The sequence below is a fragment of the Oreochromis niloticus genome, linkage group LG3, assembly GCF_001858045.2.
Source record: "Oreochromis niloticus isolate F11D_XX linkage group LG3, O_niloticus_UMD_NMBU, whole genome shotgun sequence".
In the NCBI taxonomy this organism is placed as follows: Eukaryota; Metazoa; Chordata; class Actinopteri; order Cichliformes; family Cichlidae; genus Oreochromis; species Oreochromis niloticus.
Window position 1 is genome coordinate 52134829 of NC_031967.2, and position 63466 is coordinate 52198294.

The 63466-nt window shown below is 41.6% G+C and overlaps 5 protein-coding genes and 1 long non-coding RNA gene across 9 annotated transcripts in view; 1 reads left to right on the forward strand and 5 right to left on the reverse strand.

Annotated features, from left to right (window-relative positions):
• The window catches only part of LOC112846444 (uncharacterized), an 11067-nt gene extending 6675 nt beyond the window's left edge, over positions 1-4392 (reverse strand). Inside the window, exon 1 of the long non-coding RNA XR_003219404.1 lies at positions 4227-4392. This is a non-coding gene — a long non-coding RNA (uncharacterized LOC112846444). The remainder of the gene's footprint in view (positions 1-4226) is intronic.
• On the reverse strand, positions 21-4257 carry LOC100697900 (ceramide-1-phosphate transfer protein). Its single transcript, XM_005459121.4, has 6 exons — positions 4124-4257; positions 2933-2997; positions 2195-2376; positions 1265-1421; positions 843-1039; positions 21-751 (listed from the first exon to the last, which is right to left on the reverse strand). The coding sequence occupies exons 1-6, from the start codon at positions 4212-4214 to the stop codon at positions 523-525; spliced, it is 921 nt and encodes a 306-aa protein (XP_005459178.1). The 5' UTR covers positions 4215-4257; the 3' UTR covers positions 21-522.
• A 1683-nt stretch (positions 4393-6075) lies between the features above and the next one.
• Positions 6076-20084, reverse strand: LOC100698167 (F-box only protein 41). Of its 3 annotated transcripts, none has more exons than XM_005459118.4 (17): positions 19858-20084; positions 18097-18268; positions 16175-16696; positions 16014-16093; positions 14624-14696; positions 12543-12773; positions 12355-12419; positions 12126-12272; positions 11887-12047; positions 11526-11749; positions 10655-10770; positions 10045-10197; positions 9877-9972; positions 9571-9689; positions 9250-9411; positions 9047-9162; positions 6076-7955 (listed from the first exon to the last, which is right to left on the reverse strand). In XM_005459118.4, exons 2-17 carry the CDS (start codon positions 18244-18246, stop codon positions 7893-7895), a joined length of 2478 nt encoding a protein of 825 aa, XP_005459175.1. In that variant the 5' UTR covers positions 18247-18268; positions 19858-20084; the 3' UTR covers positions 6076-7892. The 3 variants fall into 3 exon arrangements, with proteins under 3 accessions (XP_005459175.1, XP_005459176.1, XP_025761707.1); XM_005459119.4 differs by having other exon boundaries at positions 19783-20084; XM_025905922.1 differs by lacking the exon at positions 19858-20084 and adding an exon at positions 18438-19088.
• Positions 20085-22021: 1937 nt separating this feature from the next.
• LOC100698431 (early growth response protein 1) lies at positions 22022-25892 on the reverse strand. Its single transcript, XM_003454656.5, has 2 exons — positions 24156-25892; positions 22022-24027 (listed from the first exon to the last, which is right to left on the reverse strand). The coding sequence occupies exons 1-2, from the start codon at positions 24280-24282 to the stop codon at positions 22850-22852; spliced, it is 1305 nt and encodes a 434-aa protein (XP_003454704.1). The 5' UTR covers positions 24283-25892; the 3' UTR covers positions 22022-22849.
• Positions 25893-31022: 5130 nt separating this feature from the next.
• Positions 31023-38829, forward strand: cyp17a2 (cytochrome P450, family 17, subfamily A, polypeptide 2). The gene is given in 9 exon segments (NM_001279458.1): positions 31023-31344; positions 33443-33563; positions 35222-35360; positions 36109-36338; positions 36837-36923; positions 37293-37505; positions 37724-37893; positions 38129-38232; positions 38329-38829. Coding segments are annotated over 9 exon segments (1566 nt in total). The 5' UTR covers positions 31023-31108; the 3' UTR covers positions 38595-38829.
• Positions 38830-40362: 1533 nt separating this feature from the next.
• Positions 40363-58049, reverse strand: LOC102083256 (flocculation protein FLO11). Of its 2 annotated transcripts, none has more exons than XM_019360300.2 (5): positions 57800-58049; positions 52659-53334; positions 51050-51211; positions 48862-49066; positions 40363-48439 (listed from the first exon to the last, which is right to left on the reverse strand). In XM_019360300.2, the coding sequence occupies exons 2-5, from the start codon at positions 52801-52803 to the stop codon at positions 46402-46404; spliced, it is 2550 nt and encodes an 849-aa protein (XP_019215845.1). In that variant the 5' UTR covers positions 52804-53334; positions 57800-58049; the 3' UTR covers positions 40363-46401. The 2 variants fall into 2 exon arrangements, with proteins under 2 accessions (XP_019215845.1, XP_025761706.1); XM_025905921.1 differs by lacking the exon at positions 57800-58049 and adding an exon at positions 57659-57773.
• Positions 58050-63466: the final 5417 nt, after the last annotated feature.

Here is a 63466-nt window from a genome sequence, read left to right on the forward strand (position 1 = left end):
CCGTCTTCGTGCTCCTCCTCTTCACTGAATAACCTTTTTTTATTTGTTCATACAAACCTCTGTTCCTGATGTTTGCAAAAAGGATGGGAAAATGACAGAATTCCATGACAGAATTTTATGTTCCAAATAAACAAAAGTGTGAAAAATCCCAAACATGTCCAGAGTCAGAATAGTCCAAAGAATCCTCTCTGACTTTGTGAGGTGAAAGTTTGGATTTGTTCCTGATGTTTCCAGTTTTTTCTTAGTTTGACTGTTCACATCCACAGCTCCGTTGTGTTTTAAGACAATCCATGATCTTCATTTAAACCTAATCCATCATGCTCAAACCTAACCCAGTAGATCTACAATGGCTAAACCTTATAGTAGTAGTAGTACAAGTACTAGTCTCAAAGTTATTTCCACTCTTTACACTTTTCACTCAGAAAAATGAGAAAATTCTTGTAATGAAAAAATAGGATTAGATAAGATTAAGATTAAATATTGTTACTGTCTCACAAACTGCCGTGAGACTGAGTTGGTTGGTCAGGGCAGATCCAGCATGTCTCGCTCGGCCAGAAGCTGCTGAGTTCGTGTGTGCACCAGCGTCAGGGCGTGGATGATGATGCGCAGGATGGGCGTGGCCTCCTGCTGGTTCTGCACACACACCAGCTGCAGAAAGTACTGTCTCTCGGGAAGCGCGAGGAAGACAAATTCTGCCGCCTGCCGAAGCACCCAGGGGTGGTGTGGGGCCAGCGCCACCTTGTAGGCATCCCTGAACGGATAATGGTATGTATGTTAGTCAATGTTCACTCTAAACATAAGAGTTTGAGTCTGGATACGTAAAAACAGGCTGGTGATGTTACCTGCTCAGCTCTCCCGGTGTTTTGTATTGTCCGTTTTCATCCGGTCCTTCAGCCAAACCCTCCAACATGAGCTTCAGCCAGAGGAGGGAACGGTGCAGCCGGAGCAGCGTCCTGCAGCCTGAGTCTGTGCGGTACGAGAAGTTAACCATATCCGCTTTCAGCTCCGCCTCCATCATGGATCTAACGGAATGATACGCCTCCAGAGAAAAAAAAATCCAAAAATGACAGTGTCACAGTGGGATTTTGTGAACTTTGACCTCACTGTTTCTTCAGGAATGTCTTTGTTACCATTTAAAAACATCAACAATAAACCAAAATGTAAAAAAAACAACAAAAAGAAAATTCACTTTTTTTTGGGCAGGTATACTACAACATGGTTTGTGTTAGATGAAAACTTTTTACACAATAATCCTCAAACTCACCCCTGCTTTCAATCCAAATGCTTCTGGGGTTTGTAGTCCAGCTGGTTTCCCATTAGCCTCTGCATTGTGTCTGAGTGACAGCTCTCGAATCAGCACAACCTTTTCTTGCACCTTCTGAGAGAAGAAACTCACCATCGGCCCAAGCGACTCCATGAACCTGAGGGTGAAAACACTGATGAGACCCTTCTGTGAAGATAACACGAGTGCTGTGAGAATCAGCTTTCACAGATTTTAGTTGTTTGGGTTTTTTTTAACTTTTTGTTTGTCCCTGCATCGCCATTTTTAATTTTGGACCTTAGTTTTATGTTAAATTAGTCAATCAAGAGCACACACCTAGCAAACATGCCCCTGTGGGACCACATTGGGTAGCTGTGGGTAAACTCTGGGGCTGTGTGGGTAAGACAACTCAACACTTGTCTAATGCGCCCACACTGGGCTTGCCCATAGAAAACACATGTGTTGAGTTAAAGCTAACATGTTTCGTCTGATTTATTTTTAAACCCAGAAATGTTACATTTATTAGCATAAAATCAGATAGATGGATGGATAGATACTGCCACAATGGTGGATGCTCACATGAAGCATGGCCAACGTTTTAAATGATGACATCAGCAAGAGTAGTTAGTGTGAGCCAAAAGCTCAAACTGCTCTAAAAACTTGTTTTCTGTACCTTGCGATGTTGTTGATGTCATAAAGTGTGGGATTTCCTTAAATGATCACGTGTGAGCCTAGAAGCCACACCTGCAATAAACTTTTCACGTTATATTGTGATATAGCTCTATTTTTATTTTGCTTCGGTGGCAGCTCTACGCTTCTGTACTAAAGGGCTCCACCAAGGCCTAAAGTAAAATAAAAAGGATAATTTTTTCAACTGTGAATCATGCAAAGTCAAAGAATAAGAGTAATAATACTGTCGGGCTGTTTGTGTACTTCAGCAGCTGGTCCCAGCTCTTCAGGTATGGCTCCAGCAGGATGTCATCGTCGTTTGCCAGGCTGGATTTCAGGTACAGCAGCAGATGCGAAGCCTGAAATGACTGGCCGGGGCACTCCTTTATGAGGGATAGGGCTCCATCTGGCTCCACCCACTGCTCAGGGGCCCACGGAGGCGCCGGCTAAAAGAGAGAAACTTTTTTTATTGAACAACATGAATTTTACTGTTATCATGATCATGTTAGTTTCTCTTTGTTTCTCTTCTTCATTTCTAGTCTCTTCATGATAGACTTTGCATTGGCTTTCGCATGTCCTTAGTTTTAATAATTTAATTAAAAAATATATTATTATGTATATTATTAAATAACATTCTAAACCTTTCTAGTTTAACTAAAACTATTAACCTTAGGTGAAGTATTCACTAATTTTATGTCCAAACGTTTTGTTGAAGAGATATTAATCAAAACTCTCCTATGGCAGGCTGTACTTTCCAGCAGTACCAGTTTGTACTTCATGATAGTGCAGTAAGTCATTGTTAGCTTTATTTCACCAGGTAGGTCTTGAAAAAACAGACATTCGTATTTATACAGGTGTTCTGGAAACACAAAACAAAAGTCCTCTAAGAAAAATTTGATTGGATCACTCAGAAGAGCTTTTTAAAGGTTTAGATTTTGTGTGAACATAACAGGTTTTTATTTATTGTGGGATTTACATGTATATAAGTGGGATTAATCTTACCTTCTGGTGGTAAAAACTCAAACATGGCTGCCAGGGGCTGCCACACTCCCGGGCTCCACCCTGGGCTGAAACAAACCTCTGGTTAGACAAATAAGATGCAAATCTGATCAGCTGTGACTTATAATAATTGTAGAGTTAATATATTAAATGATAGGATTTGGTAATAAAGTTGGTTAAAAAGAATAGCTGTTCAGTTGTACATTATTAACTTTACAATTTCTGGTAATGTAGTTTTGATTTTTGGGTTCATCATATGGTTATGAATGTATAATAAAAATATAAAAGTAGCTACTGCAGTACTTCCAAACTCTAAAAATCTAAAGTGCGTTATTGTTAAATGTTTTTTTTTTAAATTTTGGGACTCTTAGAGTAGCTCTGTGATTTATACTGGGCTTTTATACAGCCCGACTTACACGATGAGCTCACTTTCTTTTGACTTGCCAAGTTCTGGAAGCCTGCTGAGGGGCAGCTGATTTAGCTCCTGTCTCCCCAAGTCCACACTTACTTAGCTTACAGCTTACCTGTAGAATGTGTTATCATAACATAGCAGTTAGCTGGCTAACCTTAACTCACTTGCTAACATTGATGCTAAAAAATACTTTATGAAGCCTCCCTAATGTGATTATTTACTTTTTTTTTATGTGAAGAGGATTTTTTTCCTATAAAAAGTTAGCCAAGCAGGTGTTTATCAGATCAGTGATTCTGGCTGATATCAACAAACATTAGCTTACCTGATATTATTTGATACCAGATGTAGCACTTCGCTGACTAACCTTAGCTTGCTTGGTAATGCAAATGATACAAAAAAACCCCCCAAAACCAAACAAAACCAAACACAAACTATCTTGAGCCTCCCTAAAAGCTCACCTTCACCTGATTGGCCAACTTCTGGAAACCTCTTGAGGGGAAGCACCCAGTGCTTTGTAAACTTAAAAAAAAAAAGAGACTAGGAGTGAATTTTAGCGTCCCGAGGTTGAATTTATATACTTTTAACTCAATATTTGAAACTTTTACCATATAAAATGTATGGTCTTTTGTATATCTGTATCTAGTTATTTATCTATATATGACAGAATAAGCAGAATAGATCATCTTTAAGTGTCTTAAAACTACATGAGCAAATATACTCTGTTACAATCTATGGTAGAAAATAACTGAGAGTTGGAACCAAGAGTGACAATGGAAACTCACGCAGCCAGAAAGAGCTGACGAAGAGGAGCAGAGCCAACATGGCCGACAGCAGCAGGTAACGAAGCAGCAGCGTCCGTCTGAGGAAAACCATGGTGACCAAAACACACACACACACACACACACACACACACACACACTCAGCCAAACCACACAGATTTGCCTGGGCTCCTCACTGTTTTCTCACTCAAATTAAAACACGCACACATCATCTACCGTTACTTCATACCATGCTCTCTCTATCAGTCTCTCTCTTTGGCCGGGGTCAAAGGTTGCTCACTCCCACAGGTGTAAACACACGGGACAACCTTTGCTCCTGACCTTCTTTGTGTAGCAGCTTATCTGAGCCCGTTTTATCTTAACCACACGTCATCCCCACAGCTTTGCTGACTGAAACTCATGAAACCTGCACTGATCAGACAGAGACAGTTTTTATACACTGATTGGATCTTTTTGTAACAAAACAAACATCAACGCTGACCAGCTAATATTTGTGCTTCAGACTGTGTATCTTGAAAGCTACAGAGGAAGCTGGATGTCTCCTTTTGGCAAAATATGATGTCCATTGATGCAGACAGGAAGAGCTGAAGGAAGGGGGAATGTCTGTGTTCCTGGTGCAACACCTGGTGGTTCTCAATGTCTTTTACGGCGATTATACTCACCGTTCTTGCCCTTGGTACAACAGTGCTGTATGGCAGGTACAAATGGATATGGTGGTGTTCGTGCCCAAAGCAACCAGTGTGGTGGGTATAATGTGGCCCTTATAGAGCACATTTAATCTACAAAAAGCCATTATTATGAATGACCCACGTGGCTGTTAATTGAACTGCAGGCAGCGAGCTGCCATCACCCACAACATCCACTACAACGTATTACTATTCTATACTGTATGTCATGAGTGTTGTACAGCAGCTGAAAAGGAAGCACATATTAAGGTTTTGCTGTCACATGACTTTAACCTGTCTCCGATTTTGGACGTGTCACACTGGGGAGGTCAAATGAATAAGGGGCCAATTACAAAGGCCTAGTCACCAGTTGGTGACCACCTTCCAAGATGGGTGTTCCCCTCCTGGCTGGCGAAAACCATCTTGAGATTGCTTTGGCTGCTAGCAGTTTGCCATGGTCACCTGAATATTGTATGGAAGATGCCAGCTTGTCCCGAAACACTCGCTAACAACTCACCGAGTTGTAGGAAACTTTCCAAACCAGAATCAGAGACAAATGCAGAGGCATAACTTTTACTTTTGGAGTCCTCTATTTCCAGTTTCCATTTCACTTTTTCTAACTTCACTAGAGCTCAGAATACAGAACAGCTGTTTGCCCGTAGTTTGCATTTTCCACACAAACTATGGGCAACCAAACCAACAAGAATGAGGGTTTCAGTGCAGCACTGTACACCTCTTTGCAACCAGTCTCCCCTTGTAACTACTGGTAACCAGTCACCAATAGGTCAGGAAATATAAACTTTTCTCTATTTTGGAAGTGATTCGCCAACTGATCTGTAAGCCTCAGCAAATGGAACTTTAGCAACAGGTCTCAACCTCCAGGAATCACTTAGCAAATACAGTAGACCCCAGAATTCGCGAGGGTTATGTTCCTAGAGCACGCATGAATTGTTGAAAACCATGAATTTTAGATATGGTCAAAAAAATGCTAATGTCGTCAATAAATGCCTATTTTTTATAGTTTAAACAGTTTAAAAATTCGGCTGGGCGTTTTTGCAAACAATTATCGGTTAGGTTCAAAGCAAAAATCTCCAAATGACTGAGTCCACAAACACTGAGCCACAACTTCTCAGGGGTCGATTGTAAACAATTTGCCCTCGCAAGCCCTGATCTCTAAGCCTGTGCGATTGGGGCCTAAATCCAGTGTGCAGGTTTTATTTTTGTGTTCAAATGTCACATCTTTTAGATTTCCATCTCACGTTCATCAGACAGGAATGAGTCCACAGGCTGTTTGAGGTAACGGAGAGACTCAAGGAACATTTTTATTTTTAAGTGGCAATACACACATTCACATGTGACAAAACATTGCATAGGGCACATTGAAGAACTGTAGATTCCAGTCCAACATTAGAAACAGAAACCTTTGATTCCAGAAGACGAACACATCTTGTTTGTTTTATAACACAATTAATCAAGAGGAGACACAAACCTGATGAGGAAGTGATTTATTGTTGGAAAAACCACACAGGTATCATCTGCAGCTTCTAGGGGTTGCTAAAAGACACATTTTTGAATCAACACATCTGCAGTTCTCACTGACAGGTTGATTCAATGATTGTTCGACTGATGTCTTTGGTGCATAATTCAATGCGCCCTGCTTGCTTGTGCAAAAAGTCTTTGTGCATGTGTGCTTTTGTGCTTATTTTTAAGGTAAAAATAAAGAACAAGGGTTCTGTTAAAACTTGAGGTAAGACTAAAGGTTTTGATTACTTCAATACAACAAGTATGGCTTTTTTTTTTTCGCAGAACAACGATGTTCTGTTTGATGAGGGTAAATAAAGGTTTTTTAGAGGTGCCTCGACTTTGCTGAGGTCTGAGTTATTGCAAAAATAGAAGAGATGAATAAAAGTTAAAGGGCTCTAAGATTCGTGAGGAGAAAGAGTGCTAAAAAAAGAGGTCACTATGGTAGAAAAAGTTCTTATTCACACGTTTAAGTAAAAGTTAAAGGATCAAGATTTTAGTTTGAGGTCTTGTCTTTCCATTTCACTCAATGATTGACTCATACAATTATTTTAAGTCCTATTTTTTAATGTTAGAAGCTGTTCATAATAAAAAAAGACCTGCAGGAAAATTAAAACTTAAGAGAATATGAAACCTCAGATGTACTTTTTGAATTTTAGTCTTTTGGAGTGAGCAGGGGTTAGATCAAGATTTTAAGAGCCTGATTGCCACTTTGCCTGTCCTATTTGTATTATTAATAGATTTTAAAAGCTTTAAGATGCACTTGATTAGCCCAATCTCATTCTCAGAGTTCCAAATACTGCCATTTTTTTAGCCAGTGGCATCTCAAAGATAAAATGACAATTGGTGTTTGTTCTTCATGTATTGACGCTTGTGAAGGACCCTTTTGTATCATGCCATTTAAACATAATTTTTTAACATAAGGCCATACTTATTGCCTTTTTTTAAAAAACAAAAACAAACTTGACCAAGTAGTTTTCTGTGCCTACAGCTAACTAATTTCTTTTTAGCAACCCCAATTTCCTTGAGAGGTTTTTTTTTCTTATATAACTGTAATCATTTTTCTGGTTAAAAAAGTCTCCACCGAGTCGCTGCACTCTCTTTGGGTATACAGTGGTATTACACAAAACTTTTTCTTTAACACAGTGTTTAGTTCTGTTGAGCTTTTCAGCTTTAATTTGATTTTGAAGGATTGAAACTATTTTTGAAATAAGTAGCTTTAAAAGAGGATTGTTAGATATGTCAGGGCAATGAAGCCAAAGGAAACCTATCAATAGGACAACAGCGGCATCTGATGGAGTGGCAGTATTTGATGCCATGGGACTTGACTGCTTTGCATGGGTTTAGCACAGACATTAAGAGATCAGTGTGGTTTATTTTAGCCTAGATTCCTAAAAACACATTAAATATCTTTTATTCTTTTTCTTTTTTTAAATAAATCAAGCTACAGGTAGGTAAACAGTTTGGGCCAGTGTGTAGTAAATATTGCACACATTAGTTCAGGGAAAGATTGATGGCTTCAGGTAAAAAAACAAAACCCAGATTTAGACGTTCTCACGTATAAAAGAAAACAGTTTGCGTTGAGGTCAGGAGAAACTGTCGGCTTTAACCCGCAGGACGTCACTCAGACCAGGGCGCGTCTGAAGAACCTGAAGGGGCACAAAAATGAAAACATGAAGGTGGTCTGTGCTTAAATTCTCTCTGAGTTTTAAAGCTGACCTAAAAAAAACTTCCTGTCCAGTTAAGTCATCCAGAGTTGGGTTTATTTTCAGGAAATTAGATCCTTGGTAAATCCAACCATGACCATTTCCCGATTTACAGGAAAATATAAAACATTGTGGTTAAGTAGTGCAAGCATGTTCTGACCACTGAGTCTGATGTTGTGGGATTGCATTTGTACACATTTGTATGCCTGCACCATTATACGGATGTATCCTGAATTGTACTGAATCGGTCAAAGGGTTTCTGTCTGTAGACATTTTGTCACAATTGTCTGAAAATCACACAAGCGCAAAGTGAACTGATGCACTCTGCTTGTTGAAAGCACACTTCCACAAGTATTTTGAGAGCTTGAAAAACTTGTAGAACTGCTTCTGCAGTTCTAAAAACAAACAAAGCAAGTTGTAAAGTGACTGTCAGTGATGTCAGTTGTTACAAAATTGTGATGATTTATTTAATATTCATGAAGCCGATAGTGATCGAAGTGTTTTTGTCTTATTTTGAGCAATTCAGAGCGGGGTTTATTTATGACTGGCACGTCTCAGGCACATCATTCTCAAGAAAAACATCAAACCCAAGTCCAGAGCTTTGCAGACCCATGTTGTAGCTATGTACAGTCACCAGGGGGCAGTGTCAGTAACTTGTGGGACAAGCAGCAATGTGAGCTACTCTTGTTTATATTTGATGCTTTAATGTTCAAATTAATGCTTTAATGTTTCATGTTAAACATAAGTGAAGCACATTTGAGGGGAACTATTCTGCTCATTTACTGTTCCATGTTTTTATTCTAGAGGAGCTTTGCATGATTCACAGTTAAAAATAATCCTTCTTTGTCTTATACTTGGCTTTTTCTAGCTCCTCAAGGATGATTGTCCTTATTTTTGAAGCCTGCTGAGGAGCAGCTGATTTAGCCCCTGTCCACAAGCCCAGTCTTATTTTCTCTCAGTGCACACTTTACATTGAAATAAATATTTGTATGCTTCTCCTGACAGCCAGTCAAAGAGCAGTATTTATAACTCACCTTCAGTGTACTGAGAATCTCTCCAAACAGGTGTTGTGCTTCCTCAGTGTCCGGTTCTTCAAAGTAATCTGACGCAGAGACCTCAACAATGATAGACCTGATGTTCTCACACTCACCTGCACAGGTACACAGAGGAGTCGTCAGCAATCATTGATGAATAATAACATCACGTTTCTGTGTTCCCTTCAGTCACAGAGACTCACTGTGGAAGTGCAGGATGGCCTGACCGCTCACAGGCGTATGTGTCAAGATCAATGTCTGCAGGTTCTTCTTCAGTCCAGCTTTACACAGCTCTGTCGCCGCCTGCAGGCCGAGGTCAGTAATACGTTCCAACTCCAGCACCTGTAGCTGAGTACAGCTGCGTACTGCACACAAAACACACAACAAAAAACACACAGCTAATGGTATAATGCATTATGTTTTTACACCAAAATAAACTGTAAGTTTACAGTTATTACAGATTTAATTTGTACAAGCATGTAGGAGATGAAACAAAAATGTCAATAACCGTATTTTTCACTGACCAGCAGCAACCAACCCCTGAGTTCCACAGCCAGCTCCGCCCACACTGAGAGAGCGGAGGTGTGGCCAGCAGCGGCCAATTGTCTGCAAGCAGCGGTTACCAAAACGAGTTGGCTGTTGGCTGGAAAGAAAGAGAGAGAAAAAAACTGGTGTCAAGGTGACTCAAATCTGCACATTTGTTCATGCAGTCTAGACTGGATTCACAGCAGATGGGACAGGAATTTTTTTTAAAAAAAACAGGACAACAGGTTTGTTGTTTTTCAGCATGGAGCTATCATAGTGGACTGTATGCATGTGTGTGTACTAACCAGGGATGAGCAGGCGCCACCTGCAGGCTGGTGATGCTCCTGCATCCAGCACCCAAAGCCCAGAGAACCTCCTGACCGAGAGGATCTGATGAACTCCTGCAGATGACCAGAGAGACAGTCGAGTAAGCAGACAGACAGGTGAAGAAGGGAACAGGTAAACAGTCTCACCTGTATGTGAGCGTCTGCAGGTTCCTGCTGTAGCAGCTGGCCAGCCACAGTGTCCTATCGGTGAGGATGTGGGGACACTGAGAGATAGACAGGTGGAGCAGGCTGCCCCCTGCTGACCGCAGCAGGGCCTCCACCCCGGGCTCCACACTCCCTCTGATTGACACGCAAACAGACGTATGCCAACTACAGTACCCACAATGCGCAGAACAGCTTTCTTCTCTTGTAACGTCTCAGATACCTGTTAATGCTCTCAGCACTGACCAATCAGATAACAGCTGCGTTACCATGACAACATGCATTTAAAAAAGATAAGAAAAGCTTGTACATTTCCTCAGTAGCAGCATTAATCCTTGAGAACGGTGTGTGTGTGGGCTTGGATTTTTGATTTTGTAGGGATGCAACTCACACAGTTACACTGTGGGGACAAAAATTTATCCTCAAAATGTAAATAATTAGGTTTGAATGAGGGCTTGACTCAGTGGTTATTTTTGGTTTAAATCATCACCGTCTGGACATTTTGGTTAGTAACATTAAAGACTTAATCTATGCTTGGGCTACAACCAGGGCCCTCAGAAGTACAGAAAGTCAAACCTTTGTGAGTTTATTTTACCGTATGTTTCTGTGGTAGTCCTCTCGCGTCTCGTTGGCTCGACGACTTCGAGGCTTCAGGTTGCTGAACACCACAGACTGAGTTTGAGTGCACCACTGTGACAGCGTCGTCAGGAACTACACACAAAGAAACACATTTTAATTGTGAAATAAACATTTTAAAGTATAAACCTAGTAATTCCTGCATTTTTATTCCTGACAACATCTTTTACAATACAAAACCAAAAGACGGAGCTGTTTATTGAATAAAAATCTGATTTTGGAGTATTACTTAATAAAGAATATTCTGCCATATTAAGGTTTCTATATGTGAACACAGTTTTAAATTAGCAACAATTTTAAAACTGAGACAAAAAGCAACCACATATTTACTTTGTATAGATGCTGCTCTTTCTTTTATCGTTCTGTTGAAGCTACTATGCTCCATCTTGTAATCGCAAGGCTAAAATTATGGAAAGAACCAAATTTCAAGTATGAAGTCAAAAAAGAAAACCAACCAGCCAAGCTTAAGTTTGGGTGGAAATACCCAAACTGAAAGCATAAAGTGGTTAGTGTTGCAGTTTTCAGTTTCTTTCATGCAAAGTGCAGGCCACCCTGGCGTTCTGCTAGTGACTAAAGCAATCACATGTAGGTTTTTGCGAACATGCACAGTACACATGTCCCCCTAGCAACTAGTGGTTGCCAGGGAGTCACTGACTAGTTTCTAAACCTGTGTGAGTGGGGCCTTATTCACTTCACCCTACACTGTCACCATGACTGTCACATGTCCAAAATGGCGGACAAGTTAAATGTTACATGACCAGCAGATTATCAGGAACAGCTATAAGAGGATGACATTAGTAACTATTTGAAGATGATGAGGACTTCAATACCTCTGTAGACACTCTGGCGTTCTCCAGCTGGAGGCGTGTCCAAACAGCAGGGTGCCTGGCAACGAACCGCCAATCAGAGCACACCTCGGCTGCACGCAGCAAAGAATGCACGTCCAAATATGGGAAGATGCAAAAAAGGCCCGCCCTCAGCCGCAGGGTGTCTGCTACCAGCTGTCTGTCACCAAAGCAACGGGAGGGTGTGGAGCGGACGGAAGAGGAGGTATCTGGGTCAGGAGAGCAGAGCAATGAAAGGCAAAAGCTTTCATTGTGACGCAGCCACAGGAAGTGTTGCATTAAAGCAACCTGTAACAGCCAGAGGGAAAAAGAAAGACCACAGGAACGATGGCCAGAAATTATATACCTGATCCAGGTGTGTGTGTCCTGGCAAAGATGAGTCTCCTCATCTCAGCACTGCTCCACAGTCCCTCCTCTTCCTCCTCTTCCTCCTCGTCTTCCTCCTCGGTGCTGTGGTGACGAAAGTTTCTTTTGTTCCACGTTCTCCCCCATCCCTCTTCTGCAGCCCTGAAATCACAGCAGACTTGCTCTTTAAAATTTTAAGCCCTGTTCAAAATAAAAGTCACAAAACAAACATCTGCATACCAGAACCTCTCCCTCCTCCCATCTTCTCCTCTCTCTCGTTGAGTCCAGGGTTGGGCGTAGGGCTTTGGATGGAGATGGGTTGATGCCGCCTCGCAGTTCCACCCCCCTGAACCCAGTGACGAGGTTCGCATTCGTCCAGCGAGACCACTTGATGACAGAAACCGAGAGGAGGCGTGAGCATTTCACTGAAACTGTAAACTCTTTGACCGAGTCAGGTGTGTTCAGGTACCTGTAGTGATGGTGTCCATGCAGCTGCTCTCCCAGCCTGTAGGAGCTCGACACGCTATAACTCCTCTGGAAGAGCAGGATGAGGAAATGTTGAGCGAGACCTAACAAATTCCAGGTCCTACACCTCTCTATAGACAATACATACTCTCATGAATACTTTAATCAAAGATGTTTGTTTGTGTTTCCCACCCTGTTTCCGATGGTTTCCTGCATCTTATTTGCAATGATGTCATCAGTGCTGCCATCCAGACTGCGTCCCCCTCGGCTCCGTGCGGGTTCGTAAACCTCCGTGAGCACATAGGGCTCGGTGTACGCATACCCGTCACTGTCTGGGAAGAGGTTACGATGTTCGTGCGAGCCAAGCATCAGGAGCCGTCTCTCTGCGCGATCTGCTCGCTCCAGCAGTGTCTCAATGAACATCTGTAATCAAATGAAGCACAACGACAGAAAGATTTTATCTGACTTGCCAACTTCTGTATGTTTACTGTAAGCTGCATCTGAATACCAAAGGTTTTTGATAGAAACTACTAACACACCCCACAATCATGAACTAACATAAAGTTGTAAGAGGTTCTCTTACACTATGAAGGACAAAGAGATGACGAAAGAAAACTGAATTGAGTGGAATACCTCATTCCAACTTCACAGTCCTTAGCACCGCTAGCAGCCAATGTCCTTGAGAAGAGAGGCTGTCCTTTAGTTACACTTCAGGAAGAACAAATGAGGTTTTCATCCTATCCAGGAAGCACTCGACCAGCTCTTTATCTTCTCAAGGATATTCAAGAATATTTGGGAGTGTGCCCAAGGCAATAAGACAGACTTGTGCACAGTGGGTTTTGGACTTCACCAGGACATTTCTGGACAGTCTGGTTCTGATGGCTTTATTGAGCAATGAGCTCCAGCGTGGATGAGGAAATTGGACCTCCAAGTCTGAGGCCAAGGTTGGAAATGAGTCGCTACCCCAAGTGGAAGAGTTCAAGTATCTCGGAGTCTCGTTAATGGGTGAGAGAAGAAAGCAGCAGGAGATTGATGAATAGACTGGTGTGGCATTGCGGTGCTGAAGACCCTGTACTGGTCTGAAGTGGTGAAAAGAGAGCTGAGCATGAAAGTAAAGCTGTTGATTTACATTCCCACCCTCACATGTGGCCACAGGCTCTGGGTAGTGACAGAAAGAATGAGGCTTAGGGTCTCTGCCGTTTGGTTGGTACTCTGAGTAGACCTGCTACTCCTCCACACTGAGTTAGCTTTTGACTCGGATGCCTCCTGGGACCCTTCTGGGTGAGGTGTTTTGGGCATGTCCAACTGAGAGATGCCCTGGGACAGACCCAGGACTGGCTGGAAAGCTGTAGAAGGGGAAGAGGACGAGGCAAACATGGCAGGGTTTGCCTTAGAGCATGTTTGATGAGTCACTTTTGGGTTTGTTATTGAAATCGAATATTTTGGGTATTTTTGTCAATGTCTTGTAGTTTTCCTTCCTTTTTGAGTTCTCATGCCACTCACATTAGTTTCACTGTGTGTGTGCACTCTTATCGGGACCTGTGTCAGTTAAATTTCCTGTTTGCGCTCCATGTGCACCCCCACGTTCCTCATGTTCATTGTGGGTCTCTTAAGTCAGTGTGACTTTAGATCCAATTTCAGTGGATCTGTTTTAAAATGGTTTAGTTCTAGTTCTAGTTTTTTGTTCTAGTTTTAGTGACAGGAGTGTTTGTGAGCCCACAGACTAAACAGCGTGGATGACACTAAGGCCTGAAAGGGGTCCTATGACAGATACTTACATATTTTACTTGCAGTAGACAATTAGCATCTGTGCATTTTGAAAGACTTTTCTTAAGTTGCCAACAAAAGCTCGCTTTTTGTATATTAACTCTGCCCCAGTGTTCTTTATTTGGATTTTATCTCCTTTGGAATCTGAACACGTTTTTGTACATGAACTCTATGATTTTGACCCAAACTCTAATCTAAAAATCTAACCAAACTATGTGGAAAGGAAACGTTAATTTAAAATATAATATAACACTTTACAGGTTTTGAATGACAAGGGATTATTTTATAGACAAGTACACATGCTGCATGCTTGCCCCCCTCCCCATACATAGTTTCTCGTGTAAATAAGAGCCTCATCTTGGCCAATCCCCCTACAAAAACTGTCAGGTTCCCCTTTGTGAGCTGGGTCAGATTAATCTCACACATTTCTCTCATCAAACAATTGAAAATAAACCACCCATAGTTTAATTGCAAAAGAACCAAGAATAGAAGATCTCCTGCATCACCTGCAGCCTGGATTTGGCTTTGGCCTCTTTCTCTGCCGTCTCCCTCAAAAAATACTCAATGTCCACCATCTCCCTGCAAAACACACACAGTTCAGAATGTACACATTATTCAGTGGCCCAAAATAGATAAGTTAAATAAGATAAATAGATAAACAAGAGGTATATATGTCAATGTGAAGGAAACAACGGCACAAAAAACATGCAAAACAAACCGAGCGACCTCGCAAAAATACACACCCTCGGGCTGCTCTGCCTCATTGTCATCTTACATTTATCATCCCAGCAAACCACAGCAGAGTGTGTGTGTGTGTGTGTGTGTGTGTGTGTGTGTGAGAGAGAGAGAGAGAGAGAGAGAGTGAGGTAGATTAAGCATGACGTGCCCTCTGCCTGTGCACCGTGTTTCTGTGCTCAGCGTGTTGTAGTTTCATGATATTACATTACATGCTGTTCGCTTCTGCTATTAGTGATTCATTTTCCACGAACAAAAACTGACCACATGACAAATTCTGCCACACTGCATCTACTGCTGCCAGAGGAGACGAATGCAAAAGATTTTAACGCCCAAAGCACTTCCTACTTGGTATTCAAATCTGACCCCATTCACCTCCACATACTTCCCTTATGATTCTACATCAGAGTTCAAGTTTGCCACTGGGGACTGAGTAAAATTAGCCAAAAACAACCTCAGCAGTTGTTGCATGCAGTGCTTGGAGATCTATTACTGGATGAGTGTAGTACTAGAGGAAACTTTAAAGCTTGATAAGATTTAGAAGAAGAAGTGTTTTTTCTATCATTTTCACAAGAATTTACGGGTGTTTTGGTCATTTTATTGGCAATAAATCTCAAGGGACTCCAAATTTTAGTCCTTCATACAAAATAAAAAGGTGTGATATAAACAAATTCAAACACCCAACTGTTTTTTATAAAGGGGCAAATTAGCTACAGAGAGAGAAGCTGGTTTTGTAGCAGGCTGCAGACATGTTTAGTTCTGCTGTAAAGTTGGAAAATTTAACATGGAAGTCTATGGGCTCTCATGCCCCAAGTGGACAATAGGGGAACTGCAGCCCTAAACTGCTGTTTAGTCTTTTCAACCTAGTCTATTTACAAAACAAGTTAAAACCTAATTCCCCCCGCCCCCCGCCCCCCACTGTTTAAAATAAAATATGTGAACATGTTAAAGTTTTTACCATTGTTATTGTGATGACTAGTACATGGTCCAACATGGAAAAGTGGCTGATCATAAATGAATAACAACAATGATGCAATGAAGAAAACTTTAACAGGTTGTGTTCACATACAAAATATAAAAAAATGTCTTGTTTGTTGCATAAAAAGGCGGAAAATAAATCTTGAAAACACAGATTTATCCAGTAAACTTCCAGATACTGACTGTTGTTGTTTGCTCAGCTCCTTCTCTTTCCCTGTAAGATCTTTCTTTAATTTCTCCATCATCTCCATGGCAGCTGAGACCTGCAGGAATACAAAAACAGAACAGTGAATATACAGTGACTTCAAAATCATGTTTAAAACATTGCTTAAAGCCCCACCCACCTGTCGGGACAGGTAGGCCGCTTTCTCTTCCACTTCCTGTTTCTCACTCCTGAGTCGTTCCTTGTCTCGCCTCGCCCGTTGTAGCTCCATCTCTCTCCTCTGTAGCTCCACTTTCAGTCGGCCCATGCGTCGGTTCACCCTCTCCTCAACCTCCGCGAACGTCCGGGCGATTTTATGATCCAGCCCGAGCCCCAGTCGCTCCTCCAGCCCAATCTCCACCAAGCCCAGCTGGACCCCCACCTCGCCGAGGTTCTTCCCAGCAAACAGATCCACAGATCCAGGAAGGGCCAGAGCGGTGGAGGGGCCTTCTGAATGTACTGTAGAAGAAGGCAGAGGGCAATCGGAAGCACCAAACATCTCCCTGAGCAGTTGGACGGAGGCAGACGATGAGGCGAGGTCCAAGCAGGCCAGTGGCAGGGGCAAGCTTTGATGTTCCATGTCCAGAGAAGGGCTCTGACTCTGGGATACAGCTGGGCTAGGGAGTGGGAGGAGAGAACTGGTTCTGGAGCTTCTGACCCGAGCCTGAAACATTAAGACAAAGTTAATGCTGGCATTGGTAACACAGTTCAAGGGCTGGTGACATTAAAGAAAATTAATTAGTTACAGGTGGAAGATCTGGATCGTCTCATTGGTCTCCAAACCATCCTGTAAATCTTCTTTTTACTCTTGCTGCTATCGTTCATTCACAAATCACCCCTGACACTCTCCCCCACTCCACCCTGCCTGCACTCTCTTCCTCATCTATCTTGTGCACTTTCTGTTGCTTTGGGTGGTTGACTCACCTTCACCATCTTTTCCTCTCCAGAGCATACCCCCACCTCTCCCTGCTCAAACTATAGAACACAGTGTCATCTGCAAACATCAGAGTCCACAGAGACCCGTCTGATTTCATCTATCTTCCTCTACCAGTCTATCATCACTTTAAACAAGAAGGGGCTCAGAGCTAATCCCTGATGTGGTTCCACCCACCTGCCACTCCTACCACCACTGTCTCACTGTCTTCAAATGTGTCCTGCACCGCTCTTAGAATACAAAGAACTAAAATATTCTCCATAAAATGAAGGAGAAGAAAACAATAACACTGGTATAAATTTCATGGGTGTCTCAAACTCACAATATTAGTTACATCCCTGAGTTTATGATGCTGACATGAGGATCAGAGAGGCGATGCTTGACAGAATTCACATAAATGTAAACAGTTTAAGAGTCTTAATTATTTAGAAAAATAAAAATAAAAGCATGTATTTGTTTCTATTCACAAACCATGCACTAACCAGATTAACTGTCAGACACAGCCACTTATTTTCCTCTTTGCAATATCTGGTCAGTTTTTCTTACTTTCTAATGTCTGACATGACCTCACTTCTGTGTGCAAACAGCATTAACATCCATCTATCTATGTTTTATTTTTGCAGTCCTAGCATGAGCAGTTATGACCAGGCAGATTATGTTGGAAATTTAACCATGTTTGCTAGGAGATTAAAGCTACCAAAGTCATATATAGCTGGCTAGCTTCATTACCAGCAGGTGTCAAATGGGTGGATATTCAGGTCCAGTTTTTACAGTGATGAAAACAGAAAAAGAAAAAATCTTAAATCTGAGAGGCTGAAAAATGAAACAGACAACACCATTTTGTTTTAATGTAGAGTGACTAATGAGTCTCTGTAGCTCCGTAAAGCTGCTTTCCATCCATGTTCCGTATTCACCGGGTGATGTCAGACAGATTTCCCAATCAGTTCCATTATTATGTGTCCAAATTCCAATCGTTTCCATGATGTGGCCTCTGGGAGGACACATTATTTCTTTGTTCCACACGACAGTAAACTCAAATCTCTTTAGTTTGTCACATATCATGAAATCTTCCACAACAAATAATACTTTAGCAGTTAATCAGTGGTGAATATGATCGTTTGCTTGGTTACCTGGGAGAGCACCAGCAGGGTCTCGTAGGTGTGTCGGCTGACCAGGTGCGCCCGGAGCTCAGTTACAGATGAGAACCGAAACCCATCACCGCAGCGAGGACAGAAGTAGGGCAGCTCCGAGGAAGAGGAGGAGGACGAGGAGGAAGACATGATTCACGAGGAAGCAGCAGACCTGGAAGATAAAATATGAGCTCATTAGAGAACAACAAAGAGACTGCAACGGAGATAGTAAGAGTAGAAGAAGAAACACACAGAGTAAACCGGAGTGAAAACTGGGTCAGAGCGTGTGTGAGCTCTACATAATTGATTCTGTGCAGATGAAGATGTAACGAGGCTCAGACCTGAACATTGAAAACAGCAGAACACGTGTGTTTGATTCATTCTTCATGGATAAGCCGGATCCGTGCTGGAGTGTCACATGCGTGTCCTGTGGCGAGCTGCTGGGTCTGATGTTAGTGGGGCGCATGTGTGTTTGTTTCTGTGAGGCAGCAATCTTCCACGCCACTGCTCAGACCCGTGCAGAGGAATTTAAACACGCATGGATGAGCAGGAAGAAAGAAACGTCTGGGGCGTGGAGTCTCTGTGTTCGCCTACTTCAGCCTCCTCTTCCTCTTTCCATGCCCTCCATGCTTCATTCAGGAGTTTTTATCTGGTAAGGACTACAGTGAGGGGCTGCTGCATGACATTAACTCGATAGTTCAGTTTTTACATTTGTTTTAAGGGAGTTATGCAGTTACTGAATGTCCTTACACTCATAAACAAATTGGTGTGAAGGCCTTTGATGGTGAAATTTACGTCACTCAGACCAACACCAGCTTAACAAACCAAAATGTTTGACTCACCAAAGTAAAATCATGAGATAAAAAAGTAAAAGTGATCAGAAAAATTAAAACTTTAAATGTACAGCAACATTTTTAAAATGAAAACTGAAACTGAATGAAAATTATACGTTTAAGAACTAATTAATAAGAAACAAATAAATTTTGAGGTATTTTGACATAAAAAGTCTAAATTATGCCATTAAAGAGTAAAACTATGACACGAAATGTCAAAATTTTAAATGTAAAACTTAAAACGTTTAACCTAAATAGTGAAAATGTAAGCAAAACAGTCTAATTAATTAAAATATAAATAAAATAATACTTACATTACAAAGAAAAGTTAAAATATGAAAAAAAGTAAAATGAGATCTGTGATGAAAAAATATAAAATGTAAATATATTAAAAAAAACATGAAAAATATAAAGAAAATGTTGCTATAATGTATCATTATAAAATGTAAACATAAAAAAAACTAAAAATGATGTCAGATCAAAGCTTTTAGAAAAAAAACCCTCAACACTAACAAATGACAGATTGGTCAGAACTATTTTGGAAAAGTTTGATTTGTGACACGAGAAAACTTTAATTTAAGAATTTAAAAAATGAGACCTGAGCACAAATCAAAGAAAAGACTGTCGAATTACCTGCAGCATAAAGTATGAACACTGAACAGGATTTCACTGATTAATCAGCCCGCCCACTCTGTGTCCAGCTGTTGGATTACAGCTGTGGGCTCATTCACATTTATTACACGAGCAGGTGTTAGAACGTAAAAGTTGAGCCACGCAGACAGAAACTGATTATTGATTATTCGAACATCTGCCTGCAGCTGTGAGGAGAACGAGCTGCTCTTCTGGTTCTTACCGAAATATCGAGACTGATGACAGCTTCTGTGCTGCCACGCACACACGCGCGCGCGCCCGGTTCACCTTTCAGTACCTGTGACAATCGATCCGCGGATGTCTGGTCCTCGCGCTGCCTGAACCCACCCTTGTCGGCCGCCTGCGTCACTCAGTCCCAAAATCCCGTTGCCATGGTTTCCCGGTTCTTTCCCGCATCTCCTCGGATCGATGGTCCATCATCCCGGTACCGACCACGTTTCCTCGTGCAGCAGCAGCATTGCACACGGAGCGAATGTGTGCGTGTGTGTGTGTGTGTCTGTGTGCGTGCGTGTGTGTGTGCGTGCAGCTGCTGACGTAGAGAACGCGTGATGTGGGCCATGATTGCCGAGGCTCTCTGGTTTCACACATTTGTGTTTTTATCGTTCAGATTAGACTGAATTGGACATGAAAGCATGAACACGGTGAAGCGCGCGAGGCGATCTGTAGATAATGTGATATTCATTAACACACATCCAGTGTGCGGGCTTCAGTGTGTCTTTGGAAGTCACGGAAACTGTGTCATTCTCACGGCGTTCAGCCCACTTTTTATTCTTTTATTTATTTATTTTTTTTTATTTTTTTTTACTGAGAATCAGTCCACTTCTTCACCCCTGTAACCAAGGAGACACGTGTACTCCAAAACATCTCCACAGAGGAAGAAAAACAACAACTTTAAGCATCATTGGAATGTTTCAGAGTCTTCCAGCTCAAAGCATCCTTAATTAAAATCATTTGTGTAATGTAGAAGGAGTGAAGTGACACAGTCTTTATTTTATAATGAGTATATTTGGCTTCACTGACAAGTTTTATTCTCCCAGAGTGACACTGCTGGTGTTTCTATTTGTCCAGGGGAACTTTCCATACCACAGAAATGACACTGTGGGCTTAGTGCCGCTTTTAATAAAACTGGAAATACATGTCTGTGTTTTATACATAAGCTGCAGCCTGCCATCATCATCATCACTACCCAGATTTCACTGTAATAACTCCAGCCAACAGCCACTTGCTGTACAGAGTGTCTGACCTTTAAACCTAACCACAAGCAGAAAGAATCAATTAAGAGATCTGTTTTCCCAGTCGAACTGAGTAATTGATTAGGATGTCAAACATGGAACAGTCCTGCTGGATGAAGACGTTTGAATTACTGAAACCCCTCCATGTGAAGCTTTGTTTCTGTAATCTGTAATCATGTTGAAATTTCATCATGAGATGGTTCCCTGTACAGTCTATATGACCTGTCACCGACCACAGAGCGAGACTACAGGTTTGTGGAAGTTAGGTGGCTCTGTTTTGCAATCTGTGTAAAAGACAGTTTTTTTCTGACACCTTCTTTTGTGCATGAGTGTATAATTTCTTCTCCTTCTGTGATAATATAGTGGCCACTGGAGGGCGCCAGAATCCTGCGGCCTTCAGGAAAAGCTTTGATCCTATTTAGTTTGCAGCAGAGGCCAAAGATCTCTGAAAGCAAACATGTGTGAGGTTGTTTCCAAACATGTCTGGTTTTAGTGTCAGGGTTACAATTTGTTTATGTTTAAGTTTAGGGCTGAGGGTTAGGATTAGGATTAGGTATTCATTTTTTGATGGTTAGGGTAAGCGACTAGGGAAAGCATCATGTCAGTGAGATGTCCTCACGAAGATATGAAAATGAGTGTGTGTGTGCGTGTGTGTGTCTGTGTGTGTGTGTGGGAGAGAGAATAAGACTGGGTAAAACTGCTGTTCCCATAGCAACACGACCTTCACTGTTCAAAAAAGTGTTGGCAACAGAAACCTGTTGATGCACGGAAAACAGAGAAATCTGGAGAAACCCGAGAATGACTGAAGTGATGATGCGTAGTCATGAGGAAGATGAAGGTGATAAGTTGGTATAATAATTACCATTTAATTGGTGTGAATTGTGGACTTAATCGTATTAAGTGGCTGCTAATAACCCTTAAAAATGCCGATACAGCAGAACAACTGCCTGTTAAACATAAGAGGGCCGGGCTGAAACTCAACCTCCGTTTTAAATTAGTAATGATTAAATATAATTAAAGAAGTTGAGGTTGAGATCAGGGGTGTCTGCCCTGGTGAGTGGATGGAAATCAAAGAAAAACACAGAGTGCCCCCTCATATCACCTCTGAGTGAAGAGATCCTGAACCCCCCTCGTACAGACCCATATAAATTAGACCCTAACCTGTGGGCTGTGTTATGAAGCAGCAGAAGAATTAGTCGGACACGCTCACTCTTTGTTTGTTTGTTTATTGACAGCGACAGCAGCCTCCATGCAGAACGAGGGAACAGTAAACCTGCACAGCCATGTGTGCTACTTGGAGCTCAGCTCTCACTGAGCTGGTATGTGTTCAGTTTTTTTTTCACCGTCACAGTACAAACAACACGATGCACCGGTGCAGCTCAGACCTGCACCCGCAGTAATATAAAGTTCAGTCAGTGTCCAAAGACGCGGGCGTTGGTTTTATAATCAGTCTCATAGAAAAGAAAGAGTGACATCGCAGCACATTCATCTTTAGAAATATATACAATCTGATTGTAAACACGAAGAGGTAGACGAGCCATCTAGAAAAATAGAGCTATCTTACAAACATAGAACTCCTCGAATATAAAGATGTTCACATAAAAATAGCAGTCAAAACAAAGCACGACATTCTGACGTCTACATTTCTTCACGTCCTCATGCAGAAAAGTCACAGGTTGGTATTTTACAGGAGAAACCTCCCAGCGGGCAGCGGACTGCTCCTTTAACAGTCCACCACAGTAAGCAGACAGGCGGGTGCAGACAGGAAACACGTCAGTGGCACCTGCGGTACAGCCCTCTCCTGTGCGGCCCTGCTCACAGTCCAGGTGCAGGACCGCGCTTGCGCATGCGCCCTGAGAGGAACCAAAACGTGCACTTGGTAGTCCCCCAAACACCTGCCACGTCCTCCTCCTTTTCCGGGTCCAGCCAAAATCGCCCACGGTGTGACGTCACGTGGAAAGGTGTCTCAGACGCTTTCCGGTCGACGGTTCAAATCCTGAAGCTCTGAACGTGCTCGTGTGCTGTTGTTCTTTGCTTTTAGACGCCAGGCGCGTTCAGGGCCAGGGAGTAGGCGGCCATCATCTGTGCGCGCAGCTGCTGCTTGACATGCACGCGCCCGTGCCTCTTTCTCTCGTCGCTGCGCGCGAACCTCTTGCCGCACACGTCGCAGGAGAAGGGCTTCTCTCCGGTGTGCGTGCGCGTGTGCGTGGTCAGGTGGTCGCTGCGGCTGAAGCTGCGCGCGCAGATGGTGCACTGGAACGGCTTCTGTCCCGTGTGAATGCGCACGTGCCTGTTGAGCTCGTCGGAGCGCGAGAAGCGGCGCTCACAGCCCTGCACGGAGCACGGGAACGGCTTCGCCTTCGGCCCCCCCTTCGCGGGGGCTCGCCTGCCTCCGCGCGACATCTTGGGGGCTGCTGCCGCGTGCACGCTGCCGATGTTGACTATCGGGAACACGCCCTGCAGGAGGGAGGAGAGCAGCTGGGAGTCGAGGGTTGAGGGGAGGGAAGAGGGGGCGCAGTGGAGGTCGCTCCCGCTCTGCACGAGCTCCGTCTTTATCGGCGGTCTGTTGATGACGTAGCTGCCGGAATCTCCCCCGGTAACGGGAGAGGCGGACAGGCTCTTCAGCCAGTCTTCCAGCCCCAGCGGCTCCTGCTTCACCTCGCATGCGGGCTTCAGCTCCCCCTGTGCGGCGTCGGCGCTCAGCAGCGAGTCGATGAGATCCGCTACATCCACCTGTTGCTCCAGAGCTGACAGCGGCAGAAGCGAGTCCGCGCTGGACGGGTACAGTGCGTCGTTTCCGGCTGTGGAGAGCGGCTCACACCCGCTGCTGCAACTGGAAGCCACAAACTCGCTCTTGACCACAGCTGGCAGGGAAGCCGAGGTGGAGGGCAGCTGCTGGGCGGCAGGCAGGGGTGGAGGGAGGTCCGGGACAGGTGCTGGAGCGAAGGTGGAGGCTGCAGAGGTGGAGGAGGTGATGGTGTTGGTGGCGGGCTGCTGCTGCTGCTGCTGCTGCTCCATCTCTGTGCAGATTCCCACGATCTCTGTGATCATGTTGAGGATCGCGTCCGCGGTGCTGCTCAGTCCCGCCGGTGCCGCCTCTGGCTCCGCGAAGAAGCTGCCGGTGTAGCCGAGGGAGGGCGAGAGCGTGTCCGAGGAGCAGTCGCTGAAGTCGGAGAAGAAATCTGAGTCAGAGGCGTCGGTGCCCGGAGAGAAAACTGGAGAGAGAGAGAGAGAGAGAGAGAGGGAGGGGGCGTTACTGTCATTGCATAATCAGCGGGCAGCCTCCTCGTCACACATCAGTCACAGGTGCAAACATCTGGCACAGCTGCTCTATCACACTCACCTTGGCAGAAAGGTGATCCCACGTCCGAGTCCGCGGGGTCGCTGAGGCTCGAGCCCACACTGTCCACCCAGGCGCTGCACGCGTCCTCAAACTCCGACATGAAGCTGTCCTCGCGCTCCAGAAGCATTTTCACACGAATCACAAACAAAAATCCGGTAAAAACGTGAAGCTGCTGGGCTCGTGCTGCCGGGATTCCCTTTATAAACGATAATCCGGCGGTTAATCCGGAGCGGGTCGGTTAGTCCGCGCTCTGAGGCTGAGGATGCTGAAGATGCTGAGGATGCTGGGCTCCCTGCGCTTTTATACTCTCCGTCTCCTAGGTAACTCCCGTCCAGGCCTTATTGGTCGACACCGGCGCGAGGGATTCCCCCGCCGCGACGCTTCGTAGCTGCCCAAATATGGGCAGCATCCGGCCGTGACGGCGGGTATCCCCATGCCTTAAAAGGACAGGCGGCAGAGCGACGTAGAGCTAGAGGAGAGAGGGGTTTCCTCCACTGCGGCAAGACAGGAGTTACACAAGCAGAGGAGGAGATGGAGGAGGAGAGGAGCGGGCTGTTTTTGAAGCTGGAGCTCCAAGTTAGGAGCATTTGGCCTCGCGGGCAGACCGAGGCTGTGACCGGTGTCAGTGAAGTTTGTTTTGAGGACAAAGAGGCTGCTGCTCTGCTCAGACCTGCAGGTAAACACGGTCCGCAGTGCTGCAGAAGGGTCGAGAGACACCCAGAGGAAACACGGAGAGCGAGAAAGCGAGAGGGTGGCATGATTACATGTTAGTGACATTCCTGCACAGCCTCGTTCTGGCTCAGCTGCTGTGATGTTGTCTCCATGGAGATGTGGGAGATTCATGCGTTATGTAAAAGAAGCACAGTTTACTTTGATTGTTTTTTTTTGTTTTTTTATCTCATGTTTTTTGTACACCTTTCTACATAAAGCCACACAGACTGCAGCTCAATCACAACTACAGTAAAGCATTAAAATACTGAAGGTGGCTGCAGATATCAGTGCACAGGGATTCATCCATCCATCCATCCTCAATTCAGCTGTCACAGACTGGAGGACAAATAGAATCATTTACCCATATGCCCCACTGATTAAGATTCTGTTTGAGTGCTGGTTGGTGGTGTACACATTTCTGTGTGTGCACATTTATAAAATAAAAGCACAGCAGGACCAGTGGCCTCTACGGCTCCACACAGAAGTTACGTGGGTGTCACACGTACACATGTGAGTGTCTGCCTCAGTTCAAAATTAAATTTAGTCATTAAAGGGTGAACCAGAGGCTCCGAGTAGACGTCAGCGACCTCTGCTATTAGAGTTTGAAGCCTAATTTTAAAAGTAGAGATAGTGTCTGTCTGCTGAACCCAGTCTGGGAGCTGGTACTTTTTAAATACTCTAGGAACAACAAGTAAACTTGCAGTTTGAGAGTGAAGTGGTCTAATGGGACAATATGTTTCTATGAAGATATGACAGGGTCTGATTATTAAACAGCTTATATGTGAGGAGCAGGATTTTAAAGTCTGGATTTAACAGGGAGCCAATGAAGGAGAGATTTTAGAAGAACACAATCAATAGTTTTTGATGTGTGACAGTCAAAAAATTATGACTTTTGTCCCTGGTTACAAAGACCAAACTACATCTTCTGATAGGTTAGTGTTAGGGTCATCAGCAATGACAACTTAGAGTTAAAAAAACTGGGGGCCAGCACTAGAGGGAATTTCATGGAGCCTAGATACACCAAATTTGGGCTAAGTGTGCTGTCAGGGGGAGGTAAAGAGAAGTAAATACTCTAATAATTTTAATAAAGGAGCCCATCTCAAACAAACCACATCTGGGTGTTTTTGATTATCTGTGTACTGTCACATGTTAAAGAGACTACCTACATATACACATAAGTTTTACATCTTATCATCTTATACTAATATCACTTAAAAAAGTGAAACACATAATATATGTTACGTCCGGCGTGGCAGATGTGTGGAGTAGGAGAATAGGACCCAAGATGCAACTGTTGACGCGAGTGAGCTTTATTTTGAAAGGTGGGTGAAAACAAACAGAAATGGCAAGGCGAGGATGGAAACTGAGCAGAACCTAAACTGGGAAGAAACTAACAAAACAAACCTGAAACCAAAAACAGAGATGCAGGAAAACACGGAGCGAAAATGCAGAATGACCAGCAACTAACACAAGGCTTAAATAGACAGAGGAATAACGAGGGAATGAGACACAGAAGGAGAACACAGCTGGGAGTAATTGACAAGACAAGACAGGGGAAGCAAAACTCAATACATTTACATAAGACACAGACTTTCAAAGTAAAACAGGAAACATAACAGACGCGGACTTGACTAGGAGGGAGCAGCAACCATAGAACACAGAAATAGAACCCAAAAGACTAGAAAAGATAAACAGTGACAAAATCAAAGTTCAATAATGATACAAAACTCAAAACACTGGCTCACTGACCCAGGACCATGACAATATAATTAACTAATAGCACACTATAGTGCTGCATTATGATTATTTTAACATGAAAGAAGAAATATAACATTAAGTTAAAAATACAAGGTTGAAAAAGATTTTAATAAAAAGTTTTTAGTTTCAAACTATGAAACAAATGACATACAGTCATGTTGAATATAAAGTTTTCACAGGATTCTTAACAGTCATGGCAAAACAAAATAACTCCCAGGGGGTGATTATCAGATGCATTTGATTAAATGATCATCAGGAAGTTCGAGCACATCTATAAAAGCAGAAGTTTTACACATTTGCAGGTCTGGAGCATTCAGCTGTCCCCACAACCAACAAATTCACTGTGAGTTCAGACCCTCTGATGATCAGGGAAACTGCAAAATATCCAACTCTGCATGCCTCGGTCAGCATGTTAAACCGTAAAGTTCATGACGGTAGAAATAAAAAATTAGATGTTTGGAAGCAGAAAGCCTCTTCACTCTAAAAAGAATAGAAAGTGCTTCTGGAACTACGTCCTTTAGACAGATGGGACCAAAATGATGCTGTGTGGAGCAAATCAGCACAAACACCTCAGACCAACAGTCAGCAAGGTGGTGGGGAGGTGATGATTTGCGCACCTTGCAGTCACTTGGTCAGTCATGAGTTCCTCTGTGTACCAAAGTATGCTCGAGTCTAACTTGAGGCCATCTGTGTGACAGCTAAAGCTTGGCTGAAACTGAGACATGGAACAGGATGATGATCGCACGCGCAGCAGCAAATCTACAACAGATTCCCTGAATATTAAAAGAGTCAGTGCTGCAGCGGTCAGGTCAAAGTCCAGACCTTAAGAGAGCTGTGCACGAACCTCAGTGACCCGAAGCAGAGACGATAAAGTCATAGAGAAAATGATTACTTCAGCTGATTGCTGCTGAAGGTGGTTCAACTAAGCTAAAGGCTAAGATCAATTCCAGCCCTCAATTCAAAAAAACTGATTAAAAACAGAAAACTGTGTGACAAGCAACAAACAGCTGCTCTGATTTCTGCTGAAAACATCTCTGACATATTTCAAAAAGGTCCCCAAACTTTTCAGATACTTTTTCTTTGACCTTCAGTATTGCTCTAGGTGTAAGCATACAACAAAGTTAGGAGCTGGATTTGGTGTATACAGAAAAACATAAATAAAATATGTTAAATGCTATCATAAATAAAGGTAATATTAGTATAACAACACTAAATGTGTAACTCTTTCTGATGGGAGGGTTTAGGTCAAGTCTCTGATTATGCTGTTAGACCAAACAGACAAGCTTAATTTTTTAGTTCAACTTTTACTTCCATGCATTCAGAGCATTCCCCGGGAGCATCTGGTGGCTGTCAGAGGAACTGCAGCTTTGGGCATTTTTAGCATCCTCTGTTCTGTACATTCATATTTAATCAGCTCGGGTTCTGGTGCTGCTTACGTTTGTGAGTGTTTGGATCCCAGGCGACTAAAATAAGCCCGATCACATCGGCGTGAGAGCGTTCAGGCGGCAGGGCTGCAAAAAACAGTCAGCTGACGATGCAGAGAGAAGAGAGAAGGAGGCTATATCAAGAAAGATGATGGAAGAGGGAGTGTGTGTGGGCGAAGTAAGAGAGGCTGTTGCCATGGCGCTCTGCCACCTCCTGTTCCCTCCACCTGTTACAAATAACACACTGCGATGGAGACATTAATGTGGCGTCAGAAGCGCTGCGGCCTTCACTTTCTGTCATCTGCAGCCACTGACTCACACTCCGTACAGTATGTGGCTGCTTTAGATTTTCCAGATTCTCCTACATCGCAGAGGCATCTGATTGGCCCCAGAGTCATCCTGCAGCAGGACAACAAGCCCTATCATCCAGACACAGTCACAAAGAACCACATTCAACTGCGAGAGGAATGACATTTGTGCTTTTTCAGGTTCTCAAGAGCACAAATCTCAACATCATGCTGTCTAAAATCAACCGAGTCCTGCATCACGAGTCCACCTCCAACTTCAAAATGTGGGGCACAAGTGTGTTTTGTACCTTACTCTGTAAGAAGGTGATTATTTAATAAAAAGTCCTCATTTTGTTCTGAATTTACATTTAGAGCCTAAAACTTTGCATACTCCTGTAACGAAGGACTATAAGGAAAAACTAAAGGAGTCCAAGTACTGATCCGAAAACCAATTGCTGACTCTGGATGGCATTACCTTGGCCCCCAATACACTGTGAGAAATCTTGGAGTCGTTTTTGACCAGGATATGTCCATCAACGCCATTATTAAACAAATACGTAGGACTTCTTTCTTTTACTTGTGCAAAATTTCTAAAATTAGAAATATCCTGTCTCAGAGTGATGCTGAAAAACTAGTTCATGCATTTATTACTTCCAGGCTGGACTACTGTAATTCATTATTATCAGGATGTCCTAAAAACTCCCTGAAAAGCCTTCAGCTGATCCAAAATGCTGCAGCAAGAGTACTGACAGGGACTAGAAAGAGAGAGCATATTTCTCCTGTTTTGGCTTCCCTTCATTGGCTTCCTGTTAAATCCAGAATTGAATTCAAAATCCTGCTCCTCACATACAAGGTCTTAAATAATCAGGCCCCATCTTATCTTAATGACCTTGTAGTACCATATCACCCTATTAGAGCACTTCGCTCTCGCACTGCAGGCCTACTTGCTGTTCCTAGAGTATTTAAAAGTAGAATGGGAGGGAGAGCCTTCAGTTTTCAGGCCCCTCTTCTGTGGAACCAGCTTCCAGTTTGGATTTGGGAGACAGACACTATCTCTACTTTCAAGATTAGGCTTAAAACTTTCCTTTTTGCTAAAGCATATAGTTAGGGCTGGAACAGGTGACCCTGAATCCTCCCTTAGTTATGCTGCAATAGACGTATGCTGCTGGGGGATTCCCATGATGCATTGAGTTTTTCTTCTTCAGTCACCTTTCTCACTCACTATGTGTTAATAGACCTCTCTGCATTGAATCATACCTGTTATTAATCTCTTGCTCTCTTCCACAGAATGTCCTTGTGTTGTTTTCCTCCCCTCAGCCCCAACCGGTCACGACAGATGGCCACCTGGGTGGTGCAGGAAGTTTCTTCCTGTTAAAAGGGGTTTTTTCCTTCCCACTGTCATCAACTGCTTGCTCATAAACAGTGTTGGGAAGGTTACTTTTAAAATGTATTCCACTACAGATTACAGATTACATGCCCCAAAATGTATTTTGTAACATATTCCATTAAGTTACTCAATGAGAGTAACGTATTTTTGAATACTTTGGATTACTTAATATATTATCATGCTTTTTACAACTACATGAATGTACTATTGCTGTGTGATTTATTACTATTGCTGAAGGCTACTCTCCATACCAATACCGACTAGATTTTTAAATCTTAATATAAAATGAGTAACAGTAGAGTGGACATTAGGTAATGTCATGTGGAACTGCACATAAAGCATTGTCTGATTGTTGGTGTTTTCTCTGTATTATTGTAGGATCTTTACCGTACAGTACAAAACACCTTGTGGCAACTGTTGTTGTGATTTGGCGCTATATAAATGAAACTGAATTGAAATTGAATATGTACCTTTTTGACTCTCTGGAATGTTCATGCAGTTAACCTGAGGTCCAGTAATGAGTGCTACACAGGTCTTTATATAAGAACATTAACAGACTTTTCCCGTATCACTGTACCACAGAGTTACTCAAACAAGAGTCAAATAAAAAAAGAGACCCCAATGAAGCCAGAAACAAAGCTCAAAACTAGTTTTTAAAAACAAACTTATTTGTCAAACACAACATAACAAATATAATTAAGCAACAACAGACAGCGTAATACGAACTCACGTAAATATACACAAACACACACACCATCTCATTTTGTGTCATTTTAATAAATATAAATATATAATACATATGATGTAAAATGGTAGTTTAGAGTGAGTCTCAAACAGTCTGAGGTTAAAAGCATTTTATTTTGAAACCCTTCAGCTTTAGAGCAGCAGCTGTAAGTGTTTGCTGAGCCTCCTGTGGACACTCGGGTATCTGCGCTGCTGCTGAACAAACAGACAACAAATGATAGACTACTAACAGTAACAGCTTGTTAACACATTAATAAGTGCTTTGAAATGCTCACAAATCCACTGGGGTGCATGTGACCCATTGATTTACAGCTATCCAGGAGATAAACACGAATGTCACCTTGAAGTTTCATCCTGTGGTGAAACAGAACAAACTTACTTGGATGAAACTCACTGGCGAGGTCATATTCTCTTTTAAGGTCGCTATGCAACCAACCAGATATGCAGCTTGATAACATCAAGGTTGCCGAACCAACATAAACACTCGCCAGCGAGCGCACACACACATTCACGGTCATACAAAAGTAATAAAAACAACTCCCGCACACACACAGCGACTGCTCCAAGGTTTTTCTGTGTCTGAGAGGTTAAAGCCGGGACTCTCCAGCGTCTCCCTGCACTCTCCTCCACCTCACCGCAGACATGCTCACCTGTCTCCTCTCGTTCCTGCCTCCTTCGCTCTCTCCCTCTGTCCTTATCACCCTTTTTACCGTCGTAGTGGTCGTCCTGTTCTTGACCACATGCCAGCTCGTTCCTGAAACTGAACCCTCGGCTCGGGGCTCCATCCCCTGCCTGCCACGGCTCCCCTTCCTGGGCAGTCTCCCCTGGCTTGGAGGAGGCCTCCCACCTCATCTCCTCTTCACGCAGATGTCCCACAGGTGAGATCAGCACGTTAACTTTCTGGTCGTGAGTTTTGTCGATGAGGTGATTAAACTTCAGGAGGAATCAGTCATGTTTACAAGACAGCACTCAGTCACAGGTTTGGAAGGACCGGTTCATTTTAGGGACACTTTGGCAGGACCTTTTAATGTGTGGTCATGTTTGAGAAGACTAGTTAATGTTAATCGGCAAATATTCCTTCGGTTGGGGGAAAAAATAAGTGGAAAACCTAGTGCGTGTTTAGGAGGACAAATTATACAAATATGTATATCTTTGGGGGACTAGTTACTGTTTGGGAGATCTGGTTAATGCTCAGAAGCATTTATCATGGAATGAGTAGTTAATGTTTGAGAGGAATAGTTAATGTTAACTTTAGTAGGTAAATGTTTATGTGTGAGGACTAGTTAAATTATAGGAGTGATGTTCATCAGCCCATATCCACTGTAGAAGTTTAATGTTTGGAAGGACTAGTTAATTTTTGTAAACAAGTATGTATGTGTTGATAGGCACTAGTTTATATATATATAATGACTAGTTCATGCTTGTAAACCCATTATGGAAGTACTGGTTAATGTTTGGGAGGACTAGTTAATATCTGTAAGAACTAGTTAGAGCAGGGGTCTGCAACCTTTAACACCCAAAGAGCCGCATTGGACCCGGTTTCCACACAAAAGAAAACACTGGGAGCCGCAAATACTTTTTGACATCTAAAATGAAGATAACACTGTATATATTGTTTTTTATCTTTGTGCTTTGTGTGAACAACTAAAGTAAGTAAGTGAAGTTTATTTATTAAGCGCTTTTCACAGACAGGCAGTCACAAAGAGCTGTACACAAATAATAAAATAAACAATACAATCAATAGACATTATACACAATGTGAAAGATCAAATGTAAATAATGTAAAGAATATAAAATACATAGATCAACAAAAGGCTTGTTTGAACAGAAAAGTTTTTAACTGCTTTTTAAAAGAATCCACAGAGCAACTAAGGTGTGTTGCTTATGAAATCCATGAAGTGCTACAGAGAAAATTACATTTTATTTATGTAATTAACACATTTTGAACTCTTAAAGAAATATAACAAAAGGAAAGACACCGCTGAACTAAAATGATCCATGTAGCAAACAAAAACTGTTGTGAGCCGCCACACTTTTCAGGTCAAGGCTTTTGGAGCCTTGACCTGACTTTTAAAAAGTAATTGGAAAAAAAAGCACTATGCCGCTCTCTCTGCTGTTGTGTTGTCGGGCTGTGAGCTGAAAAGCTACAGCCGGCTGTATGCGTACAGCAACTGTGTGAAAAGTGGTCAATAAAGAGATGCTGAAAAGCATGTTCATGCAAACATTGTCGGGTCTGCCGTGATATGTCTACAATGAGACTTCTGGTCCCAAACCTCTGCGCACAGCGTCTGCAAATCGGGGCTTTCATCTTTACGCAGGACTGTAAGCTGTCATCTGTCAGGCGTGAGCGGTGTTTGTCTTTAACATAGTTCACGGTGGAGAACAGCTGCCGACATAATGTGGATCCGAAGATCCATAATTGGCCTACCTGGGGTTGAAAGTCTCGATAAATGCACGGCGTTTCGGAGGGTACACCAGCTTCCGCGAGTGTGACGCTTATTTTGAGCAATGAAAAAAATAATAAGATATAATTTTATTTTTATATTTCAAAATCACAATAATCTTCCAATTTAGAACTACAAGTTAAAAAAAAGAACTAAACACAAATAAAATGCACTTCAGCAAAATACTTCTAATTTATTTTCCCAAACCACTCGGAGCTGCAAAATAAGGACTAAAGAGCCGCATGCGGCTCCGGAGTCGCAGGTTGCCGACCCCTGAGTTAGAGGATAGGAGGACAAGTTAATGTTTGTAAGCCTGCATTCATTATTGGAGATCTAGATAATGTTGAGGAGGACTAGTTAATGTTAGTGATGTAAATATTAAATGTTAAATAAATATAGTAAATATTTATGGGTGGGGGAGGATGAGTTAGTGTGTATGAGGACAATTTACTGTTTACTATGACTAGTTAGTGTATCTCAATTCACTGCGGTCATGTTTTTTTTCATCAGTGTCTGCACTGTTCTGTTTCAGGTACGGGCCTCTGTTTGGGCTCTACCTCGGTCCTCACTACACTGTGGTCATAAACAGCCATCAACATGCCAGAGAGGTCCTGATGCAGAAAGGCAAGGACTTTGCTGGACGACCGAGCATGGTGAGACATGCAGATGCAAAGACAGAGAAAATACCCACATGATATTCTGTTCCAACAGCTGCCCAGATTCTTCAATCTAATTATGTTTTTGCAGCCTGAAAGGCATAAAGACGGAATATGGAGGTTCATGATATGACTTTAATTTTAACTGAACTGGTTAGGTTCTAAAGTGGGAAATGGTTTTAGGCTCTTTAGTGTTTGATTTTCTGGATTTTTTCTGGAATACTTTGGGTTTTAGGCTGTTGGTTGGACTTTTTGGTACTTAATGGCACTCATGTCTCATGTGATCTGTGATAATTTAGAAATAATTTAATTCAGTTTGATTCAATTTCCTTTCATTTATGTAGCATCAAATCACAACAACTGCCCCCTCAAAGAGCTTTACATTATAGGGTATATTATAGACTCCAAAGACACCCAACAGACATCCTTCGCTTGGCGAAGGAAGGGAAAACTCTTTTTGTAACCTGTATATATATTGATAATGACCAGAATTCTTCACTATAGCTTTAATGTACTGCTCTACGGGAGTCAGGATATAGCGTCCAAGCTCCAGGTGCTTTATTTTATGTTGCACTGCCATACACCATTGAATCAGAGTGAAACTAATACATAAGAACAAAACATACAATAGTAAAGTGATTAACACAACGATATATTACAAATTCCCTTATCTACTCTACAGCAAGTCAAGGCTAGCAACAAAACACAAAGGCATTTTCATGTAATAGGTCATCCTATGCATACATGACATGTGGTTAGCTTAGCAAATTTAGCAAATGTTACGAAAGTATGGGTTTATAATCTTAAGTCACCAAGTACTCACAGATGATGCTTTCGGAGGCATAAACAAGAAAGAGGATTGCAGTGGACAACTACAGGAACCCTTCAGCACATGTGAACCTGCTTACCCTAAAGAACATGGTCAACTTCCGGTTCTGGGTCAAAGTGCATGTCACATTAACAACAATTTACAAGGCCCAGTAGGGGGCACTAAACTCAAGGCAGAACATCCAGTTTAGGGAACATTTTACCTAAATCAAAAAAACTATGTAACTTTTAACTCATTTCATTTTTTAACTTTTTTAAATTACATTTTTTACAAAGTTTACTTGAGGTTAACGCTTATCCATAATTATAAACCCTTCACCCTTACTGTATTTCCCGCCTTTAATTAAACACTTATAGAATAGCATCAACCAAAATGAATCCACTTAAATCCAGCTTAAATTTACCTCCTTTTGTTTTTTAACCATCTAATTAACCACCGCCTGTAGCGCCCCCCAGTGTGGGGAAGATAGAACATACACTGCGTTGACATGTGAAGTCTTTCATTAAGATGCCCCCAGCATAGTGAGAACCTCAGTAATATAACTGTTACGTAATGTGGATTTTCCTATGTATATTTCATGCCTGTAAACCATTTCACAGCAACTCTGATGTGAAAAAACACAACAGAAGAAAAACCCACTGCATTTTTAGAAAACCCTTCACAGAAACAGTAATAGCATTGGTTTTTGTCCTTGGTGACAGGTCAGTGTCATTTCCAGTCTCTGTGCTGCTCTCAGCAGTGTCCTTGTCTGAATATTTTTCTTCCATTTTATTTTGAAGTACTGTTTTGAAACTGTTCTTACATTCATCCTCATTTTTCCCTGCAGGTCACCACCAACCTGCTGACCAGAGGAGGCAAAGACATCGCATTTTCAGACTACACCCCTCTCTGGAAGTATCACCGTCGCCTCGTCCACAACTCCTTTACTCTGTTTGGAGAAGGAACGACTCGACTGCAGGACATCGGTACTCGGCTCCATCCTGCCATTTGATTTTCATCCACCCATCTGTTTCATAAAAAAACAACAAAAACCCCACTTGTAATATTTTAACAGGTTTAGCTGTAGTACATTGCTGTTTGACAGGCAAAGTAAAAAAATATTCATGACATCAAAGTCAACATCACGCTAACGTAAACTTAAACAGCCTTCAGGTTGGCATGGAAATTCAGAAGAAATTTTTAATATAAGGCAAAAAGGAAATGCTTTTTCAAATGTGCCAGTTTATGTTGATTGCTTGATGGATATAAACAGCATGTGACTCCATAGATTATAAATTGTTTATTCAGAATATGAAGAAACAGACGTTTTGTCTTTTTAAAATGTCTCTGTATTGTACTGAAGCGATACCTACTGATGCTGGCAAAGGGTCAGGCAGTACTTTTATGTAGAACCACTTCCTACCACAAGATGGTGCAGCGACTCTCTGCAACCCAGAGTTATGGTTCCTTCAGAGACGAGAAAAAGCTCTATGAGGTGGAGGTAGAGCAAAAAAAAATATGAAAAATTAAAAGTGAAGACGTACACATTCGAAAACATATCGATAAACCCACTGCTAAATCACTGCCCCCTGATGGTAAAAGTTTTTGTCAAACTGCACAGGATAATTATAGAACTCTCTTCAGAGCTTTAATTTTAAAAGTGTTTTGTTAAAATTCTGATTGTGCTGTTTTGTGATCTTTTTTCTTTACATTCTTTATCATTTCTCTCTTCAGTTCTGTCCGAGGTGGACAGTCTGTGTGTTGAGCTGTTGTCCAGCGAAAAGCAGGGGTTTGATCCGTCCTCTGCAGTAACCAGAGCCGTCACGAACATCATATGCACACTAGTGTTCAGTGCGACCTATCGACACGGCGATGCCGAGCTGCAGGAGGTGATTCAATACAACAATGGGATTGTGGAAACGATTGCCAGGGGAGGACTGGTTGACATCTACCCCTGGTTGAAGGTATAATTCTATACTTGGAACTGAGGTGCTCTGTATACGATCTTGTATCCTATATCTGTTTAAAAAAAGAAGAAATATTGACCTTTTTGAAAAAGTCAAACTCAAACTCACTCAAACTTTATTTAAAGATATCAACTGACAAATTAACAAATACATGTAAATATTTAACTTTAGAGAAAACATTTCTTTTCACTGTGTTGCTAAAATCATCAGCTAAAACTCTCTCAAGGACTTATTGTCACCATTTGTTGACAGCTGGAGCTGTATGATTCAACTTAACCTTTACATAAAGACAAACAAAAATAAAACATGAAAACATGAGAACTTTGAGAAAAGTGAGCGAAACTGTACGACTTACTGAATATTTATTACCAAATATTTGACGTTTAAAAAATGATCCAAAACCATCCAGTGATGGCATTTATGCGAGTAACACAAGCAAAACATTGCTTCTTTTCTTGTCTGAATAAACTGTAAGAGTCTAACTCTTTCCTGCAGGTATTCCCTAACAAGTCTCTCAGTAAACTGAAGAAGTGTATCACTATCAGAGACCAACTACTGACCCGCAAACTGCAGGAACACAAGGTAATAAACAAACTTGCACTACTTTAATATAAACAAACAGAATGGATTTTTATCATAGAATCATATCACGTAGCATCAGAGGGCAGGAGTCACTTATGGCTCAAAACTTGAAGATGGGTCTCTCCACTAGGCAACATCAGGATTTTGTCTTGGGGGAATAAGGAACACACGGCATAACAGTGTTGCATTGTGGGTATATTAAACCCTTAAAAATGAAATTAGATGTGTCAGGTTTCAATTTATAATGTATTAAGCATGTGTTGTTGCCTGTGTTTCAAAATATATTTACATAACTTCAAACAATTCTAGAAAATAGTCTTTGATCTTGCCTGATTTTGTTTTGTTTTGTTTTACCTGATCTGTATTCAGTTATCAAGAAGTGACGGAGACCCATGTGACCTCCTAGATGCCTTGTTAAAGGGCCAGACTAGTGGGCAGGGTCAAAAATCTTCGGAGTCAAAAGACGATGGGATAACTGACGACCATGTCCTGATGACAGCGGCTGAGGCTTTTGGAGCTGGAGTGGAGACGACATCCACCACACTACTATGGATTCTGGCCTACCTGTTGCATCACCCTGAGGTAGAAACATAATGTCAGTCAAAGAAGTGTAAAAGAAAAGGCATTATGAGGACTTTCTGTTTATCAGCCCAACAAGAAAAACATGGAGACGTTTGGGCAGAAAACGGGCTGCATATAAGGCACTTCATCTTGTGCCCTCCATCATGCTGGATGCCTTTTCTGTAGTCTTTAATTATGAATAATCAATTCGGTCTGCCAATTTGCTTCACCCACTCCAGGTCCAGGAGCGCGTGCAGAAGGAGCTGGATGAGCATGTTGGCAGTGAGCGGACTGTGACCATATCAGACCGTGGTCAGCTGCCGTATCTGAACAGTGTCATTAACGAGGGCATGAGGATCCGGCCAGTGAGTCCCGTGCTGATCCCACACACCGCTATGACCAACAGCAGGTAGACCAGTATTGCAGCTGATGCTGATTTGTTTAGTACATTGAGTTTCTTGTTATGATGAAAATGTGAACAGGGAAACATGAACTTATTTTCTTCATCCGTTTTCTTCTGCTGAACTGAAGCAATATTAAGTAGAAAAAATTACAACAGAAATGCATTATGACGTAATCTGATTGTTTTGTATAATAAAAACACCTTAAAACCTTAAATAACTGGGGATCTCTTTCTCTGGTAGCATTGGAGGCCACGCTGTCAGTCAGGGGACACGTGTTTTGGTCAACATGTGGTCGATTCACCACGACCCCCATCACTGGGACAAACCTGATTTGTTCAATCCAGGTTAACAGATGCAGATAAACACCAACCATGTAACTCCAGCTTTTTAAAAAAGAGCACCTGATCACACCACCTTCTCTTGTTTTCCCACCATTTCAGAACGTTTTCTTGATCACCATGGTCAGCAGGTCACACCCTCCTCTTTCCTTCCATTTGGGGCGGGACCTCGAGTCTGCGTTGGCAAATCACTGGCTAGGCTGGAACTCTTCCTTTTCTTGTCCTCTCTGCTCCAGCGAATGAGCTTCAGGGTGCCACGTGGCGCTCCTCTGCCCAACTTGCAGGGACGGTTGGGTGTAGTGTTGCAGCCATTGCCTTTTAAAGTTGTTGTCATTCCCAGGGCTGGATGGGAGGATGGAGGAAAATGACAGAGTGGAGGCAGACAGTGAGGCTGGGTGATGAGAAACAGAAACATAAATTGCTCATTCCATGTCATTTCATCAAATGCCTCCTACTGCCCAAAATCCAAGCAAAAAAAAAAAAAAAAAGGAGGAAAAAAATTCAGGTGAAAGATACACTTCTTAATAGCAACTGAGAGAGGAATAGCAGTTTGTCAGGTCTCTGCTGTCATTAGTTTTCTCACAAAAAACAAAACAAAAACAAAAACCAAGAAAAAAAGAATGTTTTTAAATGTTTTTGTTGCATTGGTTTTTGAGGATTCATGTTTGCAAGTCCTTTATCCAATATGAAATTTTACATAAAGATGTTAATCTTTACCTTGGGATTTTTTTTCAGGCAAAGGGAAGATTTTATTAAAGCTTATGAACTGTGATGGAGCCCTACCATAACCATAATGCACATATAGCTAAGAGAGTAAGCTAACCACTTCCATAACCATTAAACCATTATTCTAGTCAAAATATTCCATATTGTTGTTGTTCTTTAGGAAGCTCTTTGTCATAACATACTTCCATTATATTTGGATAAAACAAAAAAACACAGTTATTTTGTTAAATAAACGTTGGGTAGATCTGACCAATAAAAGTGTTACTAATAATTATAAAATTATTATAAAGTATACAATATATTAGTTTTATTAGTATAAAACTAGCAACTATCACCTGCCACTATCACAGTTTTTGGGGGGTTTTCCTACCTGTGCAGTTCGGTCAGTTCAAGTCAAACTCTGGTTCAGAGGTGTCACACTTTGGGCTTGGTAACAGGAATGTGCTGTAGATTTTTCCCCACATTTTGGCTCACATGATAACAGTGGTTTAATGACCCCCAGGAACACCTCAAAAAAAGCATGACCAGAGGGGTTAAATACTCTGGGCTGTCAGTTATTTTAGAACTGAAGAATCCTCCTGGATGCAAGGCAAAACATCTTCACATAGTCCAGTTGCCTTCATTTTAACCATGCAAGGTTTGTTCAGTTGTGAATATGGGCATCGCACTTAGACGTGGACCAATATGAGTGGACAGAGACCCTTTAGTGGTTTTGGTCCGGTTACAAACAAACCCCAAAGCAGTTTTTTATAGAACCATCCGACTCAAGTACTAGGTCTATGCTGCAGTTTTGAGTAAGACGCTTTCCCGTAGCTAGCCATGGTCTGCAATCTGGAGTACAGTTCATCCTGAAATATCATCTAATATGTTGAGTTTGTAAACTAAATGTATGAAAATGCCCTGAGAAGATTGACAAAAAATTGTTTGCTATTATTTTGTGCTACTTTCAGCTGCTTGCCATAGCAGGGAGCTTCATGTCTGACTTAGTTTTATGCTGAATTCCCTTCCTGACATGACCCCAAAGCAAACTTATGTCCCTGGCTGGAATCAAAGTTTACTATTACACTATGACACCACATAATGATTTCTTCTTTAAATAAAAGTAAAAAATGTACAAGAACACTGTAAATCCTTAGAAATGTTAGTGTAATGGTGTAACCTTCCCTACAGCTTCAAGCTGCTAATACCTTTAAATTTTCACTTTTTTTTTACTTTAGTATTAATGACTACGTGATTATTTTCTTACTTATTCAATTATTATTTGTAATAGTTACAAAATACAATCTGTCATTATCATAATTTCAAATGAATAAATGATGATTAATCTTCAGCGTGGCTGTAGCGCTTCTTCATTTTCTGTCCTATATGGATGAAATGTGGTTCTACTACAGAAAGAACAGAAAGGCACAGTTTTTTTTTTTAGATTTGACAGTTTATTCAGTATATTTTCACACACTTTTAGAACAGGCTGGTTTAGTTGGATCACACACATACACTCATACATACACACTAGCTATTAATTTAGTATTACTACTAATTAGCTCCGTTGTCATTGTAATATTAATGGGTTTTAACAACTAATCTCTTCAGTGCTTCTTTCGACATCGCCGACAAACCTCATGCATACAGGAAGGACAGAAGAGATTACGAGAAGAGCATAACATCCTTTAGACAGAGGGATGGATCCCTACGATAGAAGGAACAACAACATTTTCAGAAAATTAAATATTTTTGTCATACACCACAGGTGAAGCTGCTTACAGTCGTGTCGTCTAAAAAGTGAAAATTGATCAAAGAGCCAAAAATAGAGAAATTTGGTCATTCCAAATCTAAACTGACTCTAGTCATGTTAAATCAGTGTTTGTTTCACAGGGTAAGATAATAATAACATGGTACAGACTCTGCATAACCCAATACTGACTGTACCAGGACCATGACCAATTATTTGGTCATCAGACTTTAGTTCAGAATTTAGTCTTTTGTTAGGAATCAAAGTAGGCAGTTTTACATAAAGAGAACAGGTCACCCCAAAAATTAAAACATGATTCATTGCCTCCAAATAGCTCCTGCTCATGCATCTCAGGATGAACTTCCATTTATAGCCCCCACCCATTAGCAACTCTGATGAGAAGTTATGATGAGAATACAGAGTTTAACTTGCAACATTCGCCCACAACCTTCACTTAATCATCCAAAAAGCATGCGTCTTTCTCCAGAAGTTAAATAAACCTGGTATCTTCTGACTTCAGCCAGAATGTCAATGACGCAACAGCTCATCTGGCTTACAGTCCATCACAATTCACTGCTTATTACCTTTAAAATAACAAACTGACCTTGACCTTAAGTACAGTTTAGGTGAAGACACATTAGTTGATCATTTTGTGCAAGTTCCACTAAAACTTCACAAATACTTCAGGAAGAGCAGAGATTCTTGTGAACTATTAATAGATGGCAGATGCCTCAACATGGTATAAGTTCAACAATCCTTTGGCCAGATGAGCTAAAATAACAAGATGGCACGGCCTTTAAGATAAGGAACCACAGAGTAATGTTACAACAACTATGGTAGTCTTTTATAAAATGGTCTAAGAAGAAAACCATTTCAGTGGTTAGCCAATGGGCTGGGTAGGTGATCAGTTCCCTTTAATGGTTACACTACTTCAAATGTGTGGAGTCAAGAGAAAAACAGGAACATAAATGCTTTTACATGGATACTTTTTGACTCTGTTTGAGCTAAAACTTTGAAATAACGTATTGTGACACTACAAACATGTGACCTGTCGATGCAAAACCTGTCAATGTGCTAGTGAATGTAAAACTTTTCAGTGCAAGAGAACACTTGTTAACATCTGATCAAAATTATAAGTCCTGGTTTAACTCTAACAAAAAGACAGAGACTGGGGTTTCCAAAAGTTATTCAGCTCTAAAATTAGCCTCACGTTCAGGGAGACTGGGTACAATGGTCGAAGATTTTATCCCCAAAATGCCAAAGGGGACAGTTACCATGTTGGCTTCCAAGAGCTTCAGTAAAAACTCGTGATGGTCAACATGTCACAGCTCTGTAGTCACAATCACACAGCTCTAGAGACTCGTTGACACTGACTGGCAACTCCAGGTTGCAAGGAAATATTTAGCATTCCCCAACTGGTTGCAAGTGGCTTAACAACGGCAAGTGACTTCTGGTAACCACTAATTACCAGGGAAAAATGTGCATTCCCCGAACGGTTGCCAGGTGGTTGCTTGATGTTGCTTGGTAAAATAAGTCACAAGATGGAGATGATGTTCAGTCTAAAACCTTCTTGCCTTTGCTTTGTTTGCTAGGAGATTGCAGTGGTTGCCTGTAGTCTACATGTAAGACGCAGAATTATCTGCAAAGACTTATCACTGAGTAGCTTTGAAAATGAAAAGTGCAACATAAAATAGAATAAGATTGTTTCCCTCCAAAGTAAAAGTTACGCCTTTTCAAACATGATGGTTTCAATGGTTTCTATTTCAGCCCTGTGTTTCCCTGTGTTGCACTCTTCAGACCTTCAGAACCATTCAGTGAGTAGTTTGCAACTGTTTGCAAACAAGTCTGCATCTTCAGTATAAACTACATGAAACTGCTGCAATCTGCTAACAATCAAAGACATCACAAGGAGATTTCTGTTGCAGCACTCTGTTTGCAATCAATTTCAATGAGTTACCTCCAGCAAATATTCAACATCTGGTTGGGAATACATATTTTTTACATACTGACTGGACCCTACCAAGGTTCACAAAGTGGTCTCTTGGCCTGTGTGACTAAGACTGAAGGAATTGTAAGGCAGATCAAAGAGTTCCACAGCTTTGGGAACCCGGTCTTGCAGACAGATTTCAGACAACATTTCTCCAGTCATTCCAGTCAAACACACACACACACACACACACAGAGCAGGAACAGCTCTAGCTAATGCTAAGTAGTAACAGTTGTCAAGTAGAAATAGCACTCAGTAACCATGGAGATATATAACCTTATTAGTTCAGGTATACAAAAAACCTCAAAACAAAACAAAATTATTAAACAAAACAAAAAAACAAACACCACCAGTTACAACATTTACCACAACATCAACGGCTTGTTGTCATCCTTGAACTTTATGGAGGTCCGTCAGCCATGGCAAACTCTTTGATCTCAATCCATAAGATGAATCCGTTCAGACTCACATAAGTCCAGGTTCAAAACCAGATATATGCACACTGATCCAAGTATTAATCCAGTCTTTTGTACGTTGGCTACCAAAACAGTCTGCTTCGTCATGTCCTTTATATGGTGGGACACTGCTTCTGTCCATGACAGCGTTGTCTATTCTGAGAGGTATCCGTATGGACACCTCTGTCAAGAAAGTTGTACATGAAGTACATGAAATACATGTTGTAATGCAGCATGGACACAGGATTTAAGGATCAGTCCAGGAGACTCAGTGTCTGTCCATTTGATAAGGTTGAGTTAACATATCACCAGGTGAACCCTGCACCATGGGGACCTGATCGTTCCCATGTCTTTGCTTTTTTAGGCAACAGTTAAACTTTCCAACCTTTAAGAGTTCTGGTTTAAGCATTCACCTGCCAGTATGATCCGATAACACCACTGTGCACTATTTCTCTTATTGGAGTCAACACACTTTCCAACACACTGCAAATTTAACGCACATCTGTGAAAACTTTCAAACGCAGCTTACATTAACAGGCTGCAAAAACAAGTGCACTTTGTGGGAGCAGATATGAAGGCATCTCACCCTTTGTGCTCCAACCAGTTCAGTTTTAAGAATCCATGCGCTACAATGCTACAACACAAGATAACAAAGTGACAGTATACATTTTTGAATTGTATGCATTCGACTTGATGTTATACACCGACACACAGAGTCTCACAAATGTGTGATGGCGCACTTCCATCAAGCGCGTTGGAAATTACTTGTGTCCTTAAAACTGCACAATTATTCTACTGCTGTCAGGTGAAAATCCTCCACACTTTTAAAAAGAAAAGAAAACACAGACAAAGGTAGGCAGAATTTGCTTGAACCACAGTAGAAATCCAAGCCTTACGGATTTTACAATCAATGATGATGCATTCTTACTATGAAGCCTTTCAGAGATGGTTATTCTGCAGGTCTCTCTCTGGCTATTTACACACAGACTCTTGCTGAAAAATATTGCTTTTCACTAATTTCACACTCTAAGGTGACTTTAAACACATTAGCTGTTACTATACAAACATTATTCTGTGTCACTGACAAAATATACTCTACCTTCAAGTCTTTTTGTCACAAAATATCAATATTGACACGTTGAAGAGTGTACGAAACGTTAATCGGTACCAACCGCTGCCAAAAAAATAAATCACAGTTCTAGCCAGATTGTGGGGCATCATTTCTAAGGCCTTAAAATATCTTGACTTACTGGCAAAACTTTGATTGGAATACATTTACTTGATCCCATTTTATCAGGACAAAGGAGAGTTGTCTATGAACAAGAGGTGCATGAAGCGTAAAGCAAGATGCTACTGTTTACATGTATTGTTTCATCTGACCTCAAACTCAGTGAAAGACGCAAAGAAGGCAAGCAGGGAACCATGACGTGTTTCGTCTCTGCTGTGTTTGGCGCTTTGTTTCTCTCTAAAAGTACCCATTGTTTGCGTTTATTTATGTAAGAGCTTTTCTCTGCTGAATGGCCGACGCACAGGAAGCCTGCCGATCCTGTCCACCCTGAAAATCTTCTACACACAATCAGGATCGCAAGAAAAAAAAAACATCAACAGAAAAAAGTAAATGAAAAATAAAAAAAGCGACCCACCTAATTCTACCCTTCTGACAGACTTCTTCATCAAAATCGTCCCCTTAATGAATGAATCAGCCTTCCCGCTGTCAGTCAGCGTGAATCATCCGCCTACATCAGCCTCTCTTCAATTCCAAAGCAGCCAATTTGTCCCCAGCACATTGCCAAACCTACGTCATCACCCAAGACGAGCGAGGCATCTCTGGCTACATGTCCAACTATTTAAAGTTCCTTATTTTTTTAATTAACCGTGGACAACATCATTTCTGTGAGGGGTGTGATGCAATCTACAGCGACAATCTGTGCAGTCTTAATTCAGTATTAATGACAAATTGTGACAGTCATCGGATCGGCTGAGTTTCTCTCTGAGCATTCAAATCCTCTGCATCACTAAAACAGCATCAATCTGCTAGTCTGCTGAATTTGGGGGAAACAACCACTTTTTAAGGTTTCTGGTGTAGCCAACAGAAGTCTGTATCAAGACTTCTTCTGCCCATGAGTCATTGGTCTACAAATGCACCAAAACTTAGGCTGACAAAAAAAAATTAGCCTAAAAGCTAGTGATTTTGTGGTTTTGCAAGTAAAATTACCCAAATCCAACCCCTGACTGTTTGCCTTCATGCAACTGACTGTGCAAACATGGTTAGTGAAAGAAACTGAACTTGAAGTGGAAACCAAAATTATTAGCAATTATCATCGAGTGTATGATGACTGCATGCAGCACATGTTTTGTAGATATTTAATGGCATTTCCATCTGCTGTCACAACCAAACACTGCATGACTGAGATGGTTATTTGTTTAATGGAAACTAATAATGTCGTCAATGACTTTGTGTTTACAATTGTGGTTGCTGGCTAACAAATTACTCCATCTGTTGTGAAAGCCTCCAATGTACATGAGTTAAAATCACGTTGGAACTGAAAACGTCAACCTCAAGATGATCCTACAGTCAGAGTTAAGGTTAAATCTAACTGTAACCCTAATGTTTTGAATAAAGAAAACTATATTTTTGTTAGTTTCAAGTTTTATGGCAGTTTTTTTTGCCCTTGATGCCAATGCTCAGATTTGATTTTAGGGTTTAGTTCCCACATTACAAAGACTTTCCTGTAACTGTGAACGCCACTTAATGGATGTGCAGACCCTTTACGATTGGGTGCTTCAGATAATGCTCCATAATCTTTGTTAGAGATTTAGATTTTCTTCATAAATAGGCAACTCTCCAACATGAAGTAATAATGGATGGGTAGATATTTTAGAGGCCGTTTTTGCAGCACCATCTAAATGAGATAAAATTAGGGAGATGGGGCTCAGATTTTTGTGACATTTCCACCTAGTTGACAACAGCTCTGCAGTGTGGTAGTTCTAAAACTTTTCCAACATTGCATGGTATTTGAGTGAAAACTGCTCTTGTACCTGGATATGTCAAAACTTGGCACAAGGACTCCTTATGATTCCAACTCATTTTAAGAAACTCTCAAGTCAGCCATCTAAAAATTGTGCATGCCTATTAATGGGACCTACTTTATCCTCAGTCAAAATCACATTTAACTAAAGCCTCTCCAGTTACAGAAAGATTTAAGGGTAAACACTATCGATCAGTTCTTGTTGTCTGGAACCCCTGTCTGGATGGCGAATGACCCTACTTATGTCAGTCACACTGTCTCCATGACAATGACGACTTCGCCACTGTCCTCAGATGTTGGTGTTGTGGTGGCAGTCGGAGTACACAGTGTAAGTCCTTCCTCTGTGGTCACCTGACCCCTTGCAGGGCAGTCCACACTGTCATGGAGATCAGAGTCACTACTTCTTTTATCTCTCTCCCCTCCATTTCCTCTCCTGCCACCTTCCTCCTCCTCTTCCTCCTCCTCTTCATCATCCTCCTCCTCCTCCTCTACACGACACCTGCATACCTCGATCCCAGAGTCACCCGTGAGCCGCCGGTGTCTATACTGGCTCTCATCAGCTCCCATGTCCTCATCTTCGTCTTCGTCATTGTCCTTCTCCTCCTGTTCCTCGTCCTCATTCTCCCAACTGGGTGGTCCTGGCTCAAAGACATCCACGCAGGGGGAAAACAGAGTCTGTTTTGGTGGAGACTGAGTAGCACGAGGTGATGGTGAGAGGGAGGATGCATGGCCAAAGGAAGATCCACCTTTGTCAGACTGGTGCAAAGCAGTAAGGGGGTCCAGAAGTAAGGCTGGAGCAGGAAGGGAGGTGGAAGAAAGGGCTTGAAGAGTTAGGGGAGGAGGAGGAGAAGTAGAAAGGGATGGGGGTGAAGATGGGGAGAGAGTCGCAAGGGGTGACTGACAAGTAGCATAAGAAGATTCAGACTCTATGGTTATGGCTGGGCAGGAGGACGTAGTGGACACTTGTTCTGACAAATTGAGAAGTGGTGTAGGGGTGGACAGAGGCTCAGACCCAGAACTAGCACCAGGGCGCAATTCAGATCCAGAACAAGAACCAGAACTAAAACATGCCTGGGCATTTGAAGGCAATGGAGGAATATGGTCAAACTCTGACAACTGAGGCGGGACCAGAGAATGACCTGAATGATCTGTTTCTGCAGTTGAATCCAGACAAGATGTTGAAACAGCAATAGACCCTAAATGCTGGGATAAGTGTGACCCAGGGCTGGGATGACCCTCGACTAAACCTGATCCAGGTGATAGTTCTAGGTTCTGGCACTGAGTTAGGATGGGTAAAGTTGGTGCTGTATCTGTGACTAGGGCAAGATTTGCACGCCTTGGAGACAGAAGGCTATTAACTGGTGAATCTGCAACTACCCCAGCTTTAGGCTGTGGATTTGGAAGCAGGATATGATCTGAAGTTACCAAATCTGGAGGTTGTGTAAGCTTTAGAAATAGTGATTGTGGTTCCTGACCTTGTGTAAACTTTGTAGGTTCTTGGCCTGGAGACTGGGTAAGCTTTGTAGGTGATGGAATTGGTACAAGATTTGGGTCAGGAGTTAGGCAACCAGTAACAGAGCCTGCTATTGGAGACAAAGTTCTTCCAGCATCTGGGGATGGAACTGAGGCTGGGCTATTGGGAGAACTGACTGTATCAAAAGTCCTTGTTAAATTCAGTGTTTCCAGTGATTTTATGGTTATAGAAGAGTCAGAAGCAGTTGGGCTAGGAGGCCCTGACATTAAGGGAATCTTTGGGGTATCGTTTGGGACAGTATTGGTGTCCATTGCTGGGCTATGTATTATTTGGATGGAGGGAAGTGCTGTGTCAACAACATTTGGACTAGGGAGTGTGCTTGAGCTACAGGTGCTGACTATTGGGGTAGATGGTGCTATGTCAAGCTGCTGCTTTATGGGAGATGTAGTCCCGACTGGAAGGGTGAGCTGAAAACCAGGTGAGGGTGGAGGCTGAGGGGAGGCTGCCCTGGTAACAACCGCCACAGTAACAGTCTGGTTGGGAACCGATGAGTTTGTGGCAACTGCTGTATGAGCTCCAGCGCCGCTTACGTCAGCGACGTCAAGGACCATCCTCTCAGAAGCAACCCGCACCTCGTTTGAATTCAAGCAGGTTGCAGCAGCAGAGATGGTCTCCATGGTGACATCAAGGGTGAGAGGCGTGGCTTCGCTGGGTGTGGAGGCATGGCTAGTGTCAGTCTCATATGTAATGGGTGCCGACAGGGAGGAGCTACACGGAGAGGAGGGGCAGCAGGAATCACAGGAACAACTGGAGCTACAGGAAAGATTATACAGATATTGAATAACACCTGAATATTATATACTACAGCTGCAAAAGTCCAACTCATAAGGTAAACACAATAATCAGTGACAGAAAAAATTGTTTGAATGGTATTATCAGTACTGAAAATGCTACGCTGATGAACAGAATGAACCTTCTGGGATTTTCTTACCTGGATTGAGCACCCATCGAGACGGTATTATCAGTAGTTTAAACAATAGCAGTAGTAGAAATACTGGGAGTAGCTATTATTTGTGATAGTACCATTAATACCAGTGACACTTGATGTTACACTTGAGCTGAGGTAGGAAAAACGCCTGGTTCCAAATCAGTAATTACTGCTACTTTTGCTGTTGTGGTCGTAGTTATAGTAGTATCACCACTAGTACTTCCTGTACGATTAAAAAAACTGTTACCTGTTGTCTGAGCTGAGGGAGGACGGCCCATCGCTGTGCGGCCGGTGCAGCAAGGGACCATGCTGTGAGAGCAGATGAGGGTCGGCGGTGCGTGGAGGTTGCGGGTATCGAGGGGTGGTGAAGACAGAGCTATAAGGAGGAGGAGGAGTCGAGGGCTGAGCTGCCACCTCCTCATAGGAAGGCAACTTCAGGGATGCCAAGAAACCTACAAGCAGAAGAGGGAAGGAAGGTTAGCACAAAGACACTGTTCAGTGGCCCTTTTCTTTTGTTTTTTTCCACATTTGTTTTAATGTAATGCACCTAGAAGGCAGTGGGATTGCTTTATTTTAAGCAGTCCCTCAGCAGGTTGATAGTGGTAACTTTGTTAAAATGAAGTTAATAAAAGCCCAACTCAACAAAAGTGCTCTCTCCTGCAGCCATGTCAAAAGGTGAAAACCAACATGGCGGTAGATTCGAAAACCTTGTCCTATATTAGCAATGTTTTTCCTACAGAATGTGAATGCATTTGGATACCTATACATGCCATATATCATGGTTTGACAAATAAATAACCCCCCCCCCCCCCCCCCCCCCCCCCCCCAATGCCAAGGAGGGCGCTACAGCGAGTAGCTCCACAAATAGATATTTTACGCTGGATTCCCAAAGCGCCTTTTATCCCCTCATGGGTAATTATAAATTACGCCTGGGTGATCTACCCAAAAAAAGTCGAAACCCGAGTTTAAAAGATGATCGAGGTGTTGTGGTCCAGCAAGGATTTATATGACGTAGCCTTGATCTGAATTTTACAATAATGACAAGTGGGCAACTCAATGCCAAGGCTCTAGAAACAAAACCTGATGCATTTACAGATGCACTACTCTTTGGAGTGCATTTTAGCACAAAGTTTGTGAAAACCTCTGGTCTATGTAACTCATTATGCAGGCAAGATATATGCTAATGGAGCTTTTTCTGCCAACAGTAGAAAGAGCAAGTGATGAAGACAGCGTGATTCATCTGGAAGTAGTAAACACTTAGAATTCTTTGATTTGCAATAAGCTGCATTAGCTCCATGCTAATGGATCTTATTGCAAACCCACTGCATGGGGTGGGTGTAACAGAGGAGGATGCTAGGGATGGGATGAAATGGGGGAAGATGATCTGCTGTGACAAAAGGGAGCAGCTGCATAAGGCAAATTCATAAAAATCAAAGAAATAAGAACTGGCTCTATTTTGATGCCACTTTAACTCGATTAGCACAGTGTTAGCATCATCCAACATCTCCTAGCTTGAGTGACTCCTGCTTTTACTTCAGCATATTGGGAAATGACTGACTGCATAATAAGACTTTAGTAAATTAACCATTCATTTGTTGCTATTTTGCAGACACAGGCCAAGAATGGGATGTGTGGAAGTGATGCATCAGATGAAGATCTACTGTAACTTTAATTTTTCTCTACAACACTTCAAGAAATGTGCTGAAAACCTTTTTAAACACATAAAGAAGCAAAAGTACATAGAGTGTACACAGCTGAAGCCTAATATGCATTAAAATGAGCTGATATGTAGCGCCCAGTGAATACTTTTAAGTCATGCAAAAAATTATTCCAACGTTTAGAAGAAAAGAGAAGAAAAAGAAGAAAAGAAGGTAAATGTCTTCTGAAAATCACAGGAACCATTCTTTAAGGCCTCCACGCTGTAAATTTCCACTGAGTCGTCATAGCCACAGATTACAAAAGCGGCACGTCACTTGACTTGACAGCCGAGCATCAGTCACAAACAAGAACAGGCTTCATTGTCTTGATGCTGTGAATGGAGTTTAGAGGCGGCTCTCATACAGACAGAGATCCCACAGGTCCTAGAAAACCAGAAACTTGTAGTTTTCCAGCCTCTGTTGTTCTGTAACAGCGCTCGGAGCTTCAGAACGAAGCCTGAACTAAAAATGGCTCTCAGCTAAAGTCTTAATGCAATTTAAAAACATTTGTAAGAACAGTGAGATGTTCATTTTTTTTTCTCCAATCAGACGCAATAGATGAATTTTGGATCAGCTTAACTTTAAACCTTCTGTCCAGTTTTGACGAGTTGTGGCTGATTCTTGCTCTAGCCCTGCTGTGATGAGGTACGGATAGGAAAAAAACAAACCTAATCTAAACACCTCATTTTTCAAATAGCCACTGAAAGCATCCAGGAAACACAGATTCAGGTTTCTTACTGAGGTCCAGCATAGAGGAGGGGTAGGAGTTGGCTCCATGGTAGGCCAGCAGGCTGATCTCTCTCTGTCTCTGCTGCTGCTGCACTCTGAGTTTGGCTCGACGGTGTCGGTATGCACAGCAGCAGCTGAACAGGATGAGGACAGTCCACAGCAGCCAGAACCCTGAACACATCACACACACACAGATTTCAGTGTGATCATATGAAAATCAGAGATTCTTCATGTATGTGACTAAACAGTTAAAAAGTCCTTATATACAGAACCAAATAAACCAATGATGACATGACGTAATGCAAAGAGTTGTTGTTCATCTGAGGATGTATTAAAGTAATTTACTAAGTGCAGTAAATGCTCAGAGTCTACAGCAGCTTCACTGAGCTTGGCAGAGAGATTCAAACATTCTGGGAAAAGTGAAACATGAGGAAACTGTTTTGTGGGTTCTTGTACACCGAGAGCTCGGACCACCACCACAGCGATAAGTCAGACTCGTTATCAGTGGGTGTTGAACTCCATCAAGGGTGCCATTTGTCACCAAATCTTCTCTTTGTTAGGTGCAGCCAACAGCAGAGATTTGGAGGACCTCTCTGCTGCTGTGCTGGGTTTATCATGCAGTGACCTCCAGTACACTCTGGGGTGGTTTGCAGTGGAGTGTAACGTGGCTTGGATGGTGGCACCTCCAAGTCGAGGAGGAGGTGCTGCCCCAAGTGGAGGAGTTTAAGTTTTAAGAGATCTTGTTCATTAGTGAGGAAATAATGGAGAAAGAATGAGACTGTCAATGCAAGAAGCAGAGGTGAACTTCATCTGGTAGAGCTATACATCACTGCAGACAGACAGCTGGAAACCCCATGGCTGAGTAGTTAATCTTGCTATACTTGTTCTTCTGTCTGGAGCGTGTGCAGACGAGTCCGTGTGGTCACAAAAAAAAAGAAAGAAAAAAAAGTAGACCCTCGCTCTTGCCATGCAGTGATGAAATTCACATCACTCAGACTCGCATGTATGTAAACAGACTCGAGGTCAGGAAGCAAAATTGAAGCTTTAGGAGATCAGCTATCTGAGAGTTTCTACTTCTTTACATTTAAAGGAGCCATTTGAGGAGTTCAGGCATCTGATCATGTGATTATGTCCAATTGGGAAAAGAGCTGGGGGATTTGGTCAGGTCCTGTTACCCGGACCAGGATGAGCAGCAGAAAAATGTTATCAAAGGTTGGAAATTACACAAAAGCTATCTAGTTTGCATCCAGAAGAATTAAGTTATGATAAAAAAAAAAGAACACAAAAAGAATTAACTTGTTTTCCTAAATGCTAAAATTATAACAGCTTTGTTTTTAAAGAGATAATTCGCTCATACTTTTCTATAAAAAAATTCAAGTCAGCCCATAAAGCGGTTGTTAGTGGTTTGTTATTCTTTTTCTGTTAAATAAATAAATAAAAATCAGCTAACTGATTAGCAAGTAAAGCAGGCTTCCTTTTTAATATTCAGTACAAGCACTCCTACAGCTGCATACATGCATGTATAAGACAGACAGACCCAATTAGGACTGCAAAATGATGCTGAGACAGCACTTTAAGTCACCGCTACATTACACTGAGCCTTAATAAATGAACTTACACCAGAGTTCGTAGTAGTAGGTGCAGCAGCCGGTCTCTCCGCAGCAGTGTCCTGTCTCGCACAGGTATCCTCCGTTAACGCTGGCACCCGGGCAGTACCGCGGTCTGCCCAGCAGGGGCTGGCTGCCACCGGAGTGGTACTCCATAGCACCCCTGCTTCACGCACACTTAGCCCCGAGCCACCGCTGCCTGCTCGCCGCAAGCCGCTAACTAGGCGTTAGCTGCTAAAACGCGTGATCCTGGTTGCAAATCCAGCTACATTTTTTCATGCAATCTGTTTTGTAGCCAAACTTTACTTCAAGAGCAGATAGCCTGTTATTCTTAAATTCTGGTCAGTCAGTAAGTCCAAACAGCTTCAAAATTAAGCTAATCTACATTTTCAGCACAGGTGAAATAATAGATTCAGGCAGTTTCAGCGACGACTCTCTGACAGCAAACTACTGAGCTCATCACCGAGAAGGACCAGAAACCAGGCGGGAACTTCTGGATCCAAAGAGAGACAGACGGGGCAGGGAGGGGCTTCCACATCCGTTAGCACCACTCATGCACAATTTAAAGGCAACAGAACAGCAGCACCTACACCACCCTCGTGTGACAGCTACTAAATCCTGTTAGTACTGCAGCTGCAGGAGAGCGCTGGCGGGGAGACGGGATGACAGCCAATAGGAGGCCCTGAACTGGAGAGAGAGGAAAAAACAAGAAGAAAACAATAGTTAATTGATAAAAAACAAGACAGGGTGTCTCTCTCTCACACACACACACATACACTACTACAGGCCTGTTTGATATTCATTGCCGCAGCGAGTCAAAGCACAAGTGACACAAAGCTGCCACTCTGTCCATGTCACACACACACACACACACACACACACACACGTGTTTGTGTTTGCATCCTTGTGAGGACCATCGCTGACATAATTCACCGCCAGAGACTCGACTCTGAAGGACGGGCTCACACGCAGGGACAGAGGATCGACATTTAAAAAACGTCAGGAGGGAAAGTAAAAGTGGCACTGAGACGTGAGAGTAACGTTACTGAGTAGCAATTAAAACAAACTGCTGATGTTTTGCAGTCATGGTAAAAAGAAAGTACATCTTCGTTCCTATTCTAATTTTTTATGAATCTGAACATATAAAAATCTTCCAGTTCTTAGCTGTTTCGTTATTTGTTTAACATAATTCTAGCCGTAATGCAGAAGCAGTGCGTGAAAAAAGTACACACTTACTGCTCCCATAGGAATTCAGGGGCTAAGCAGCAGCCAGCTGCTGATAATCAAATGCACTTGATTAAAGTCATCATCAGGAAGCGTAAGCACCTCTCTGAAAGCAGGCGTTCTGGTGGTTTGCTGGCCTGCAGCATTCAGATGTGTGTTAACACAATGTCGAGGAGTAAAGATATTAGCAACAATCTTAGAGCAGCAACTGTTGCTATCAAATGGGTTATGAGCACATTTCCAAACAATCTGAAGTCCATCATTCCACATCATTGTCTGAAATGGAAAACACTGAAGGCAGCTGACAATCTTACCAGGAGCGGACATCACAGCAAATTCACCACAAAATCAGAGCAACATCTCAGACTCATCAGGCCTCAGTTAGCATGTTAAACATTAAATTTCATGACAGCACAATCAGAAAAAGACGGAACAGGTGTGTGAAAATTCCTACCAAGATAAAGGCCCTAGCATGAGTAGTGGTCAGAAGAACGCAAAAAATGTATACTGGGGACAAACCGAGCCAACTCAGCTATACCTGGTGTGTGGGGAAAATTATCAATATGGTTTTTGTGACATTTTTGTTTAGGTGTTCTGTCATGTGATTTTTCTAATGTGAAATATGTGCCGTGGCTCCAAAAGGTTGGGAAACACTGACCTATATAACGAAGTACTCTAGAGTCAAATGTGAGGCTATCTTAATTCACGCAACAGGACAATGATCCCAATAACACCAGCAAATCTACAACACAACAACTGAAAAACACAATAACTAGTGTGCTGCAGTGGCCCAGTCAAAGTCTAAACGGCTAAGTGAAAAGCTGCCGTTAGTCCTAAAGAGCGCTGAAACAATGCCGTCAAGAAGAGGCGACGTGAGGAGCTGATAAAGTCATACAGGAAATCAGAACCACCTTTGCCAGCAAACTATGAAATCATGGGGTGATCTTAGATTCTCACATGCTGCGTCTTCATCTTAGCTTCATTTTTGTTAAATAAACAATGTAATAAGGAATGACAGCACAATCACATCACATGGTTTGTTTATCTGAGCTTGTAAATCCTTAAAACTGAAAAAGATTTTTTTCATGTCTGCAGGAAGTCTGTTTTTGATTGGCGACATCCTGACGTCTCTCTTACTCATGGCTCAGTTTCTGAGGAAGCTTTTTGTTTTTTTGCATGTAAAATAAATGTTTAGCTGAAAATTTCTGGCAAGATTCACATCCCCCTCTGTACCGTCCAATGAGTGAGAGACACTGTGCTGCTTCTAACTCTGAGTCATTTCAGTATAGACCTGTTTATTGATTAATCAATAAGAAGAAAATTAATCTGTGTATTTGAAACAGTCTTTAGTTTCAGGTTCTCAGACGTGTCTAATGCTCTTCTCCAGCTGGTGGAGAAGTAAACTGAAAAAATTAACCTTTTTAAAGAGGTTTGATTGTGAAATTTGTTTTGTTTTTGGCGTTTTATTGTAACACTATATTACAAAGCAAACATATCACCATTTTATAATGAAAATTATAACATACGTAATCAATTCAAGTTAATTTATATAGCACCAAATCAAAACAACAGTCGCCTGAAGGCGCTTTATATTGTAAGATAAAGACTCTGCAATAATAACAGATTATTCAGCAGCAGCTGGTTGTAGCCTGATCACATCATACTCTGTATCAAACAGTTATGTCTTTAAAATTAAGTTAATTTTCATGTTTCTATAATACACAAATACACCAGTCGAATACCATTACCATATTTTTGACTACCATCTATAAACAAGATGGCAGAAAAGATAAACAAAGCCGATGCACAGAAGTGTTGAAAACTGCTTAGTTCAAAAGTTTATCAAACATCCAACTCTGCATTGGTTTATGCATCTAATTTCCCTTTTTATAACTGCATTACTATAACTCATTGACTTCTCTTATTTTAAGAGGGACGTGAAATCTGACTGAGCGTTCCTAAAATGCAATCATACTTGTTTTTCTTCAGCAATGTTGGCAGCTTATGAACCATTTCAGAACTGAACGGTGTCTATGTACGGCTACAAGAGCTCAACAAATGGCACAAAAAAACTACACTTGTAATACTGTGACTAGTGCAGCTACCACAATAGCTGTGGTGCAACTCACTCATAGAGCTTGCTCTGAAAATATACGATAGGGACGATGACTGCATCTGCATCTTATTGCATCTTGCAAAAGGCAAGATGCAAAAAAATATCAACAGTTATCATGTTTGGATGGCAAAAGGAGGAAAAACTTCTAATTTAGCAAAGCCCCGAAAAGCCCAGCAACCAGATCTGTTCAAGTTGAGTAAATTTCAAGTCATATTAAAAACAGCTGAAGTTTTATCCTTATTTACAACATCCTGAAGTTTTGCTGGAGAAATCAGCTTTGTTCCACAGGCTAAAACGTTTACAATGGCTAACTTTAAATCTGAACAATAACTTAAACGGAGTGTTAGCAGATTACTCTGCAACCATCCTACAGTTTCAGTCTATGTCTTGTCAACAATAATAAAACATTCATATTTTAAATAAATTATTTTCCACCACATTAGTATTTAAAAACAACTTTTTAAATGAAAGAGTTTATTTTTAAGTTTGCAAGGTGATAATTTTGTTTCGGTATTGGGAAGCATGCAGTTCTAAGGGCACTAGTTCTAACTACTGCTATGGTATGCTGCTAGCTGTCTGCTAGCCTTCACCTCAGCTAATTGGAGTTACTTTTATTGCAGTTTTAAGCATTTCAAATATAATTTTCTCATAAATAATATGCCTGCTGCTAATTGTACTCGAAGGCTGTGCTTGAATTTTGGGCAGAATTTTATTTGAATGTTAGCACTCATTACCAAATATCTATCTTTGTGATGCACCTATACAAGCTAACGAGGTTAGCTATTGTTAGCTGGTAACAATTATCTTGAAGTGAAGCGAATTCTAGCCTTAAAATTAACACTGATGTTGAGGCTTCAATAGACAAAGCTTCTAGGTCAGAAAAGTGAAGGCAGCGTGGGAGTGCATCCAACCTGCATTCTGTCTTAAGACCACCAGATGGCGATAGCATTGCTATTTGCGTTACAAAACGACTTCTGGTCATATAGAAGTCTGACCTGACTCTCCTTGCCATAACCAGTTTTTTGGAACCGATGTGACGACGGCAGAAACGCTAACCTCGAGGCCTCACAAACAGTGGCTGACTTCACTGAACCTACCTACTTCTATCTTTTATGTTATCTATGATCCATGTATAACATCATGTTTTATTTTCAGTCACATTAATTTTTTGCTGACTAAATTATACAAACACATAGAGCTGAAAGAATTTCTAGTGTTTTTATAATGAAGATTTTCTTGTTTACTGGACAGAAAGGGGGAATATATAAAACAAACAATAACAGTGATTCTTTTTTGGTGTGTGGAATAAACTTAAACCCTCAAAAGAGCCCTGTAGAAAGGTAAAAACCAAAATGTCCTCAGTACGTGTAGATGTCCTCACTACCTAAAACTCAGTGGTCCCCACACTGACAGATGGACAAGTGGACAAACACAATGCTGCAGAGTTCACAGGAAAAGCTGATGGTCTGTACAGGACTTTCTTTACTGGGCCAAGTTCTAACTGCATTCTGCAGTACTACACACACGCGCGCGCGCGCGCGCGCACACGCACTCACACACATTCTTTGCAGCCTGGTAAACATGATGGCTGATGGTCAGTGAAGGCAACACACGCACACACATAAAGGCCATATGTGTCCATACAGAGAGACGTCAGTAGCAAACACATACACGTTATTTATGGCCGCAGAAACCTGGAGCCGCTGACTGAACGCAGGTTTTATTCAGACCCAGGCAGCCTGCAGACGGACCCCCCTCAGCTGCCGTTAACGGTAAAATCCCCCGGTAGCTCATAAACAAAAACAGCCGTACCGCTCAGTCCGTCCGCCCGTCCTCCACTGGGTCAGTCTACGGGCCTGGCTGCTTCTGCAGTCGGTGTGATTCCTGTTTGTCTGCCGCGGTGTCGGTGCTGGGTACCGCCGGGGCCTCCTCTCTCAGTCTCTCCGGTCCCCCGCCTCCTCGCGCTCCCTCCTCAGTGCGACCCTCCGCCAGCCCCGCCGCCATCAGCGCCAGCGGTACGTCAAGCACGCACAGCGCGAGACCACACACCTCCGCCCTGTCACCACTGTTCCTTTCAAAGTAAATACCTCTTTAAAAAAGTGCAACAGAACTAATGTGTATTTTCTTAACGGTGCCACAAAATGCAAATCAGTCAACTAATCAAGAAAACTTAGTTTTTAACCACTGACTTCAGTTAACCTGCGCCACCTAAACTGTGTTTGTGCTGTTGATGCCTTGTAGAGGATTTTAATGAAATTATCTGACAAATAACAAGGCTGCTGTGCAGTTAATTGTACTAAGAGACCATCTAAGATGTCTGTGCTCCAGTAATGGTGAATGAAATTGTCAACATCTGAATTTTATTCAGATGTTGCTTAAAACCACCATATTGGCAGTGAAAAAGCTGATGATGTGGCTTCAAGATTCAAAACCAGTGAGTGAAACCATGGTGGCTACATCGTGTAGACTCCAAGCATTTTAGTCAGCATTTGCCAGGCCAACTGTATAAATAAAGTTGGCTTGGCTAAACAAGAGCCTGAAACAAGAGGAGACTAATGTGAAGAGTAGGAACAGCAAAATGTTTAGAAAGATATGCACAATATTAACTGCAAATACAGTATTAACATGCAGATATACGGTTACACTAAAGTACCACATGAAACTATATACTATATAAATATAAATATTAAAAAATATGAAATATGTTTTTTTTAAAATGTTTGTATATTTTAAGTTATTAGTATAATATAAAAAAATAAATCTATGTAGAGTCATGTTGTTTCATGTGTTTATTTTTTAATATAAAATACGAGTGTAGAGTAAATATAATGTTTCACGTGGCGTCATCGAAAGTGGTTACAGTTTTACCTTTATTCAGTTTCATTGCAGCAAAGTCGATACACTTGTAGCGTCGCCCATTGTGAGTTTTATTTTGTAAAAAACATTAAACTAAACCGGAAGTTGTGCGTGTGCGCTTTTTCCTGCCTGTACAGCCCTGCCATTACCGCCACGAGCCAGCAACAGCTGCTGCAGCACATCCCCATCGGTGTGTCGGTGAAACCAGGAGAGAGAAAAAACACACCTCACCGATGAGGACGTGTCTGTGTTTCATCATCAAATACTCAATTATGTCGACATGTCCTCGCGCGCAGGTACAGAAAACCTCAGACCAAAGGCACGTTCAGGTTTCACAGGAAATAAACAGGTTCTAACAATAAATCTTAGTATAGTAGAAAAAAGGACCCTGGTTTCTCAGTACGGACGCACTGGTATCTGATTGGCTCAAGGTGGCGGGCTGGGAGCCAATCAGAACACCTTGAGGGATTCTGCCGCTCCTAGCAACAAGAAGAAACACTAAATGGTTTCGCACTTTTCTCAAAAGAGTAAAAAAAGAAATGTAGTGAATTTATGTGAAACTTTTACTGCCAAACTTTCTTCTTCGCTGAATCTTGTGCTCTGACACACACCTGAAAATCTGTTTCTCACCGTTTTTTGTGTCAGAAATGAGTCCAAATTGTGAGAAATGCATTAAGAGGGTCGAGAAAACTTAGAGCTTTAACAATTCTTCTTTAACTGAAAAAGGACTTTATAATTCTATTATAAACAATGAAGCTTTTTAAAACAATTGTTTGTACTGACAGCATGTAGACAAATAGGGAATGATATATGGGGATTTTAAATATCACGTTACTTTGGACCTCTGACTTCAAGGTCAAATAAGGTCAAACTTTCATAAAATGTTTGATCTTTAAAACTTTTTAAAATTTTGACTGATTTATTGCTTCACAGAAATGACATCAGTGATGATATTCATTCAGAAGGCATAGCGTGCATTAAAGAACACAATGATTTTAGATTTATTTAAAATGCTGACATTTTTCCTTAGCCAACTGTCAGAGACAATATAAATATATCCAAAGGGCAGCTGTGTTTCACTCATTTAGTTTAGAATGTGTGTTGCTAGACAGACATGCTGTATTTTACTGCATTTTACTAATTCAACAACAATAATTACAAATTCCTTTGCAGATTAAGATTTGCCTAATTAAACGTATGAGTTAAAAAAAAATCAGATTCATTAAAGCACGGGTTCTCCTCAGCAATAAAGGAGTCTCTCTGCTGTACATTTTGCAGTGAATTGAATGCTGAATGCAGACATGACTATAAAATTAAACATCCACCATCCAAATTCACATTAATGGGTTTAACTTTTATATTGCGGAGTTGCGATTAACACAAATATTGTTATGCACATATAGCAGCTGCGGTATGTGCAGCTGCTACAGATTAATGCATGGTTACACAGTCAAAATTAGTGGTTTGTTGTTGTTGTAGTCATCGCCAGGCAGGGCCGTGCAGAGACGTTTAAAGGGGCGGGTGCTCAAAGTTAAAAAGGGGCACATTGAACCAGGCTGAATAACAACAACACACATTCATCAAGAATCTAATATGGGACCGCATCATACTATATCACTGTTGTCAGGCAAAGCAAACGTAGCCTATGTTTTACCTGATGGGTACACTGTTGCTGTTGAGGGGTTTCTGCTGCTCCTGCTGCTGATAGTGCTGGAGGGCAGGGCTGTGCTGATCTGAGACTGTAGACATTAAAAAGTTCATAGGAGAGATGGTAGCTGATTAAACAAGTGTCGTGAGATAATAACAAAATGCAAAGAACATAACAAAATGCGCTTGGAACCATAAGGAAACAAAAAACTGTGAACAATAAACGCGGCTCTGCCTGTGAATCACTCTGCTTCTCTTCTTCCTTCCATCCCCTCTTTTCATATAACACTCTCCACTTGCTGTCTATCTGAGAACAAGGCACAACTTGCTTTTGCAATAAACTATAATTATCCACACCTAACAATTCTTGCACTTAATCTATAATAAAATGATGACAGAAAAATGTTATAGAAGCAAAACATTCCAGTTGTGCTTATTATTATTTTTATACTGGAATACCTCTCCAACAACTGGTACATGTGTTAATGTTACCTGTGCTCTTTGTAATCCAGCTGCTGAGGGATCCACTGCCTTTATTAGCCTCACACAGCTCCTACTGTTTCATCCTTGTGTCCTTACCAGCCATGTCTGGACAATGTTATATCATGAGTGCTAATTTAAAAAAATCCATATAAATAAAACACACACATGCACGCACACACAGTGACATTTTAGACCTTCAGAATACTGTATATACTGTGGGCATCATGGTGCTGATCCAGAATCCTTCCCTTATTATTTATTACTAGAGCTACTAGAGGTGGGAATCACCATACATCCCACGATACGATACTATCACAATACTTACCACACGATACGATATTATTGCAATTTTTTAAAATATTTTGCGATATTCAGATTCTGTACATAAAGGTAAACTTTATTAATATTCATTTTATCTAATAGCAAAGTCTCACACTCAGTCTTTCTCTCATTTCAGTCAGTTTTATTGTTGACAAACTGAACGGTTTGTATTACGGTCTAGTCCAACTTAACTGAATGCAACCATCTGGTACAATTATGGCTATTCTGAACTATGCAATTTGTGAAAACTATGCAACCCCTTCAGCAACTGAAGAATTTGAAAGTAAATTAAAATAAAATATTATTTTACATTAAATAAAAAAGTTTTAAACTTAATTAAAATAAAACATGTCTTAAATTAAAATAAGCAAACTGTCATGTTTATTGCTGCCATAAAAAAAAAGTTAAACACATTTGGACAGTGAAGGAATGTCAGGATTCTTGCTCAGAAAAAGGAGCTGATCAACATGCTCTGACTTCAGAGCATGTTGATCAGCTCCACAAAAACTTTTGTAACAAAATATCGATTTCTGCTGTCCCTGTATCGATACATTATTAGCAAACAAAATATCACGATACTACACAGTATCGATTTTTTCCCCCACCTCTAAGAGCTACAATAATAAAGCAATGAGGGGAAAAAAGTAACAAATATTAAATAATGTATTTATGATGATTCCATTTGTTTTACTATCCACTCTGTGCAGGCAGAAATCTTATTACATTTTTTAACTGTAGAGATACAATAATTTTGCTGCTTTAAAATCAGCATTTTAAAATATAAATCTAATATAATCTGTGTCTTAATGTATGTTCTTTAAAATACAGCGTATGGTTTTTTAAAAATATTATAATTATAATAATCCATAATTATGTGGACATGAAAATTAGATCATTTTTAGTGAAATATAAGCCCTCCAGAAAGGCAGGAAAAGCCCTGTAACTTACTTTAAACTAAATATGTTCCCTAAAACGGTGACAGAGCTACAGACCCATGACAGCCTTACCCAGTTAGCCAGCAGCTATGACCAGCACTACTTGTGCAGTTAATAAAAGGACAGGTAATGTTTGTCGCGCTGTTGCACACACAGCACGCTCATTTGTTTCAGTTCGTCAGTTGCCACAAGACAGCTTACCAACGTGTACGTAATAAGCTAATACTGCTGTGTGCTTTAGACTACAGTGTGCGCTGTACACCTACTTACTGGTTGTGTCGCATCAGTCTGTGTCTCTGAGTTAATTTGTGTTTCTCCTACAGCTCCGGACCGCTAAAAATGCGCGTGCTCTTTATGAGCTCGTTCCCTGCTCGTAACCAGCGCGTCAAGGGCGATCATTGGTTAATAGTGATCATGTGACTGATGCAAGCCAGATCCTTTTATTTAGCAAAACTGTGATTAATAGTTAAATATTATTGTTGAGGGGCACAGACAGGACTCCGCACGCACACACACATTAAAAAAATAAATAAATAAATAATTTTTTTTTAAAAAAGTTGCCTCAACAAAAGGGCACTTTGGGCACCCATCAGGAAAGGGGCGGGTGCCTGTCGCCAGGATAATACAATCTTATTTATATGTAACAGCTGCCTCAAGGCGCTTTACATTGTAAGTTAAAGACCCTACAATAATCCAAAGAAAACAGAGAAAACCCCAACAATCATGTGAACCCCAAAGAGCAGGCACTTTGGTGACAGTGGGAAGGAAAAACTTCCTTTCAATGGGAAGAAACCTCCAGCTGCGACCGGTTGGGGGTCACGTAAGCCAAGTCAGACACAGGCAGCATAATCAATAGCAGTTGTACTAAAACACAAAAACACACACAAATAAGCACAACAAATGCACAAATTATGAAAACAAAAACTATTTAGACTATTTATTATCTATTTATGAACTTCACTGCCAGTGAAGCCTAAAACACTGTTAATTTTTTCACAGCAGCTCCTCGAGTTGAGTTTTGCCGCTGATGGAGGTGGGGGCTGCTGAAGATTTGGTTTAACACCTGGAAACATTGTTGGAAATGAAACAGCACCCTCTGCTGGCTGGACTGTATACTTTACTATATGGTATACGTTAATTGATGTAAATCTAAGTTATTAGTGGTTCATGTTTCCTCTTCCCAAAGTTAATCATATGAGCAAAACTTTGATTAACTGAAGAGAGAAAAAGGACAGTA

Excerpts from the sequence above, each read along its gene's own strand:
- LOC100697900 (XM_005459121.4), bottom strand. The coding sequence starts at position 4,214 with ATGGTTTTCCTCAGACGGACGCTGCTGCTTCGTTACCTGCTGCTGTCG. Across the intron at positions 2,998-4,123 it reads CGTCAGCTCTTTCTGGCTGC|CCCAGGGTGGAGCCCGGGAG; the intron begins GTGAGTTTCCAT and ends GGTTTGTTTCAG. Across the intron at positions 2,377-2,932 it reads TGAGTTTTTACCACCAGAAG|CCGGCGCCTCCGTGGGCCCC; the intron begins GTAAGATTAATC and ends TCTCTCTTTTAG.
- LOC100698167 (XM_005459118.4), bottom strand. The coding sequence starts at position 18,246 with ATGTCTTCCTCCTCGTCCTCCTCCTCTTCCTCGGAGCTGCCCTACTTC. Across the intron at positions 12,048-12,125 it reads GGGAGGAGGGAGAGGTTCTG|GGCTGCAGAAGAGGGATGGG; the intron begins GTATGCAGATGT and ends CTGTGATTTCAG. Across the intron at positions 10,771-11,525 it reads ACGCCAGAGTGTCTACAGAG|TTCCTGACGACGCTGTCACA; the intron begins GTATTGAAGTCC and ends CTTTGTGTGTAG.
- LOC100698431 (XM_003454656.5), bottom strand. The coding sequence starts at position 24,282 with ATGCTTCTGGAGCGCGAGGACAGCTTCATGTCGGAGTTTGAGGACGCG. Across the intron at positions 24,028-24,155 it reads GGGATCACCTTTCTGCCAAG|TTTTCTCTCCGGGCACCGAC; the intron begins GTGAGTGTGATA and ends CTCTCTCTCCAG.
- LOC102083256 (XM_019360300.2), bottom strand. The coding sequence starts at position 52,803 with ATGGAGTACCACTCCGGTGGCAGCCAGCCCCTGCTGGGCAGACCGCGG. Across the intron at positions 51,212-52,658 it reads CTACTACTACGAACTCTGGT|GGTTCTGGCTGCTGTGGACT; the intron begins GTAAGTTCATTT and ends TGATGTGTTCAG. Across the intron at positions 49,067-51,049 it reads CTCCTCTATGCTGGACCTCA|GTTTCTTGGCATCCCTGAAG; the intron begins GTAAGAAACCTG and ends TTCTGCTTGTAG.